The sequence below is a fragment of the Barbus barbus genome, assembly GCF_936440315.1.
Source record: "Barbus barbus genome assembly, chromosome: 43".
Lineage (NCBI taxonomy): Eukaryota > Metazoa > Chordata > Actinopteri > Cypriniformes > Cyprinidae > Barbus > Barbus barbus.
This window is the reverse complement of record NC_136721.1, coordinates 17,789,544-17,850,491: the sequence shown is the minus strand read 5'-3', so window position 1 is coordinate 17,850,491 and position 60,948 is coordinate 17,789,544. Positions and strand designations below refer to the sequence as shown.

The window sequence follows — 60,948 nt, the reverse complement described above, 5'->3', positions numbered from 1 at the left end:
CACTTCACTTCACTCACTTAGCCTGTGCTGCTGAATGGCGGAGTCCGGGATGTTGTTGTTTAGCCATGTTTCGGTGAAAACAAACACACAACAATCCCTTGCCTCATGCTGTGTAGACCGACTGAGTTGAATTAAGTCCAGTTTGTTTTCCAGAGAGCGAACGTTTGAGAGCATGAGTGTTGGTAGACTTGTGTGGGTAGCATCAGTAGGCGAGGCCGCGGTCTCGAGGTCCGGCTCCAGCAGTAAACAAAGGCCTCGTAGCTTCTCAGTAGCCGTCGGCGAGAGTTGTTGTTTGTACGCGTTGCCGATATAAAAAAGGCTTTGGCGATCATATATGTGTTTTGGATTGATTGATTTCCTTGTGAGTAATTTTACACTATTTGGAGACAGTGGCGCCTCCAGAAATTTTGTTTAGCGGTGGCCAGATGGGGCCACTTAAAATCTTGGGGTGGCACACCAAAGCCCCTCTCATAATTATCAATCATATCTGTAATAATGGCCTATAGGCATTTCTATTCAGACTAATAAAATTCAACTACTAATAAACATGAATCAAAAAGCTTTAAGTGATTATGTCATGATTTGTAATTTAATGGAAACACACTAAACAAAACATACATTTCTCCAGATGATGTTACTATCTAGGCTAGCCATCAATTTCATTATTAGGGCCACGTGATCGTAACTTCACCTGTTGGTCCAGGAACACGTCTAACACCTGCCATGTCCTGCCACGCTTCTGTGACCAATGGTGCTGACTGTCCCTGGGCTGCTGCTGTCTGTTTTTCCTCGTCATTGTGTTCTGTCACTAATGCTGGCTGTGTATCATGCTGCCCTGTCTGTTCCTCTCCTCCATCCTCCTCCTTCTCCTCCTCACTATTACTAAGCCTCAGTTGCTCCCCTGCCATCTCTTTCACTCGTCCTTCTGTACTTTTCTTCTTAAAATAAGATGAGATGTCTGTGGACTTTCTCTTCATTGTCTGAAAATTGACATAACATATACATGCACCAGCTAACGACGTTAGCTAGGTAACTCTTGTCAAAACGTGTCAAAGACACATCAAAAAGCTGCTGTAACAGTATACTGTAACCATTTGGCACTTAAAAAGCACGTCACGACACATAATTCCCTGTCTTCTTTTACTAAAGAATATTTTTGACTTATTTACTTACCGGTAGTCTTCTTCGTCTTCTTTCTTAACTTCTTTTGAAATTGTTGACCGACGGGCACGCGCTGAGCTGTTGCTGTCTGAGCGCGCAACAGCGGCATGGACGGAGGGGCGGGGGAGTGGGCTGGCTACTGTGTGCGATCGAAGGTCTAGAGCGGCTTGCCTGCCTGACTGTGCATTAGGGATGAAATGCATAACTGATGCTACTAAAATTTATACTGGCCAGTGGGGTGGCCAGCCCCTGGTGGCACCATTGTTTGGAGATGAACAGATGACATTAAAAGACATAAAAGCAGTTTCAATGGCCTACTGAAGGCATAAAATATCTTGGTATCCTTTTTCCTCACCAAATTGATAAAATAATCGAAAAGAATTTGGACCCACTCTTTAATAATATTTCAATAGATATAGATAGATGGTCACCATTATTCTTATCATTATGGGGAAAGGTCAATGTCCTGAAGATGAACTGTATTCCGAGGTTGAATTATTTGCTGCAATGCCTTCCTATTGCAATACCCCAAAAGTACTTTAAAAGGTTTGATCAAATTTGCAAAAATTTCTTATGGAATGGTAAACGTGCAAGGATAAAATTAGAAAGGCTTCAGGTGCCAACCAATAAGGGTGGTATGGGCCTCCCCAAATTAGCCCTGTATCATTATGCCTTTTGCTTGAGACATATAGCTCAGTGGACATTGCCACCTGAGAGAGCTCCTCCCTGGTTGGAGATTGAATGGAGATTATTCTCACCACTTTCCCCTATAAATGCTCTGTCTAGCAACATACCCTCCAAATTAAAATCTCACCCTATCATATCCAACCTCTGTAATGTGTGGAAGAAGTTTTCTAAATTTTTTAATATTAATGTCTATCTTAACTCTGAATCCTGTATTTGGAATAACCCAAAGTTACATATTAATAAACATTCCCTTCTATGGAAAGATTGGATAGAAAAAGGAATTATTACATTAGCAAATCTATATGAGAGGGATAGTATGAAGTCATTTGAAAGGTTGGTTGGTGAATACAATTTGCCCAGAAATAATTTCTGGAAGTATTTACAAATGCGTCACCTGTTAGTTACTGTCATAGGGAAAGGAATAGAACCTCAGCAGTCAAACCTTATCTCTCGGATTACGAAAATAATGGGTTTGGGACATGAAGCTGCTATTTTTTATGCAATGTTATTCCAACAGACAGTTACTATATCTTATGCAACAATGTTAACTTGGTCGACAGACTTGAATATTGATGTCACATATAAAGAGTGGGATCGCATCTGTGAAAACATTAAGAGGGTTTCAAGAGACATTAAAATTAGATTAATCCAGTTTAAGATTCTTAATCGCTTTTATTGGACTCCGACCCGGCTGTTTAGACTGAAGCTGAGGGATAATGCAGACTGCTGGAAGTGCTGCAGCTCGGTAGGGACCTTTTTTCATCTGCTTTGGGAATGTCCCATGATTCAGAACTATTGAAAATATTACCCGGTCTAGTTTGGAGTTCTGTCCGAGGCTGTATGTTTTAAATGATCCACAAATTATATCGAACTGTGGAGCAGCTGACTTTATCCAGACCAGTATAATGGTTGGAAAACAAATAATAATGAGAAATTGGACGAACCCAGGTGAGCCCTCTTTTCAAGAGTGGAGTATTGAATTGGCAAAAGTGGCATCATATGAAAAAATCTCTTTCAACATTAATGACAGGGTGGAAAAATATGTGGCTAAATGGGGAAAATATATGCAATATATTGCTATTAGATGAGTGTTACGCGCCCTGGGTTGTGGTAAGGACGAGACGATCCAGGAGTGCACGAAGGTCACTTTTATTGAAAGGCATTAACACAAAAGGCATTACAGGAGCGGCATCAACTCAGTAGGCATTAACGGAACGAGATCAGACCCTGACAGAAAGAACTCAGGGCTATTTAAAGGAACCGGAACAAACTAGCAAACAAGATAATTAATCTAACTCAGGTGCATGGAATCAGCGGAAATTAGTTAATCAAGAACCAGGGCAGGGCAAAACAGAACAAAACAGATACTGACACGTAACAATGAGAGCATGATGCTTGTTGTTGAAAAATGTACATTTGATTATTAATTTTTATTGATTTTTTTTCCTCTTTTTTTTTGTTGCTTTTGATTATTGTTGACTATTTTATTTTATTAGACATTACTATGGGATACATGTTAAGATTCAAATTGTAAAGTTGACTATAATGTTGACTATAATGTATCAGTGATGTTCAAAAACTCAATAAAATACTAATTATAAAAAAACAAAAACAAAGACGGCCCCTCCCAGGCACCGTAGATTTAGCCTGGATTGGATTCTATGTTAGTCTGAATAATTGGAAATGGACTCCAGAGAACAGTGTGGGAGAGAAAGACTTCAGGAACTGATATAACCCAGACAATTCTGGAGGGCAAAATCTGTGTGTGTATATGAACAATGGGTTATGTGTCAGACCTCTGTTGTGTGTGTCTTGTGTTTCCACATGCTCCTTGTGTTTCCATGCCCATATTTGGTTTGTTTCCTGTCCTCGTTTGATGTCATTAGTGGTTTATTTTGTTCCAGGTGTGTTTGAGTTGATTATCCAGTGTATTTATAGTCCTGTCTGTTGAGTTTGAGTTTGTCTGGTCTACTCGTTACTTCCCGGTGTTTGATGTCTGCCCTGCCCTGCCCTGCCCTGCCCTGTCCTGTCCTGTCCTGTCCTGTCCTGCCCTGCCCTGCCCTGCCCTGCCCTGTCTTCATTAAAGACATATTATTTGAGTTACATCCTCGTCTGCGTGTCCTTGATCCTCCCTGCTGTGTGCACCGTGACATTATGGTATACAAGTAGAGTAAATACTTTTCAGAAATATGTACAGTTTTATAAGAGTAGTATTGTAGTCATGTTCTTTTAATTTCAGCTATAATTTTGATAGATTTTTAGTCAAGTCAACAGATTTGATGCTCATGACTGATGCTGTGTGATGCTGCATGGTTACAAAATGGTTTATAGGAATGCGGACAGTGGGGAGCTTTAAAAAGAAGAAAAAAAAACATGTTATGCTTTAACATAAAACCATGTTAAAATACTACAATTTTCTCACACAGAACAAATCACATATTTCATCTCCAGGAAGAATTGGTAAGGTAAACATTTAAGCAACATTTAAACGATACACTTCATAAAACTGGTCAACCGAGTTTGTGATCAGCAGCACCTTGTGTATATATATATATATATATTGTGGCGGGCTGAAGAATCACACGACAGGTTGCAGTGAAAGTTAAAGCCCCGGAGGGTGTGTTTATTGATAAACAGAATGAACCGTGAAGGTGCTAGAGGTGTCTGGTGCTCGTCCTCGGTGCTGCGTGAACCTGTTCGCCGGCCGGCTGAGTGCAAGGGGATTTGGTGTCCGGTGCTCGGGTGGCGGGCTGGTCGGTCAGTCGCTTTCTGGAGGGACAAGAGACACAACATTAGCGGCCTGTCGTCTGGAGATCTTTCTCACCCGTGTATTCGCGGGTGCAGCTTTTGTAGTCCTCTCCTCATCCGCTTCAGCTGGGACCGATCAGCCCTTGGTGATTGCGTGCAGGTGGATCTCCTTCGTTGCCAGGGCGACGCTGATAGGTGCCCGGGACACGGCTCACACTCCCCCCCCCCTAAGCGTCGTCCTGGTCCCCTGGGCGAGGGGGGAGGTGGGGGCTGGGGGAGGAACAACACCTGACAGACCTGCGAAAGCTGTCCACAGGCGGGAGAGTCCGTCCGCATTGGTGTTGGCGGTTCCAGCTCGATGTCGCACGTCAAAGTGGAAGTCCTGGAGCGCTAGGAACCACCGTGTCACCCAACCACGTGGATGGCCCGGGCCATCCATTGTAAAGGGGCATGATCGGTGACAGAAGTTCAAAAGGTGTAAATCCTGTGGAGGCCTGGGGGACTTCCCGGATGCCGAAGAGGACGTATGGCAGCATTTGGTCCCAATCCCATCGGTCGTCCGCAGCCACGCGACGGAGCATCTGCTTCAACGTCTGATTGAATCTTTCGACCAACCCATCGGTCTGAGGGTGGTAGACGGTGGTACGAAGCTGCTTTACCTTGAGGAGGTGGCAGAGGTCAGCCATCGTCCGGGACATGAAGGGGGTGCCCTGGTCGGTCAATATCTCTCGGGGTATGCCGACCCGGCTGCACAGCAGGAAGAGCTCCTGGGCGATGGCCTTGGACGTGGCTTTGCGCAATGGAATGGCTTCGGGGGTACCGGGTCGCATAATCCACGATGACTAATATGTGTTCGTGTCCCCGGGCGGATTTTGGCAGCGGCCCTACTAAATCCATTCCTATCTGCTCAAAGGGCACCTCGATGATGGGCAGCGGAATTAGCGGAGCTGGGGGAGGGGTTTGTGGTGACGTCCGTTGGCAGTCCGGGCAAGCCTGACAAAAACGCTTGATCTCCGCCTCCATCCCGGGCCAATGGAACCTGTCTCGGATCCGTTGTGTAGTGTTTTGCGCCCCTAGGTGGCCAGCCATAGGATGGGAATGGGCGAGCTCGATGATCGTCTGTGTTCTCGTACGTGGGACGACCAGCAGTTTTACCTCCTCCCCTCTCCGCTGTGCGACACAGTACAGCAGGCCATTCTGGACAACGAAGTGTGGGGATGGGTGTGGTGGTGGTTAGACCTCTTTTCCCTCAACCACCCTTACTTGCTTCCAGCAGTGCTTCAGCCGATCGTCCCCGAGCTGCTCCTTTACAAAATTTCCCCCACCCCTAACCTGCTGGAACACATCATAAAAAAGGTTAGAACTTTGGGTGGGGGGACTCACCATCTCTGGCGCTGTCCGATGCCAGGAGGGCAGGGCGCCGTCGGGGACCTCGGCTGAGCTTCTTCCTCTTCTGGCGGTTCCCGGCAGGGCTGGCAGGCTGGGTGACTTTGGCGAGCAGTTGTTCAAAGCCTGGCCAGTCTCTCCCCAGCAGTACGGGTACGGGCAAATCTTTGACCACGCCTACTTCCAGAGGCCATGTGCCTGTCCTCGCGGAGATGGTCACCTGTCGGGTAGGTACGCTCTGGGTGTCACCGTGGACACATGTGATGGATAGGCGGGCTTTGGTTCCCAACCGCGGGGGAAACATAGAAGACTGGACCAGGCATACCGCGCTACCAGAGTCCAACAGAGCTGTATACGGACGGCCATTGATGAAAACCTCGGTCTGGGGCGCGTATCGTGGCGGCTCCAGATGGACGGCACAGCCTGCCAGCCAGGCGCAACTGGGCGAGGGTGGTGGTTCGGTTGGCATCGGCTCATCTTGCGTGCCGGGAACCGCTGACCTGCTGGCTGTGCGCTGGGTGCCCTCTGGCGTGCGTCGCTCCTGGTACACCCTCCGGGGAAACGGCGGTGCTCGCTCCCCAGCCTCTCGTCGCAGCGTCGTCTCTGCTAGCTCAACGGCCTCGACGAGATCTCCCACGGTCTGCGGGTTCCGCATTCCGGCCACCTGCCGAAGGGGCCGTGGCAGGGCATGCAAATACCGGTCCACGACGACGCGTTCGGCCACTTGGGCAGCGCTGGGGTTCCCGGCGAGCAACCAGTGATGGGCGAGGCAGTTGAGTTCGGCGGCTTGGGCGCGGGCTGGCAACCGACCGTTGTACTCCCATGATCGAAATAATTGGGCCGCGGCGATGGGAGACAGGCCTACGCGGGCCAGGATTTCCTTACGTAGCTCGTCGTATGATTCTTTTTGGCCCGCTGACATGGAAAAATAGGCCTGCTGGGGTTCCCCGGTCAGCAACGGTGCCAGTATCCGCGCCCAATCTTCGCGGGGCCAGTCCTCTCAAGTGGCTATGGACTCGAACATGCTCAAATAATGTTCCACGTCGTCGTGGACGGTCATTTTCGGCAGGAGCTGGGTGGCTTGAGTGCGGGGGTCCGGTAGCGAAACCCGCTGGGCAGCCGCGAAGCGGAGAGCGGCGACTTCGCGCTCCGTCTCTCCTTGCCGAGTGGCCATATGCTCGACAATTTGCTGCTGCCGAATGCTTATCTCCGTCAGGTGTTTTAGGAGTTCTTCCATGGCTGGGGAAGGAGTCACCGCCTGACGAAAAAACAGAGGGGGAAAAAGCACAAAAAAAAACCAAAAAAAAAACAAGTTGGTGATTCAGTATGGTCGTGGGTGTCGGTGATTCTTCAGCAATCTGCCCGCATTCTCCACCAGTGTGGCGGGAGGAGCAAGCGACAGACACAGTGGGCGTGGCGTCAAGCCTCGGAGAGGTTTTTATTAAACAAAATATTTAAAATAATGTGTCCAAAGGGGGAAAAGTGTCCAAAATAAACAGGGATCTGGTGTCTTCGTCGTGCTGCGGGGCTAGTGAAGGAGGGCAGTGTTCAGAAGGGAATGGTCCAGGGAAGGGGCGGAGTCCGGTGGCCGCACGCGCTCCCCTCTCGGGGCCGGGAGCGAGTGGCGGCGGCGTCTCTTGCGCGGCTTCGTCCATCTCCGGAAATCCCGGCGCTTCTGGGGGATTCGGCGGCCCGGCATCCTGGCCCGTCAGCCGCCTAATGGGTGCGGCATAGGGGTGTGCTCAAAATATCGATTCTTAGGTACATACCGATATAATAAAAAAAGATACAGTATCGATATTCTAGCCCTTAGTATCGATACTCCGCCCAGCCATTAGGGGGCGCAGCGGCGCCCGCGAGTTTCAAAAAACTCATGGAAAATGTTAAAGCAAGATGTAGCATTTAAGTGATTTCATAGTGAAATATGTTATGGCAGTACATGGTGTCACAAAAAAGAATTATAAGAAGATTTAATAAGAAGTTAAGAATAATAAGAAGAAGATTTTGTGCTTGTGTGAGCTCAGACTGTACCCTTGGAAAGTTAAATGTTGACTTGTGGTAATTTCCAGATTAATACAATTTGTGTACAATTAATCAGAGCACTTAAAGTTGCAAATATTTAAGCAAAATGCACTTTGTTATAATGCACTTCAGGGCTCGACAGTGCGAGCATTTCACTCGCATTTGCGACTAAAAATAGATGTGTGCGAACTGGAAAATGTATTTAGGAGCGCAAGTGCGAATACAAAACAAAATACAAAACAGCCTAACTTATACAGTAGCCATAGGCGTAATTTACGGGTGGGACGGGTGGGACATGTCCCCACCACTTTTTACCAGGCTCGATATTGTCCCCACCACTTTTAAAAAGTAACTGAAAATAGATTGCGTAAGGTATGTATTAAAGGAAAAGCACCATCTACAAATCGTCACTCTTCATAATCTAATTCATTCATTTAACAATTTTTTTCCGCCGGTCAGAAGCTTTTCAACATCCTCAAAGATGAATATTAAGTCTCGTTGTGAAACTATCGCGAGATACGCGATATGCGTCATGGGATATGTAGTTTCCTTTCCCTATAATTAATTAGTCTACAGATCCTGTACCTCTTTTAAAATTTATTTGTAGTCTACAATGTTAATACTGTATTTTAGTCTTAAGGTCTCTGCACACTGAGTTTTTTCGCATTCGCAATCTTAAAAATTCGTCACGCACAGAGACCTTGCACACTGAGTCCAATGCGTTTTAATTAATCCGTTGCGAAAGAATTCGCAAAACTATACAAAATGTCTTCAAGCAGTGAGGATGATTTTGTTGGCCTCTCCCTTTTTAAAAAAAGAAAAAGAAAAAGGAAATATTGGGTCCATCCAATCCTTAGATTGCACAGAGAGGAAGGAGAGTTCCACCTCCTTATCAAAGAGCTGCGGGATTATCCCGAGAGATTCAAAGTTTATTTCAGGATGTCAGTGCCTCAGTTTGATACTTTGCTAGCGATACTGAATCCACATATTAAAAAGAAGACCACCAATTTCCGTGAACCAATTTATCCTGAACAGAGACTGTCTGAGGTATGGATACACACACAGACACACACAGACACACACACACCCCGAACTGCGGCATCGGAAAGGTGCGCGCCAGGCATAAAAAAATAGGCAACAGCAGTTCTTTATATTCTGTATCTTTGTATTCCGCAATTTGTTTGTCATAAAGTGCTCTGTGCTGCAAGACGAAGTGTATTAATTTGTCTGACACCATTTTGGATTTTGGCTTTCGCTTGTACGGTGGCTCTGAATGGTCAAAACACCTTCTCAAAGCATCTCAAAATGCTTTATACGGATGCGAAAAACGCAAAAAATCGAACCCGATCCGATTTTTTTTTGACGGACGACAATTTCGGAGGCAGTGTGCAAACGTGATTGACAACGTGAGTTCGTATTTATTTTTCAACGTGCGAAAATTTCGGACGAAAAATTCGGACTCAGTGTGCAATGGCCTTTACTGTGCGTGGCTGCTTCACTAAAAAGCTTCTTATATCACTTCCACACTTTCTTTTGGACATTTTGTTGATGTTTTAACACTTATGCTATAGGTAGCAACATTTACCGTTAACTAGCCTTTACATGTGGGGTGGGGGAGGAAAAAATAGAGCTTTTATAAAAACGTCATAAAAAAAAGATTCGTCAAAACGTTTCATTTATTTAATTATTTAATTAATAAAGGTAGTTTAACTATTTCAAACACAAATGAACTCTCATTCATGTTTTACACAAGGTTTTGCGTAGTTCAGGATTGGTTAAATTATTTGATTGGATGAGGAAACATTTTGTGGGCTTGTCTTGACTCTTGACGTAATGTTGATTCTTCGTTCAGCGCGTGCATTGATCACACCTACTTTTAGCAAGTTGTCCTTTTAGCAAGTTGTTCCACATTGTGAATGTTACGTTTGCTTTTGCTTTGGATGTTTATAGACATATTTGTGAATGTGATGCATGTGTGGAAATTAAGTGCATTCCCAACTCTGAACTCAGTCCCCAAGTAAATTCGGTTATTAAATAAACAAATAGCAAAACGTTTTGTGCGGTGTCCCCACCACTTTTCAAAGCAAAGTTACGCCACTGACAGTAGCCTATAACAAACGTATTAATTTATTCTGTTTATTTATGGTAAAATTGTGATGCAGCCTCATATGATTACTTTAGAACTTTAAAAAGGCAACGGTTTAATTTAAATGAGCACAGATGAGAAGAAAAGCGGAGCGAGTTAAAGTGAAGACGCGCTGAATGACGCACATTCGCCACTAGAGGGCGCTGCCGTTACCCCGGTAACCCAGTAAACAAATCAGCTGCGCTATTTTCCTAAAACTGTGTAAATAATGTTTCACACTCAGTCATTTAGATATTTATATTCGCTTTAATCTTCACAATAGCCTCAAATAATTCTTACTTAAAGACTTAATGAGCTATTTATTTTCCAACATTTTTTCTAAGCTAAAACATGGCCCATCCACTGATCTGTAATAGAGAACAGTGGGCCTATCTATACATCAACGACTGATTCGTTATTATTGTTCAGTAACACAAGTTCCATTAGTTAACATGAAAAAAAAACAATGACTGCATTTATTAATAATGCTATCTTAATTTCAACTTTTAATAATACATTATAAAATCAAAAGTTGTCTTAATATAATTCAATGGAGCTAACATTAACTAGCATAGTTGTATTTTTTATTAAATCAAGATTAACAAAGTATATTAACTACTGCAACAATTAGCTATTGCACATTTTTAGTTAATGTTAACCAGCTTTAACTAATGTTAACAAATGGGACCTTACTTACCTATTGTTCTTTCGTTCATTTGAACAATCTTTTGCACTCTAATCTTGAAACACTTGTTTACTTTATATTTTTATGTATTTTTTATAAAAGTCTTTTAGTAAATTATCTTTAATAAAGTTATTTAACCTGTTAGGAGGACAACACTTTTTTTCACTTAGAAATTATATATTGTGATTTAAAAACAAAAACATATACCGTGACAAAAGCTTCAATGATTATTGTGAAAATTTTATACCGACACAGTTTAATAGGATTATAACTAATTACATAATTAGCCTATTAAATAGTGTCTGAAGTAAAATTATTTAAAAACCTTGTGTACTTTCTGTATTCTGATAAATTAAATAATGGTGCTTGTAAATGTCTCTTTGTATCCCCTTATTAAGCTAAAACACCTAATTAGAAAAATTTGCATTGCGCCCCTAAATGTTTTTAATGCGCTCCTAAATTTTTTGACTTAGGAGCACATGTGCTCCTTGGGGAATAGGTAAGCGTCAAGCCCTGCACTTTTGTCTTCAATAAATTGAAGAAAAATGCAGAGTTCTGTTTGTTGAGTAAATGTGTTCAGCATTAACTAATTGGCTCTGGCCCATGTATTTTTATTGAATCGTATCGAATCGTGTCACATTGTATCAAATCGTATCGAGACAGCTCTGTATCGAGGTACGTATCGAATCGTGACCTGTGTATCGAGGTATGTATCGTATCGCCAGGTTCTCCAAGGTATACAGCCCTAGTGCGGCAGTCCTCCTCGACGCTCCCTTCCTGGACCCACGAGGACACCAGCGTGCATGCACGGGGAAGAGACCGGTCTCCCGAGGAGAGGCGCGCTCGGCGTTTAAACGGCGGCGGTGATGAGGCTCTATTCACGTCAGGTGCGCCTCATCACACGCCGCCAGCCCTGCGTGTTCAGCGCCCCTCCTCTCTCACACACCCACCTGGTGAAGGGCGGCGAATACGGGACGGGGTGGTGATGATGGACAGGGGGGAGGCAGCCGACTCGTCACCCCCCCCCCCCCCCCCCCAAGCGACATCCCCGTCCGAGGGTCGCCGCCCACGCGGGAGTGCTACCTTCCTCAACCAGGCTCCAGCGGTCGGAGTGGGTGGGGCAGGGATTCCTCTCCGGGCAACTCTCCCTCTCGCACCGCGCCGGAACCGGGACAGAGGAACCGGGTATTAGTTATCAGCCTCAACCAGCCACAGGGTAAATGACAAATAGAAAGAACGTCACTTACCCCTTTGGTGGCTGGGAGGCTGTCCCCGTACTTCCTCCGTCCCCGTACGGGCTCGACGGCTTCTTGCGAGCGAGAGGGGATGACGTCATCTGATGTTGCCCAACTGCGCTCTCTAGGCTCCGCCTGCCCGCATTCTCCACCAGTGTGGCGGGCTGAAGAATCACACGACAGGTTGCAGTGAAAGTTAAAGCCCCGGAGGGTGTGTTTATTGATAAACAGAATGAACCGTGAAGGTGCTAGAGGTGTCTGGTGCTCGTCCTCGGTGCTGCGTGAACCTGTTCGCCGGCCGGCTGAGTGCAAGGGGATTTGGTGTCTGGTGCTCGGGTGGCGGGCTGGTCGGTCAGTCGCTTTCTGGAGGGACAAGAGACACAACATTAGCGGCCTGTCGTCTGGAGATCTTTCTCACCCGTGTATTCGCGGGTGCAGCTTTTGTAGTCCTCTCCTCATCCGCTTCAGCTGGGACCGATCAGCCCTTGGTGATTGCGTGCAGGTGGATCTCCTTCGTTGCCAGGGCGACGCTGATAGGTGCCCGGGACACGGCTCACAATATATATATATATATATATATATATATATATATACTGTATATATTTCGATCTAAGATGGCGCCGCAGATGGCAGCTATTGTGCATTGCTCTTCAGTGTTTGTACTGTTTTTATTTGTTTTTCCTGTTTTTTGTTACTCAAATACGATCAGTTTTTACTAGGGATGACCTGCTGAACATTCGGCAGAACACACCACAAAATCTTTTACCAGATTTTGACTATTTTGACGTTTTGCTGGACATTGTAGTTGGTGGAGCCGTAGCTCTGGTCAAACGCATCAGGAGGATGCACAGACGGGGGAAGTGAGCCGGCACGCTCGTGAAGCTTCATCAGTGTGGATTTCGAATGCCGTTGCCTAGCATCCATCTGGCGAATCTCCGCTCTCTACCCAACAAAACGGATTAACTCCTTTTGCTCTCCCGGACAAACAAGGATTTTTCTAACTCTGCTGCTCTGTGTTTCACGGAAACCTGGCTAAATGGCAACATACCGGACAGCTTACTACATCTGCCTAATTTCCAGCTGATCAGAGCAGATCGCGATGCGGAATCAACGGGGAAATCGCGCGGCGGCGGGATTTGTGCTTTTACATCAATGAGAAGTGGTGATATGATCCAAGATGGCGCCGAGCATGGCAGCCGTGTTGCGAGCTCCAAGAAAACTCTGCAGTTTTTCTTATATTTCTTATGTTTTATTTGTTATTTTGTTGTTTCACGTGTTAGATGTTGTCAGTATAACTGTCTACGATAGACACACGCTTTTAAACATTGGTTCCTTCGTCGCGCAACGCAAACCGGACTTTGAGTTCCTGAACGCCGGCGCCTTGTTTACAGACACCGCATCAGAGCCCTTTGTCTGGGCTGCACGATCGCGACCGAGGAAACGCCGCCGGAAAAGGGGGAAGAGAGCCGGCGTCCTTGTCAGACTCAGACGCCGTCCCCTCCGACCTCCTCTCCCAACTATTTTGCTGGCTAACGTTCAGTCACTGGACAACAAACTCTGTGAACTGCGGGCACGCATCTCATACCAACGGGAAACAAGGGACTGCTGCATTATTTGCCTCACAGAAACCTGGATGTCTGCAGTGGTTCCAGACTCAGCCATCGAGCTTACGGGGTTCTCCGTGCACCGCTCGGACAGAACGAAAGAGCTCACAGGGAAAAGCAGAGGTAGGGGCGTCTGTTTCTTTATCAACAACTCGTGGTTTGATGAAAGGAACCTACACTCTATTAAATCCTCCTGCTCCCCTGATCTGGAATTTCATATGCTTCTGTGTCGACCATTCTGGCTACCGAGGGAATTTACAGCGATCATAATCACAGCTGTTTACATTCCCCCTCAAGCCAACACAGACCAGGCACTCAAGGAACTGCATGGGAATATAAGCGAGCAGGAAACCGCGTACCCAGACGCGGCGTTTATTGTTACGGGGGACTTCAACAAAGCCAACTTCAGAACAATAGCTCCAAAATACTTTCAACACATCACCATCAACACGCGTGGTGATCGTGTGCTTGACCACTGCTACTCTCCATTCCGGGACGCCTACAAATCGCTCCCCCGCCCACCTTTCGGCAAATCGGATCACACTTCCGTTCTGCTCCTGCCTGCTTATAGGCAGAAACTGAAACGAGAAGCACCCGCCCTCAGGACAATTCAATGCTGGTTGGACCAATCAGACGCTATACTACAGGACTGTTTTGATCACGTGGACTGGGACATGTTCCGGGCAGCGTCTGATGACGACATAGAGGCGTACTCAGATACTGTAACGTGTTTCATCAGGAAGTGTGTAGAGGATGTAGTACCAACAAAAACAATCCGCATCTACCCCAACCAAAAACCGTGGATTAACAGCGATGTTCGAGCAGCCTTGTCAGCGCGGACATCTGCCTTTAAATCCGGAAACTCTGACGATCACAAACAAGCCAGTTACGATCTCAGGAAATCAATCAAAGCTGCCAAACGACAATATAAAAACAAAGTTGAAGAACAATTCAAAACCAACAACGCAAGAAGCATGTGGCAGGGTATCAATAACATCACAGATTTCAGAGGGAATAAACCAGCTACTGTGAACATTGTCGCCTCTGTACCGGACGAACTTAATCACTTTTATGCTCGATTCGAGGCTCACAACACCGCCCACACAGAGCGCGCTCCCGCGGCTGTAGCAGAAGAGGCGAGCGCACTTTCCTTTTCTGTCGCAGATGTAACCCGATCCTTCCGACGGGTGAACATCCGCAAGGCTGTGGGTCCCGATGGCATCCCAGGCCGTGTGCTCTGAGCATGCGCATTCCAACTGGCCGGGGTTTTCACAGACATTTTTAACCTTTCCCTCTCTCTGTCTGTGGTTCCCGCATGCTTCAAAAAATCCACCATTGTGCCCATACCAAAGAAAAATAAAATCACATGCTTGAATGACTGGAGGCCCATTGCTCTGACACCCATCTTCAGCAAACCGTTCCACAGACGATGCTATTGCCTTCACCCTGCACACTGCTCTCTCCCACCTGGAAAATAAGAACACCTATGTGAGAATGCTGTTTGTGGACTACAGCTCAGCATTCAATACCATAGTGCCTGCCACACTGGTTGAGAAGCTCCAGACTCTGGGACTAAATGGATCTCTGTGCAGCTAGATCCTGGACTTCCTGACAGGCAGATGTCAGGTGGTCAGAATGGGCAACAACACTTCATCCCCGCTGACCCTCAACACTGGTGCTCCTCAGGGCTGCGTCCTCAGCCCACTCCTGTACTCCCTGTACACACATGACTGTACAGCAACACACAGCTCCAACGTCATCGTCAAATTTGCTGACGACACAACGGTGATAGGCCTGATCACTGACAACGATGAGACGGCCTACAGAGAGGAGGTGAGAACCCTGACTAAATGGTGTCAAGAGAGCCACCTCTCACTCAACATCGATAAGACCAAGGAGCTGGTGGTGGATTTCAGGAGACAGAGCAGAGAACACACACCCATCACCATCGACATGACACCTGTGGAGCGAGTAAACAGCTTCAAATTCCTCGGTGTTCACATCATTGAGGATCTCACATGGTCCGCTCACACAGATGCAGTGCTGAAGAAGACACACCAACGCCTCTTCTTCCTGAGACGGCTGAGGAAGTTTGGAATGAGCCCCAGCATCCTCAGATCATTCTACACCTGCACTGTGGAGAGCATCCTGACAGGCTGCATCACCGCCTGGGTTGGAAACAGCACTGCTGGAAACCGCAAAGCTCTGCAAAGGGTCGTGCGAACTGCCCGTCACATTGTTGGAGGTGAGCTTCCCTCCCTCCAGGACATCTACACCAGGCGGTGTATAAAGAAAGCCCGGAGGATCATCAGTGACTCCAGCCACCCGTCCCACAGACTGCTCTCTCTGCTGCCCTCAGGAAGACGTCTCCGCAGCATCCGATCCCGCACTAGCCGACTGAGGGATAGCTTTTTTCCTCAGGCTATCAGGCTAATGAACAGTCAAAACTAATACACCCTACAGCATACTCCCACTTTACAATATACCACGCACCACGCACTGCACTTTAATTCCATACAGTTCAAACTGGACTACCAGTACACTACTGCACAAATACAACAATCTTTTTGCCAGCACTGGATACCATCCAATGCACATCCATGACATTTGCACATCCGGTTTATATATAATCTGCTGCATCTTCGCATATTACTGTGTGTATATAACGTAGAATGTGTACTACATACTGTGTATAATGTGTATCGGTAACTGTATGTCTGTCTAATAGTACACTGTGTGTACTGAGTATATGTATGTGTATATTACACATTGTCATCTGTATAAGTCTGTACGTATGTATGGTAATGTCTATATGTAAATTGTTTCTGCACTGTCTGGAGCACGCTCTCAAGAATATCACTCACGAAGGCACATGTGCTGTGGTGATGTGACAATAAAAGTGATTTGATTTGATTTTAAGTGGTGTAGAGATGTAACTGTGTTAAAGAAGATGTGCTGTTTAGATCTAGAAACGCTCTTCATTAACTGCAAGCCGTTCTATTCGCCGCGGGAGTTCTGCTCGTTCATTCTCGTGAGTGTCTGCATTCCACCACAAGGGCATGTGAGCACAATTTTACAGAAACTCACTGATCTGATCACAGAGAGTGAGCAACAACACCCGGACACTGTTTTAATCATTCTCAGGGACTTTAATAAAACAAATCTCTCCCATGAACTGCCAAAATACAGACAGCACATTACATGTTCCACCAGAGACAGTAATAAACTGGATCACTGTTACACAGCTGTGAAGGATGCATGTCACTCGGTTCCACGAGCAGCTTTAGGACTCTCTGAGCACTGTTTGGTTCATCTTATTCCGTCCTACTGGCAGAAACTTAAATATGCAAAACCTGTATTAAGAACTATTAAAAGATGGACTAATGAAACAGAGCGGTATTTACAAGCCTATTTCTCTCTCACTGATTGGACTGTTTTTGAAAATGCTGCCAACGATCTGGACGAGCTCACAGAGACTGTGACTTCATATATCAATTTCTGTGAGGACATGTGCATTTCTACCAGGACTCATCTAACTTACAACAATGACAAACCATGGTTCACTGCAAAACTCAGACAGCTCCGTCAGGCCAAACAAGATGCTTACAGAAAGGGGGATAAAGTCTTGTATAAACAGGAAAACAATGGAAAAGGAGATCAGAGTGGCAAAGAGGAATTATTCTGACAAGCTAAGGAAAAAATTCTCTTCCAGTGATCCTGCTTCAGTGTGGAAAGGTATGAAAGATATCACCAGTTACAAGTCACCATCCGCCAGCGCTCTGGAGAATCAACAACTGGCAGACGATTTGAATGTCTTTTACTGTAGGTTTGAAAAAACAACCCACACCCACCCTGAACACCTCTCCACACAACCATTAACACCTCCAGCAACCCCCCTCTCCCCCACACCTACAATTCAAATCAGTGAAGATGACGTGTGCCAGGTCTTCAGAAAGAACAAAAGAAGGAAAGCCCCCATCTTCACACAGATCTTCAACAGATCACTGGAGCTGTGCGAAGTCCCCTCATGCTTCAAACGCTCCACCATCATCCCGTCTCAAAGAAACCCAAAATTACTGGACTTAATGACTACAGACCTGTGGCTCTAACGTCTGTGGCCATGAAATCATTTGAAAGACTGGTTTTGGCTTATATGAAGGACATCACTGGACCCGTACTGGACCCCCTGCAGTTTGCCTACAGAGCAAACAGGTCTGTGGATGATGCTATCAATATGGGACTTCACTTCATCCTGCAGCATCTGGACAGACCAGGGACTTATGCGAGGATCCTGTTTGTGGACTTCAGCTCCACTTTTAACACCATCATCACGGACACCCTTCAGAATAAACTGACACAGCTCTCCATCCCCACCTCCGTCTGTCAGTGGATCAACAGCTTCCTGACAGACAGACAGCAGTTAGTAAAGCTTGGTAAATTCATATCCAGCACCAGCACCATCAGCACTGGAGCTCCTCAGGGCTGCGTTCTCTCCCCACTGCTCTTCTCCCTGTACACCAACGACTGCACATCTAAAGACCCCTCTGTCAAGCTCCTGAAGTTTGCAGATGACACCACACTGATCGGCCTCATTCAGGATGGTGACGAGTCTGCTTACAGACAGGAGGTTAAGGAGCTGGCTGTCTGGTGCAGTCTTAACAGAGCTGAACACGCTCAAAACTGTGGAGATGACTGTGGACTTCAGGAGAAACCCCCCTGCACTCCCCCCACTCACCATCATGAACAGCACTGTAACAACAGTGGAGTCATTCAGATTCCTGGGCACCACCATCTCTCAGGACCTGAAGTGGGACAATCACATTGACTCTATTGTGAAAAAGGCCCAGCAGAGGCTATACTTCCTTCGCCAGCTGAGGAAGTTCAACCTGCCACAGGAGCTGTTGAAACAGTTCTACTCTGCCATCATTGAATCCATTCTCTGCACTTCAATAACTGTCTGGTTCAGCTCAGCTACAAAATCTGACCTCAGAAGACTACGGAGAGTAGTCCGGACTGCTGAGTGAATCATTGGTACAACCCTGTGTGTGTGTGTGTGTGTGTGTGTTATTGTGATTCACTGAAGAAGGCTTGTTGCCAAAACGTACAGTGAGTGCAGATCTTTTATCTGAAAGTGATACAACCGGTTTATAAATATATATTGGCAGCATTTCCGCAACAAGGGTTTTGGTACACATTGTTCTAGTTTTTATTGTTCATGTTCAAAGTGTTTTGCATGCAGTCCGTGCTGCTGTAAACAAAAAAATTCAGACTCTGACTATTAGAAGCACAACTAGAAAAACAAGAGACTGTAACTGTGAATGTGATTTTATTTATTATTTTATTATTATATATTTTTTTGTGACAGCACAATGAGTGAGTGTGACTTTTGCACAACAGTTAAATAAACGGTACTAACATACATTTTAGACACAAGCCTAACTGGTTGTCGTGTCTAACAACACCATTTAGCTGTGACTTATTCACAATACAGCACGCCTTGAGTACTTTTTTGTTTTTATAAAACAGTTACCACACAACAGACATATTGAAAACAAAAATGTATTGTATATATTGGTATGTTTTGTAAAGTAAATTCATTAAACGTTATCCTTCCACTAAAAAAATAGCTCCTGACAGTGACAGTAAATGGCATGAGAATATATGTAACATGCCTCATCTTATGGAGTTCAATTAAAAACAGAGAATAGGAACTGTTCTCATCCACTGTGCCATTTATTTTTTTAATGCCATGTATGACATTTCCTCACACACATACATCTGCTTCTCTCTCAGCATGAGAAAACGTCTGTTTTCCATCTTTTAGTTTAGAACAGACTGATTCTCAGCACAGCACGAGTTTGCAATTGTCATTACAATGTAAACTGATGGACGTACAATACCATACCTGAAACACAAATCCAAAAATAATATTCTCTCTACAGTCAATAAAACACAGCTGTTGACCAATCAGAATCAACGACTGGAACAAACTGTTTCATAAATGTATAAAACATCGAGATGCAGCCGCAGAAATTCACAACAGAACGCTCTAAGGTAGGCTAATGGAGCGCTAATAGTACCATAATTAAGTCCTATGCTGCCTTTACTAATCATTTCAAGGAAGTATTTGGCTCCGATACAGGAGAACTATCAGTCTCTGACCAACTGCAGCGCCTGCGTCAGGGTTCATCCTCGACTAGTGATTACACCTTCCAATTTTGTACACTAGTGGCGACTAATGGCTGGAACGAGGCCGCCCTTCTCAGTGCCTATCGTCATAATTACATAATTTGAATCTAGAAAGTTTTACTGTTACTTCTTCCTCAGTGGTCGAAAAGCTTGCTGTTATATGTGAAAGTAAAAGTGACATAATGTGTGGCCAAGTATGGTATGCCATACTAAGGAATCTGTGCTCTGCATTTACCCATTTAGACCCATTTTGCCTTGCTTAAAAGTCTCACCTCAGTCATGGTATTGAGGGTGGAAGAGAGTGTTGGTGATTCACTGAAATTTACTTAATACAGTAGGTACTTCTATTGTACTTAATATTTGTTAAAACATTTGTTAGTATGGTCACCCAATATGTGCTCTTTTCTGTTATTTTCAAACCTAAATGTTTTTTTTTTGTTTGTTTTTTTTATTTTCTTAACATATCCTTGATTTACCGTGTGTTCAGTACTGGTTCAGTTTGTTTGTTTTTGCTGATCATTGATAGGACCGAGAGTGAAGCTTATAAGCAAGAAAAGCAAGAAAAGTCTCACATTAAAGAGTTTGTGATTACAAACTTACGTAACATGACAATGTAAAACACTCCACTGTTATAATGGTTTTCCTTTTTTATTGTTTAATATGTAGTACCCCTCTCAACCCAATATAAACAATTAAGAGCAACAACTCTGAGAACAACGGTAGCAGCATTATTTACTGTGGTAAGGGGGCGTGGTTAGAGGAGTCTGCAGCAGGAGAGAGAGGTTGGAGACGAGCGGTGAGTAACTGGGTCAAGTGCAAGATGACATTCACCTATTTCTCGTTTCTAGTGATTGGCGTGGAGAGAACGTAAAAGCCACAGAGAGGCAGAAAGTGGCAGAGAGAGACTGAGACTGAGAACTCTGGGAAGACAACTGTGGCTGTGCTGCAGAGAACCACCAAAGTGCTGTGAACTTATGTTTATTGGAAGTGCCGGAGAGCACAAGTGTTTTCTTTTTGAAAGTATTGAATAAATTACCCGAGCCTCAGTCACGCCGACTCCGAATTCTTCCTTCCTTCCCTCGAACTTTGTTACACTGATTTTACTGCTGTAATATATTTAGCTCAGAAATGTCTCATAGAGAACAAATCATGGTTCAGCTCCAGGAAAATGTTCAAATAAGGATCCTAGAAACAATGCATTTGAGGAAATATTGTAAAACTGGTCTGTGAGGTTAGGGCAGCATTCCTGCATTTACCCATTTAGACACACACACACACAAACACACACACACACACACACACACACACACACCCGGAAGAGTGGGCAGTCATTTTTTGCTGCGACGCCCAGGGAGCAGTTGCGGTTTGGTGCCTTGCTTAAAGGTCTCACCTCAGTCGTGGTATTGAGGGTGGAAGAGAGCGCTGGCCATTCAATGAAATTTACTTAACACAGTGGGTACTTCTTTTGTTCTTAATGTATGTTAAAATGTTTGTTAGTATGGTCACCCAATATGTGCTCTTTCTGTTGTTTTCAATCCTAAATGTTTTTAGTTTTTTTAACATATCCTTGATTTACTGTGTGTTCAGTACTGGTTCAGTTTGTTTGTTTGTTTGTTTATGTTTGTTTTTGCTGATCATTGATAGGACTGAGAGTGAAACTTGTAAGCAAGAAAAGTCTCACATTAAAGAGTTTGTGATTATAGTTTCGTAACATTACAATGTAATACACGCCACTGTTATAATGGTTTTCCTTTTTTAATGTTTTATATACAGTACCCCTCTCAACCCAATATAACTTTGAGAGCAACAGTAGCAGCATTATTTACTGATTTTACTGCTGTAATATATTTAGCTCAGAAATGTCTCAAAGAGAACAAATCACGTTTCAGCTCCAGGAAAAAATGATCAGACAAGGACTTCCTAGAAACAATGCATTTGAGGAACTATCGTAAAACTGGTCTGTGATGTTAGGACAGCATTCCTGCACAAGCAAATGCTTTAAGGTTTCATGTTACATCAAACTGACCTACAGTATAAATGTTCTCTTTTGTTTAACAAATAAGACAATTTAATGCTGTCTAAATGGTCATAGCACTCACAATTTCAGAAATTTCAAATGATTCTTATTCTGAAAGAAGAATGAGTTAGAACAAGGGTTATGTAGTGCATTTGTTTCATGTAACAGCATAATGTGGAAGATTTTATGTTTAAGTTTTGTTTTTGTTTTTTTGGTACATTTAATACAGCAGTTATGTGACCCAACAGGTGTATTAATGTCAGGTGTGTTTATAAAAATGATCCCTCCCACATTTAGTACAGTATACATTTTAAGACAGTCAGATAACCTAAAACCAAAGCAGTAACAGGAAAGACAAGCCTTCAAATCAAAAGGCTGTTTGTCCATTTTCAAAATAGCTTTTCATCCTAGTAGTGAAAATAAGTTATTGGATTGATTTTACATGTGCACACTATTTTCCACAGATATGTTTCCACTGCTGCTGTTATCGGGTAAGACAAATATTTTCATAAAACATTTTATCATTAATTATACTGACATTTTGTATAAGAGTATGATGGAATTTTTCTAGCTGCTAATATTACAGTAATTTATTTTTTATCATACAAATATTTAAATCATTTTTGGCATTTGTTTTCTTATGAAAAAACTCTTTAATAGGCTTTCTCACCTTCACCTTGAGTGTCCCTCATGAGTATGTCTTTGTGAATGAATCCAAGACTTGGACAGAAGCTCAGAGATACTGTAGAGAGAAATACACTGATCTGGCCACCATTGAGAATGAACAACAGACGATCGATTTAACAGACACAGTGAATGATGATTTTATTAATTTGGCCTGGATTGGACTCTATGATGATCTGAACATTTGGAAATGGACTCTAGAGGACAGTGATTTTTTTAAGGTGGGAGAGAAAGACTTCAGGAATTGGTATAACCCGGGACCAAACAATTATGGAGGACAAAATCTGTGTGTGTATATGAACAATGGGTTATGGTATACATCACCCTGTTTCTATTATCATCCTTTTATCTGCTATGATGGTAAGCAGTTTTATTAATATTATGTATTGGACAATGAAAAGCAATTCATTTTATTTTATTACAGGTATGCTGAAATAACTCTCATTAAAGCTCAATAGTGTATTTAAATGTTTCAGGAAGACAGAATTCCAGTGCTAGTTATGTGTTTGTTAACTATCACACAACCTGGACTGAAGCTCAGAGATACTGCAGAGAACATCACACAGACCTTGTCAGTATCAGGAATGAGAGTGAAAACCAGAAGATCCAGTACCTATTAAAGAATTATTATTATTATGAATTTTGGATTGGACTATACAGAACCAGATCTTGGTCAGATCAGAGCAACTCTTCATACAGCAACTGGACGACAGGACAGCCAGATATTGCAGGATCCTGCACTGTAGTCTCATTCAGTGACTCTGGGAAATGGACTGATGAATACTGCAGTTATACATTTCCTTTCATTTGCTACAATGGTGAGTGAATGTCTATGTAGTGGACAAGACTATCAAAACTTTTTTAAATGCTAACATTTTACACATTCTTCACAGGGTCATCTTTGACATCATCCCGTCAGTATCACTTTGTGTCTGGGAATAAGACCTGGACTGAAGCTCAGAGATACTGCAGACAGAATTACACTGATCTGGCCACCATTGATAGCATGGAGGAAATGAACAAGCTGATTAACACAGTTAATGGGAGTTACAATGGCTCAGCCTGGATTGGACAGTATGATGATGTGAACAGCTGGAGATGGTCACTGGAAGACAATAATTTCTATCAGGAAGGAAACAGAGATTTTAGGAACTGGTATCATGAACCAGACAACAGTGGTGGGAAGCAGCTGTGTGTTTACATGAATTATGATGGGAAATGGCATGATATCTCATGTGACAACATGCTGTCATTCGTTTGCTATGGTGGTAAGGACATTTTGGGTGCACTTTTATTTTACTGTACATGCACTTACATGTACTTACAGTGTATCTAACAAAGAAAGTACAGTAATATAAGGTAATTAAATGAGGTAGGGTTAGGTTCAGGGTTAGCACCTAGTTATTACCTAGTTATTGTAATTACTATAATAAGTACATAGTATGTGCATGAGTAACAGGACTATAAAATAAAGTGCTACTGACATTTCATTATTTATTTATTTGTTATGGAGTCTTTCTGTGCATAGATAATTTGTTGTATATTTAATCTCTCAGGAAGAGAGAATGCAACACAGAATTACACAAGAATCAATGATGGGAAATCCTGGTTAGAGGCTCGTAGATACTGCAGAGATCATTACACAGATCTTGTCAATGTGAGAAATCAGACGGAGAACCAGATGATTCTTGAGACAGTAGGTGGAGGAGTCTGGATTGGACTGTACAGAAACAGGATTTGGTCAAATGGTCAGATTACCAAATATGAAGATTGGAGACCAGCCATTCCCTACTCAGCACCACAACCAGATAATGGTGTATATGACTACGGTCAGTGGGGTTTTCAGCACTGTACTGCTGTATCATTCAGCCATTCAGGTCAATGGACTGATGAGATCTGCTTCTCCAGCATGCCTTTCATCTGCTACAAGAGTGAGTTAATTTTCTCTCATTTTATCTCTCAAATTTTTTGCACAGACAAAAAATAATAAATAATAGACATTAAAGAAAGTGGTATTTACGGAGCCCCACACATGGAATGCAGGAAAAAAATAGTAGGCTAAATCGTGTGCACGATTTACTATTTCGTTCCCTCAATTGATAAATTGTGAACACGATTTACTAATTCATTCCCTTGATTTGCTAAATCGTGCGCACGATTTATCAAATCGAGGGAACTAAATAGTAACTGTGCACATTTTAGTACATCGAGGAATGAATTACTAAGTCGTGAGCACAATTTTTTTTTTTGCATGTGATGTGTGGGGCTCTGTAGGTATTACAAGCCAATGTATGATATTTGCTCAGAATATTTAATTTTTTAATAAATATAAAAAACATATACAATAAACACACACGCAGACGCACACACACACACAGCTGATCTGCAGAGAAGAATCAAATGCATTTCTCCTTTGTGAAACTTACAGAAACCTGCACACAATCTTCATGCACCCGTCAGTACCATTTTGTGTCTGAGAATAAGACCTGGATAGAAGCTCAGAGATACTGCAGACAGAATTACACTGATCTGGCCACCACTGAGAACATGGAGGAAATGAACAGACTCTTTAAAACTGTGCGCAGGACTTACGGTAAAGCTTGGATTGGTCTGTATGATGATCTGAACAGCTGGAGATGGTCACTGGATAATACAGCATTAGAGGGAGATTTCAAAAGCTGGTATGTTCAGCAACCAGTGAATTCAGGTGGACAGCAACTGTGTGTGTACATGTCAAATAATCAAGGAATATGGAGTGAAACCTATTGCTCCAATAAAATTCCATTTGTTTGCTATGATGGTGAGAATCTTTTCAGATTTTTAAGTTTTTAGAACAATTTATTTACAATACTAAGACATATCCCATAAACATGTATATTCCTCACAGGAAGAGTGAATGCAACTACAAGTTATGTGTATGTTTATCAATACAATAACTGGACTGAAGCTCAGAGTTACTGCAGAGAACATCACACAGACCTCGTCAGTATCAGGAATGAGACTGAAAACTTCAAACTTCAGACATTATTTCAATATTATTCCTACTTTTGGATTGGACTGTACAGAACAAGATCTTGGTCAGATCAGAGCAACTCTTCATTCAGTAACTGGGGGACAGGGCAGCCAGATAATGCTGGAAACAGTGAATACTGCACTGCAGTGTCATTTAGTGACTCCGGGAGCTGGACAGATGAAAACTGCAACACTGCATTGCCTTTCATTTGCTACAGTGGTGAGTACTTCTTTCAGACTCCAATAGAGTCTCACCACAGACATACAGTATACTCTCAGCTGACTGTGATATTATGTGTGCATCTGTTAAGAAAAACTTGAGATTGACTTTGTTTTAGAAATCATTGGTTTACCACTCTGTATGTTAAAAAATCCAGTAGCTTAAATGTTTAAGTGTCAATACTATTTGGCAGTTAAAAACCTTATGTGCCAGAGAAACAAGCATGTAGCCATCTTTAGAATTTTGTCTTTTAATTTCCATTTTTGCGGTAGCCCTATAGCATCGCTGTTGAAGAGTGATTAGCTGGTGAAGTGGATTTACTAGACGTTGAGTTAACAAACGTTATCATGTGCATTGTAATATTCAAATCGGATGTCGTAATAAATGTCAGTAGACTGGAAAGTTTTTAAAATGAGCAGTTCATTCAGAAATTCATATGACCTTGCATTCACGCTGTGAAAATACAATCCAGAAGACAACGAGCGCAGTGCTCTATACAGACTCGAATGACTCAAATGCTGTGTCTTTAATTCAAGCAAGACATTTTGCTAATGAAAACCACAAAGATGGGAAAGAAAAATATATGGCCAATGTTATTTAGAAATTAAGTTATTGAAAATTGATACATTCTTGTGCTTGTTTTTACACAGCGCTGCTAAATATGATTTGTCTCACTTAATATAACTGGTTAATGAATAAAAACACAAGTATGCCACAGACGCTGTTGATAGACTTGAACATGTACTGAACTTTTATCGTCACACCTTTTTTTTTCTCACGTTGACAGGATCAGCATCATCCCTTCAGCATCATTTTGTGAATGAGTCTTTGACCTGGACTGAAGCTCAGAGATACTGCAGACAGAATTACACTGATCTGACCACCATTGATAGCATGGAGGAAATGAACAGGCTGATTAACACAGTTAATGGGAGTTACTATGGCTCAGCCTGGATTGGACAGTATGATGATGTGAACAGCTGGAGATGGTCACTGGAAGACAATGATTTCTATCTGGAAGGAGAGAGGGATTTCAGGAACTGGTATCATGAACCAGGAAACAGAGCAAATGAACTGTGTGTTTACATGGACTCTAATGGAAACTGGTTTGATTATTCATGTGACAACCATATCTCATTTGTTTGCTACAATGGTAAGACATCACGAGTAATTTATTTTTCTTATGAGGTCAACGATCCTAAGTTGTTCAGTTATTGTCTCCCACATTTAAACCCCAAATTCTTGGGAGAAAATGGAAACGTTTCATTCTTTGATTTATTAGTAAAGTTTTCTTTTATCATACAGCTATAAATTTGATAGGAAAATAAATTAATTGATTTATATCATTGATTCAAAAAATTTTGTTTTTATCTTAGGTAAAGTAAATTCCTCTCAGAAGTATGTTCTGGTAACTGATGGAAGGACTTGGTCTGGAGCTCAGAGCTACTGTAGAGAGAAATACACAGATTTGGCCAGTGTGAGGAATGAGACAGACCGTCAACAGATACTGAATGTTACACGTTATTATTATAGTTATGGGTATAATTATGGGTATGCTTTATGGATTGGTCTGTACAGAAACAGACTGTGGTCAGATCAGAGCAACTCTTCATTCACATATTGGCTGCCATACGCTGAATGGGCTGATGCAGAACCAGATAATGGTGCGTCTGTCCGAGAACTGTATGGAGCTCAACACTGCACAGCTGTGTCTTTAAAGAACTTTGGCCAGTGGACAGATGAGAGCTGCTTTGCCAGTTTGCCTTTCTTCTGTTACAGTGGTGAGCAAATATACTGTACCTACAGTACTGTAATGGAAAAAAGTATAAACACCAGGGGAAAACACACAAGGAAATTCATTGCAATAAATTGTTGATCTGCTAATATGAATGCCATTGTTATTTATGTAACTAAGTAACATTTGTATTAATGCTAGCTCTGTCTTCTGTTTGCTTTCTGGTGGACTTGATGACCATCATATTGACCCATCAATTCAGATAAGTATGGTATGTTCATATTGATATTTGATGTTTACTGCTGTCAAGTAATTTTATATCAACATCACTAGATGTTTGTATGTGTTTATGCACTACTGACCAGTTTTGTTTTTGTTTGTTTGTTATCAGTGACTGCACTGAGAGTGAAAATTACAAGTCTGGAGAATCTATCAAAGTCTCAGATTGAAGAGCTGGTGATTATACAGGTAAGACACACGTCAACGTAAAACACTCAGGTTGATGGTCTTTTTGTTTGTTCTACTACAAATACACAACTGAAAAATAAATGTAGCACTTTAAGAACAACAGCAGCAATATCAGTAACAGATCAATATCAACAGATAAATAGACCGAATATATCTCACAGCTAACAAATCACATTTCAGCTCCAGGAAGAATTTATCAGACAAGGACTTCCCAGCAACTTCACAATGCATTTGAGAAACTATCGTAAAACAAGTCCATGAGAGGCAAAGGAGCATTCCAGGACATTAAAAATGGTTTGGGATTCATGTTTTATCAAACTTATTGAACATCTGCATTTTGCATGTTCTTGCTACTGATAACTGAAATTCTCCACTGTACATGATATTACCTGAATAATAATCACAATAATCACATAAGACATTGTCATTGCAGACATTTCACCTAATTTCTTTCTAAATATTGAATTACACTTCGTGTCATCACATCTTTTATTTGTATTATTTCTGAAATGATTTGTTACATCAGCATTACTTACAGATCATACGACACATATTCACAATAAATGGGTCTGGAGGAAGTGTTACTGTAAATGTGGGTGGCAGGAATAATATGCACTGTAAAAAATAAGTGGTTGAGAAAACGTATTAAGGCAACCTGAAGCATGTTTGACTTTTGAGTTCTCTCAACAATAGTTTTTTAGTTCTCCTCAGTAAAGATACTTTGTTTAGCCAACATAAATTTGTTTGTTCATGCAATGCTGATTATCTTATTTTACTAATAGAACAACTCTTGTCACAGCAACTGAAACAACAATTACTGTCATTAAGGTAATTTATATATTTTTTTGTTTTCTGGAAAAACCTTAACATTTCAACAATATGAAATTCTTTGTTCAGATAACTTTGACTTGTTGGAACAATATTTGGGTTAGGGTTAGGTCTGACAAGGGTTTTTATGTGTTTCAACTTTCAAGAAAGTAGCATTTTTTTAGTATTTGAGACTCAAAATGTTTTGTAAACGGGAAAATATGCAGTTGCATTTTTTACGGTGTACCTCAGTCATAAATTTAATAGATTATGTTGTTATGTAAATGTATTAAATGGATTTTAATCAATAACCAATTCTTTCTTTATTTCTGAACCTATAAAGAGCACTGGTGTTGACCAACGAACAGTTTAGTTAAAAAATAAAACAATTACAAAGATCTAAACACCCTGTCATGCATTCAGTCAGAATAATTTTATAATCGACACAGTGATTTACAATGGAGAGCAAGATAATATCTGTGTGTGTGTTGTGTGTGTGTGTGTGTGTGTAAAGGGATATAGTATGCAGCAAGCTTTTCCTTTTATTTTACATTTTAAGTCAATGTAATTTGTATCAACTGTGAACACATTTGGTATTTATGTATTTTCAATATTGTAGCAAATTAGCTCAAAAAGGTTAATTAGTACTGTGTTAATGCATTAAACACAGACTCAAACTTGAGTGAATATACAACATTTATTTAACTAAACTAGGAACCATAGCTGTGGGAACATATTTTATCTGGGTGCTGGGGGTGGCTTGATGTTGCAGGGGCGTGCTGTGGTTGGGGATTTTAGACAATATTCTAATATTAAACAGCCTAAACTCTTAGACATGAACATATAAATGAATGAAGACAGAGTTATATGAGCAAGAATATACACCGTGCATAATTATTAAGCACATTGAATTTCTTGTGATATTTTTTTCTGAGCACATTTTACCAGTTCCAAACCACATAAATCTTAATAACTACTATTAATTTTGTATTTAATCATATACGAGTGATATATAATTATCCACGAAGGCTGGAAGTGAAAAACTCCCTATATTCAGGTGTGCAGAATTATTAGGCATGTTTTCTTTTACTGATAAAATGAGCCAAAAAGAGGTTTAACTCGGAATGAAATGTCAAAAATTATTTAATCCCCATGAGAAATATTCAAAACTAAAGAGAAATTGCAAAGTTAAGATATCATTACCATACCATTGGACAGCAAAATGCTAACAGGGTCAGCGGGGTCAGAAAAGATGTGGAGAAGAAAAGAATTAAGAATTAATGCGAAGAATTTGGTGTAAAACCATCAGGAAACATTTAGTCTCCAGCGCCACCATTTTCCAGAACTGCAACCTTCCTGGAGTCTCCAGAATAACAAGGTGTCAGGTTCTCAGAGACTTTGCTTTGGTAAAAAGCTAAATCCTAAAGAATTACCCTCATTTAAGAATAACATGCTGAAGTATTGTGAAATATATTAAGTCAAATTTTTATAGGCTTTATCGACAGATACGTTTTGAGTGACTCTTGAAGGACCAGCACCACATCTTCTTGTATCACTGTTTGAAGAATTTATCTTCCAGAATCTGGCAGTAAGTTTTAAGAGCTCATTTTTATTCCACCCCATATCCTGAAGAGTCTGTCTTTCAGAATCGACTAAAAATGAGCTCCTAAAGCTTACTGCCAGATTATTTAAGATAAGATTCTTTTCTACCATTTTCAGTCCTAAATTGTTGTTTCTTTAACATATCGCTGATTTATTATGTTCAGTACTGACAAGTGTTTTGTTTGTTTTTTTAACTGATCATTGACAGGACTGAGATTGACATTTACAAGCATGAAAATGTCAATGTAAAACACACAACTGTTCTTTTTTATTCTTGTTATAATAATAATAATATCATTTTATAATTTGTATTGTTTTATACATAGTATCCCTCCCAACCCAATATAAATAAGTCACTTTGAGAACAACAACAACAACAATATTATTTACAGAGCTTTATTTTTTAGCTCAGAAATAACTCAAATAGAACAAATCACATGTTTCAGCTCCAGGAAGACGTTATCAGATGAAGACTTTCCAGCAGCTTTGCAATGCATTTCATAAACTATCGTAAAACTGGTCTGTGAGAGGTTAGGACAGCATTCCTGCACATAAGCAAGTGATTTTAGGTTTCATGTTTCATCAGTGATAGTTTGATAAAAGATGAAACTTAAAATGACTTGCTTATATATATTATATATTTCATGGTCTAAATATGGTCAGTGATTTTATACTGTATGAAGTGTCATCACACTGCACAGTCTTTCTTCATGGCTCTGAGTTGCAGTACATTATACATTATATCCACAAACCAACCAAGACATCTGAACTCAGACATTCAGAAAATTCATACGATTCTTATTCTGAAAGTGACAGCAGACTGTTGACGATTTTCACAGAGTACATTTAACACAGCAGCTATGTGACCCTACCAGTTTCATGATGTCAGGTGTGTTTAGAAAAAAACGGTCCCTCCCATATTTCGAAAACATTATAAATTTTAAGACAGTCAGGTAATCTAAAACAAAAGCAGCAAGAGAAAATACAAGGCGGCTCTAAATCAAAAAGTAAACATTTAAATGGAGTTTTATCCTGTCATTTAAAATGTTAAAGGAATAAGTAGTGAATAAAATTATTGGATTGATTTTGCATGTGCATACTATTTTCCACAGCTATGTTTCCATTGCTTCTGTTATCAGGTAAGACAAATATTTCCATAAAATATTTTATCAGCAATTAAACTTTTGTATTGACATTTTGTATAAAACTATGATGTGGAATTTGACTGGCTACTGATATTACAGTAATTTATGATTTTTTTATCATTTGGAGAATACAGTTATTAAAATAGACCCGTTTGGTGCTTGCTTTCTGATTGAAAAATGAAACTTGTCTTTAATAGGGTTTTTCATCTTCACCTTGAGTGTCCCTCATGAGTATGTCTTTGTGAATGAGCCCAAAACTTGGACAGAAGCTCAGAGATACTGTAGAGAGAAATACACTGATCTGGCCACCATTGAGAATGAACAACAAACAGTTCAGTTGACAGACACAGTGAAAGATGATTCCATTGATTTGGCCTGGATTGGACTCTATGATGATCTGAACAGTTGGAAATGGACTCTAAAGGACAGTGATTTTTTTAAGGTGGGAGAGAAAGACTTCAGGAATTGGTATAACCCAGAACCAGACAATTCTGGAGGGCAAAGTCTGTGTGTGTATATGAACAATGGGTTATGGTATACATCACACTGTTCCTATATACAATGTTTTATCTGCTATGATGGTAGGCAAATTCATTAATAATAATAATAATAAATAGTAATTCTATTTTATTATATCTCTCATGAATGCTCAATACTATATTTAAATGTTTCAGGAAGACAGAATGCCAGTGCTAGTTATGTTTGGGTTGACCAGTACAAAACCTGGAATGAAGCTCAGAGTTACTGCAGAGAACATCACACAGACCTCGTCAGTATCAGGAATGAGACTGAAAACCAGAAAATCCAGGATCTATTTCAGAATTATTATGCTAGGAATGCTTGGATCGGACTGTACAGAACCAAGTCTTGGTCAGATCAGAGCAACTCTTCATTCAGTAACTGGAGGACAGAACAGCCAGATAATGCAGGAAGTAGTGAATACTGCACTGCAGTGTCATTTAGTGACTCTGGGAACTGGACAGATGAAAACTGCAACACTGCATTACCTTTCATTTGCTACAGTGGTGAGTATTTATATGTAATAACCAGAACTGTCAACAATTTTGGAAGATAAAATTTGACACATTCTCCACAGTGTCATCTTTGACATCATCCCGTCAGTATCACTTTGCGTCTGAGAATAAGACCTGGACTGAGGCTCAGAGATACTGCAGACAGAATTACACTGATCTGGCCACCATTGATAGCATGGAGGAAATGAACAGGCTGATTAACACAGTTAATGGGAGTTACAATGGCTCAGCCTGGATTGGACAGTATGATGATGTGAACAGCTGGAGATGGTCACTGGAAGACAATGATTTCTATCAGGAAGGAGAGAGAGATTTCAGAAACTGGTATCATGAACCAGACAACAGTGGAGGGAAAGAACTGTGTGTTTACATGAATTATGATGGAAACTGGTTTGATTTGCCATGTGACAACATACTGCAATTCATTTGCTATGATGGTAAAGACATTTTGTTTACGAGATGTGTTACTCATTTTTAGTGAGTATTTTTGTGCATATATATTGTAATATTTTACATTTCAGGTAGGGTGAATGTCACACAGAGTTACACAAGAATCAATGATGGGAAATCCTGGTTAGAGGCTCATAGATACTGCAGAGATCATTACACAGATCTTGTCAATGTGAGAAATCAGACGGAGAACCAGATGATTCTTGAGACAGTAGGTGGAGGAGTCTGGATTGGACTGTACAGAAACAGGATTTGGTCAAATGGTCAGATTACCAAATATGAAGATTGGAGACCAGCCATTCCCTACTCAGTACGGCAACCAGATAATGGTGAACATGTTTTTAGCCAGTGGGGTATTGAGCTCTGTACTGCTGTATCATTCAGTCATTCAGGCCGATGGACTGATGAGAACTGTTTATCCAGCATGCCTTTCATCTGCCTTAACAGTGAGTTTAATTTTGCTCACTTTTTATCAATTAACATTTGTGCACAGGGAAACATTTTATAGACATTACAAAAGGGGTATTAGAAGTCAATATGTATATTTGCTCAGAATATTGTATTTTAATGTACATTAAAATTGATTCTGCAAAGAAGAATCAAATGTATTTCTCTGTTTGAAAACTTACAGGAACCTGCACACAATCGTCATGTAACTATCAGTATCACTTTGTGTCTGAATCTAAGACCTGGACAGAAGCTCAAAGATACTGCAGACAGAATTACACTGATCTGGCCACAATTGAGAATATGGAGGAAATGAACAGACTCTTTAAAACTGTGCGCAGGACTTATGGCAAAGCTTGGATTGGTCTGTATGATGATATGAACAGCTGGAGATGGTCACTGGATAATACAGCATTAGAGGGAGGTTTTAAAACCTGGAATGTCCTTCAACCAGTTAACTTGTATGGACAGAGTCTGTGTGTGTACATGTCATATAATCGAGGAAGATGGAGTGAAGACTTTTGTTCACAAACACATCCCTTTGTTTGCTATGATGGTGAGATCTGCTGTTAAGTTTTTAAAACAGTATATTTACGATACCAAGATATATTACTTCTACATGTATGTTCCCCACAGGAAGAGTGAATGCTAGTACAAGTTATGTGTATGTTTACCAGTCTAAAACCTGGAGTGAAGCTCAGAGTTACTGCAGAGAACATCACACAGACCTCGTCAGTATCAGGAATGAGACTGAAAACTACAGGGTTCAATCATTAATTCTTGATTATTACACTGTTTGGATCGGACTGTACAGAACCAGATCTTGGTCAGATCAGAGCAACTCTTCATTCAGTAACTGGGGGACAGGGCAGCCAGATAATGCAGGAAGTAGTGAATACTGCACTACAGTGTCATTTAGTGACTCCGGGAGCTGGACAGATGAAAACTGCAACACTGCATTACCTTTCATTTGCTACAGTGGTGAGTATACTTCTTCAGACCCCAGTAGAGTCTCACCACAGACATACAGTAGATTCGCTGCTGACTGTGATATTATGTGCCTCTGCTATACTTCCAGATGATTTTGTTTTAGAAGACATAGGTTTGTTATTTTCACTACTGTATGTTAAAAAAAGAGAAATGAATATGTAATGTCAATGTGTAAACCACTGTTTGATTGTTATAAAAGACACAACTGTTTCGTTAATTCAAGACATTTTGTTGATGGAAATCACAAAGATGAGAAAGAAATATATATGATTAGTGATTTAGAATGTCAATATTCAACATTGCCACATTATGGTGTACACAGTGCTGCTAAAGATGATTTGTCTCATACTTAATGTAACTGGTATGCCACAAGTATGCCACATATGCTGTTTATAGAGTTTAACTTGTGTTGAAATTCTTGACAGCTTTAGGGTCATCCCGTCAGTATCAGTTTGTGAATGAGTCTTTGACCTGGACTGAAGCTCAGAGATACTGCAGACAGAATTACACTGATCTGGCCACCATTGATAGCATGGAGGAAATGAACCGGCTGATTAACACAGTTAATGGGAGTTACTATGGTTTAGCCTGGATTGGACAGTATGATGATGTGAACAGCTGGAGATGGTCACTGGAAGACAATGATCAGGAAGGAGAGAGAGGTTTCAGGAACTGGTATCATGAACCAAACAACATTGATGGGAATGAACTGTGTGTTTACATGGATTCTAATGGAAACTGGATTGATTCATCATGTGAATATCATTGCATATTTGTTTGCTACGATGGTAAGACATTGCAAGTTTTTTTTTTTTTCTTCTCATGAAGTCAAAGTTCCTAAATAGCTCAGTATTTGTCTTCCACAACCACAAATTCTTGGAAGAAAATTAAAACATTATTTTTCATTCTGTCATTTTTAGTAAAGATTTTTCTGTTTTCATAAAATGTTTTTTTTTATTATTATTATACAATTATACATTTGATAGACAAATGAACTGAATTATGTTTTTTTTTTCTTAGGTAGGGCAAATTCCCCTCAGAAGTATGTTTTGGTATATTATTATATGACCTGGACTGGAGCTCAGAGCTACTGCAGAGAGCAATACACAGACCTAGCCAGTGTGAGGAATGAGACAGAGCGTCAACAGATACTAGCTGTTACACGTTATTATAGTTATGATGTATGGATTGGTCTGTACAGAAACAGACTGTGGTCAGATCAAAGCAACTCTTCATTCACATATTGGCTTCCATTAACCCAAGGTGTTGCTGCAGAACCAGATAATGGTGCAAATGTTCCAGGAGAGCAGGGATCTCAACACTGCACAGCTGTGTCTTTAAAATATTTTGGCCAGTGGACTGATGAGAACTGCTTTGCCAGTTTGCCTTTCTTCTGTTACAGCGGTGAGAAAATATACCTTCTATAATTAAATAAAAAAATAAACACCAGGGGGGTGGGGGCAAGGAAATGCATTGTGTAACTCGGTACTAATGTCTTTTATTTGCTTTCTGGTGGACATGATGAACATCATATTGACCCATCCATTCAGATAAATATGGTATGTTTGTGCAGATAGTCGCTGTCTTTCAGCTGCTTTCAGGCCAAAATGTGTTTTTACATGTACGGTACATCAACATCACCAAATTGATTAATTGATGGGTTGTATTTTGCACTAACTACTAATTTTTATATCTGTTTTCCAATCAGTGATGGGACTGAGAGTGAAAATAACAAGTCTGGAGAATCTGTCAGAGACTCAGATTGAAGAGCTGGTGATTCTACAGGTGAGAAACATGTCAATGTAAAACACAACAGAAGCAATGTTATTTACAGATCTTGTCATAAAATATTTAGCTCAGAAATATCTCACAGAGAACAAATCATATTATTTCAGCTCCAGGAAGAATTGAGCAAACAAGGACTTACCAGCAACTTCACAATGCATTTGAGAAACTATCATAAAACTTGACCATAAGAGAAGAGGACAACATTTCTGCATACAAGCACATTTTCTGAAACTATCATTAAACTTCTGTTTTGTCAAGTATAAACAATGTGAATATAGCCATTTCTGTATCAAGTTACTTTAGTATTATATTCATATATTTGCCTGTGTGTATAGAGGACTGCAAGAGAATGGAATGTGTGGCCATTACAAAAACATATGGTGAAGCTGCACCTCCTATTTAGACAAAATATATAATGAGGCCTCCTGTGTACTTCCTAAAACAAGATTAGAGGCACATCCCAAAAAAAAAAAGGTAAAAAAGTTGATATACAATACAACATATATGAAATGTAGAGCATATGGTTATTTAATTTTGGTGAAAATCAGACAAACCGTCTAGGCCGAGTTCGAAAAAGTAGGTTTTAAGAAAAACTGAAAATAGCGAAAAAACTAAACCTTACAATTTTTTAATTTTGGTTTCCATTCAACTCGGCATGACCCAAGGAATCAGAGTCAAAAATGTTCCTTCTGTGCCTCACGGTTCAAAATGGAGAGCTAGATAAAATGTGTATATGTATGTGAGTGGGATATGGTATATGTGTATATGTATGTGAGAGGGGTATGGTATATGTGTATATGTATGTGTATATGTATGTGAGTGGGATATGGTATGACAAGCTGTGCCTTTTATTTGGCATTTTAAAGTAAATGTAATTTGTATCTAATGTAAACACATTTGGTATTGATGGAGTTTCAAAATTGTAGCAATTGAAAAGATTAATTAGTACTGTATAATGCATTAAAGCAAGTAGCATGTATCAGTTTATCTGCGAACAGTAAACACAGAATCAAACTCCAGTGAAATGTACAACATTTATTTAACTAAACTAAGAATGCACAATAACTACTCTAAACATAAACAAACACATGCACATCATGTTTCCATGTTTTATGGGGATATTCCATAGATGTAATGATTTTTCTATTCCCTAAACCTACCCCTCACACAAAACTACACTAGATTTTCAAAAAAACTTCATTCTATATGATTTATAAGCTTTTACCTCACAAAATGTCCCCACAAGTATACAAGGATTTGGGATATTGATATCTTTTGTAGGGACATTGTGTCCCCATAATATAGGGAATACCTGAACCACACACACACAGGTTAAAAAGTGAAAGGGAATGAATGAAACTGGAAAAAGAAGCAATGGCACACACCAGCAAACATCATCTGTTCATCCGGTGCATGCTACAGTTACATCTTTTCTGCTTCTTTAAATGCTCAAGCTCTTTAAAGTAGATTCGATTTTGATTAGCTGTCGGTGACTTTATAATTTATCAACTGAAAAAAAAAATGACATTGTTCCTCTGTGTCTTTGTTATAATTGGTAATAGCCTATAGTTAGTAAAATATGACGTAGCAGTCAACTTCTTTATTAGGCTGCTGATTTGTATGAATTAGTTCAGGCATGCTCCCCAACCACAACTTTCATGCGTGTAAGCTGCTGATGTCAGTGAGAACGGCTCCATCTAGCATAGGGTGAGCAAACTGAGAACTGGGAACGAGAGTGGCTGTTGAGTGGAGGTCAAAGTTTCAGACTGAAGAGCTGTTGGTGATTATACAGGTAAGTAGGCCTACCTAGATCAACAATCAATATAGAAATTTACATTATTAAAAAACAGTGCTGTCAATCGATACAAAAATGTATCACTTTTTTATCATTTTATTAATAGCATCCAATGTGTCCAAATACTTCACATACTTATTATTTTGAAACAGAAAAAAGCATCGATAAGAAGACAAGTCTAATTATTTGCAAACCGCTAAAAATAAGTTTGCTCTGATGGTAAGTAAAAAAAAAAAAATTTGGTCTTTACGTTGACAACTTGAATGTGTGCGTCGTTTGTGTGCATTTGTAAACAACAGTTCGGCATGCTTATGTGTTTTGAACTGCACACAGGCACCTTATTACTTAGATATCACTAACATATAAATATGTATGCATGTTTGTTTGTGTGTGTGTGTGTGTGTGTGTGTGTGTGTGTGTGTGTGTATCCAGCAAGAAAGTGAAATGATGTGGTTCCTCAACCAAGAGACTGTGCAAGGGTTCTGTGATCAGTGTCATTAAAAATATAATGTGTGTGGGGAGAGGTAAATAAATATGTGAGAGGGAGAGAGGGTGAATATGAGTAGGTAAGAGTGTTATGTATTATAAAAAAAGGGTTATTAAAAAGTCATTAAAACTTCAGTTAGAGTTCATTTTATGTAATAAAAAACAGTGTACTATATATTTATTAGTGCACTGATTCTTACAGCATAAAATGAATGTTGACTTAATGTACAATTTTTTTTATAACACTCATCTCACCGACTCATACACACACACTTCATCCTTCTCACACATATGTACCCCCCCCCCCCCCCCCCCCCCCACACACACACACACAAAAAACACTCACTCACATACATATGATATTTTTAATGACATACACTGATCACAGTATCCTTGCACAGTAACTTGGTTGAGCAACCACATCATTTCACTATGAATTGCTGGATAACTCTGTGTTTGTGACAAATTATCTTTGTATTATTCTATATCAATGGAAATATCACATAATGATTGACAAACTTTGTTTGCCATGTTTTACAGCATTCTACGCATTTTTGGTCCTAGCCTGATGCAGAGCAGTTCTGCTGGGACTCCCCCCTCCCCACTCTCCAAGAACTGTACTCATCCAGAGTGAGCAAAAAGGCTGGTAAAATCCCTCTGGACCCATCACATCCAGCACACTCCCTCTTTGAACTGTTACGGTCTGGTCGACGCTACAGAGCTCCGAGAACCAGAACGACCAGACACAGAAACAGTTTCTTCCCTCAGACCATATCTACCTCACAAACAGTTAAATGTTCTCCCCACTGTGCAATAAAACATTTACATTTATTCATTTAGCTGACGCTTTTATCCAAAGCGACTTACAATTGCTATATATGTCAGAGGTCGCACGCCTCTGGAGCAACTAGGGGTTAAGTGTCTTGCTCAGGGACACATTGGTGTCTCACAGTGGATTCGAACCCGGGTCTCTCACACCAAAGGCATGTGTCTTATCCACTGCGCCATCACCACCCAAAGCGACTTACATTGCATTCAAGTTACAGTTTTACATTTTATCAGCTCTTGCTTTCCCTGGGACTCGAACCCATGATCTTGGCGTTGCTAGCGCCATGCTCTACCATTTGAGCTATAGGAAAGCCTAAAACATGTGCAATACCAAACTATCCATACTTATATTTATTATACATATGTTTTTGATTTAATATATCATACATCTATCCACATTCCCTTACATAATTTGTATATAGAACATCTGTACAATACAATATTCTGATTGTTTGAGTATCCAGAGGAGCTGGACACATTCATATCAAATTGTCTTGCTGAACAAGGCTTGAAAGTCCATGCCACGTTTCTGTGAATAATCTAATAAGGCAAGGAATCTCTCCATGTAGCTTATGTATGTATGTGTACTGCATTTCAACAACTGTTTATCTGATCATTCAGCAGTTTATTTATGATAGTTGGAACCTATCTCTTATAGAACATATATTTTTTGTAAAATGTTTAATTTTATTATTTTAGTAAAATAATAAATATATAAATACCTAATGAAGCAAGGGATGTCTGTTTATTAATCTTTAAATATGGGGTGGTGATGGCGCAGTGGATAAAACACATGCCTTTGGTGTGAGAGACCCGGGTTCGAATCCACTGAGAGACACCAATGTGTCCCTGAGCAAGACACTTAACCCCTAGTTGCTCCAGAGGCGTGCGACCTCTGACATATATAGCAATTGTAAGTCGCTTTGGATAAAAGCGTCAGCTAAATGAATAAATGTAAATATGTGGAGGACTTGGACACACTTCATATGAAGTTTTGTTGATGAACAAGGCCTGAATATCAATGCAATGTTACTTGTTATAATCTATCGAAGCAAGCAATCTCTATTCAGCATATGTATGTGCAGCCTACTGCATATGGAGAACTGCCAATCGTTTCATTCAAATATTAACAACTGATGATAAGTGGAACAACACATCTTTAGAAAATTAAATTACAATTATAAATGATAAAAATGTGCTGTGACTTTTACAATAACATCTTTAGGAAATTAAATGACAATGATAAATTATAACAATGTTATTTATTTATTTATTTATTACAATTTATTTTAAATTGTAATACAATTTTAAAATATTGACTTTTTTTCTGTATTTTAATTTAAATAAAAAAACATTGAAAATCTTACTGATCCAAAACATTTGAACGGCAGTGTACGTGCTTGCTATACATCTTATCCTTTTTGTTATTGCAGATGTATCATGTCCTCTTTTGTAAGATATTAATGAAACATCTTTTGATTTTAATTGTTTTTCAGTCCTGTTGAATTTTTGGAGATGTGCTCAAATCAGAACAAACACATCCATGTGTCTTGGCAGTCAGGACTTCAAAGAATAGCATCCATGACAATTACATTATTGTAGATTGGCAGCTCATTCCTTCCATGGTTAAGTCCTCTCTATCAGCCTTTGATGAAGTTTTCAAAGCACATTATGTGTTTGGCACTTCATTCGATGCTGCTTTGCACAGTGTTAAGTTGGTATGTGATATGTTGTCTGGGGTGGCCATATTACATCAGTGGCTGAAAATATGGAATAACTTGAAAATCAGGCTTGTGATTTTGAAACTGTATGCTTTGTTAAACATTCCTTCATCTCATCGCTTTAGTGTTCTTTTGGACACTAAATCTTGTGTACCTAGGTGTATACTGAAGGTATATACTTATAATTCTGACCTGTGCTATGCATTTTGGGGGGAAATAAATCCAGTTGTTTTCAGTTGTGATCCATGTATTAATACACTGAATGTGCAACCATTTTAAGTAAGGATATAGCAGTAGAACAGTTTAAGCACTGACATTTTTCAGTGTTTCAATGTTTTAAATGAATGTTACAGTAATATACAATTTTTATGAATTTAATGTGGGGTAGACAGTTGAAATTTTTAAAATAAACCTTGAATCAAGTGTTCAATATACATTTGCAGACAGTAATAACTTAATCTAGAGTGCATTTTTACAGTCTTGTGTAAAATAATTTACTGAGGTGAAAGTGTTATTTCAGGCCAATTCTCACCACACCAACAGACGCTGATAAACAGTACCAGACACATTTGTCGGGTTTTGTCTGGTCAGTGTGTTACCCTTGTCAGCATCTTTCCAGCAAGGTAATACAATAAATGAGTAAATGACATTTTTTAGTTTGGTTAATAATATTCTTCAAAAAATCTTTTTTGCTTAACAGAACAAATAAATTCGTACAGGTTTACAACAATATTTTTGAGTGAACTATCCCTTTAACATTACACCACATTAAAAAGCTGTTCTCAGAAAACAAATCACATTTTTTGTTTCCAAGAAGAATTTATAAAAAGGACTTCCCAGCAGCATTCCCACAAGGTATTTATACTACAAAACATCATAGAATAGAGCATAAGTAGCCTACGCGATTTGAGACGCACCCACTATCATGTTGCTCAGGGACACAAAACAGCGCTGCGGCTGTTTGGAATTATTTTTGTTGGCGAAAGAGATCAAAAACAGGCAACATAGTCTCTAAAACGTAGGTTTCTTAATATTAACTTCTTGTTTATTGAACCGTTGCATATAATCAGTATCACATTTGTAATCATTCTGAACACATTTAAAAACTTTACACATTTGTAAAACACTCTTTAGAGGTGAAAACTTTGTGTGATATTGACTAACTGTCTGTGGTATTTTTATGCATAACTGTATGGGGAGTGTGTGTGTGTGTGTGTGTGTGTGTGTCAAAGAGAGAGAATGAGACAACCAATATGAATGACGCTTAGTCTTTCACAAAACATAGCTAATTTAGGGACATAATAACAGAGATTATTTTACTATAGGGAGATGAGAGGGTCTGTATTACTTACTATTGGAGAAAGCATAATGGCTAATCACTATGGATCAGGGGTCCCTTAAAGCAAAAACTATGGACTAGCATTTCATAGACTTACTCTCTGCTTCTGCATTGTTCCTGACAACTTGTTGTATAAAAACCTGTTTTTCTCTTCTGTGAGAAGAGAGGCTGCTGTTAAACTTCCTCTTCCATTCATTTACTAAAGCCTTTTGTGGGTCACTTTTTGTATGCACACTAACAGCTGACAAATATGCATACCACACACAATCAATTGTTTTAGCGACAGTCTGATGATTGAACAGTGCAAATGCAGATATTAACAAGAAAAAACGGTACAACAATATAAATCAAATGCACTTTATTATGGCTGCCTGCTTGTTTTCCAGGCGTCATCTTGAGCAATGAAGGCAAAACGCTGCCTGTAGTTTATTTCAGCTGATTAATTCGACCCGGGCCACTTTTATTTGTCACATACCTGTGACTGACTGACTTATTGTGGATGGGTGAGACTTTCAAAAAACTGTTTGCTTCAGGCTATATTGACACATACAGTATATGCATACTCTGATTTTGCAGATTAAAAACTGAGCTTCTTAGAAGGAAACAAAAACTGTTGCAAATACACTGTGTCAGACAGACACACATACAGATAGCCTAGATAGATAGATTTGGAGATACACCCACACACTCTCATACAAATTATATTTCATATCTGTTGCCATCAGTAGGGTATTATAAAGTACATGATGAGATGAAATACAGAAGAGAAACGCATGACAAGCCAGTTGGTGACATTATTTAGACTGACAAGGGTATTTGCACAACAGACTGGGTGAGCCAAAGCAATGTCAAAACCTGACTGTGTCAGATGAGAAATTAAAAATGACAGACTCCAATATGTTGCACAGAAGGACGGCAACAAATACAAGGCTTTGAAAGAATATGACAGAGGCTCTGTAAAGGAACCATGGTGCCTCTGTGACAGCGTCTTAAAACTCAATACCACCACACAAAGACCAGGAGACGCGTCACATTATTAAACCTCTGATTACATGGTAAAGGAGCCCCTTTGTGCTGGTGAGATTCATAAAGTGCTGTCGGATTCAATTTTGGGGCAATATTTTTTCTCAAATCTCAGAGGGCAAATCATATAAAAACAAACTATTTATAGAAACTGAAATTATTTACATTAGTTTGAACCTCATATGCACACTGTATACACAGAAACAAAAAGTCTGCCAATGTAGAAAGTTGGCAGTCTGAGAACTTTAATAATGTGCTGTCTATAATGTTGGCCAAATATAACAACATTGACAGTACTGACCTTTTCTCTGATATACATTGTCGCTGATATACATGGTTACTTGTGTAAAAAGACACATCGACGGAGCCTCAAACAAAACCAAATGTGTAATGCAATGCCCTTCTGAAACAAAATAAAAATGCATTTAATTAATTAAAAATGTCAATTATGTACTGATAATACTATAAAACAAATAAAATGAACAAATATTAAATAAAGGATATAAAAATATTTTAGGGTGTTTAAGGCAGGACTGTTCAATTAAAACGCTGCCAAGTGAACTCTGATGCGGTTCGACTGAAATATGAAAGCACAACAAACTGAAGACATTCTAAACTAACCAAAAACAGGACGTAACAGATTTCAGTTTCAGAACATAAAATGTGCTACATAAAGTGTCTACCCAAACATTAAATATGCACACTTTACATATGGCTACACTAAAATGTGTACTATTTAAAGATTCTCTTTACTATTTCTTTGGAATCCCTGACTCATCTCAAATCAGAAGTCATATGGAGCCCGCTGTCTGACTGTATTACTTCTGCTTTGCGGTCTCTGAGGTCCTCATTCCCCTCCCCACTGATTGAATTTGACTTTGAAATATGTTAAGAACTAATGGAAACAAATGGGAGGGCAGGCGGCTCTGTGAATAATGATATTCATTTCCATAGGTTTTTGCTATGGCTGAATGCCAACGAGAGCCAGCAGTATGACTTTTATGTTTTTAAACTAACTAGGTGGATGAGGAAGGGCCAAATGGCCCTCATTACTGCACATATATCAGGCTTCATCTACTTTACTTATGAAGTGGTCGATCAACTTAACAACACATCATGACTAGCGCCACAAGAAAGTGCATTGGGGGAGGGGGGGCTGTCTGCAACGCAACTACTCTGCTACACTATATTGGATCAAATACTAACAATTACTTTTTCTTTCTCTTTTTTCTTTTTGTACTGTGGGAGCCATAATGGAGTCTCTGCACACACACATATTGAGAAGAGTACTTCCACATGAAATTTTAAACATTCAAAACATCTATAAAGATGTTTTGAATGTTTAAAATAGGAGTCCTTAATTCATAATATTGTTAAGCAAATCAGCTCAAAAGTGAAATGTATATAAATAATTACAAATAATTATGATTAATTACAATTATTTATATCAGCTGCCAGTAGTAGCTGTAGCAGAATTAAATTGTCATCAACTAATCTGTTCATCCTTTGTTGAAAAAGAAAATTAAGGCGATGCAAAAACTTGTTATAGAACCCTCCAGTAGTGAATGGAACAACCCTATTGTATTAGTTCCTAAGAAGGATGGAACAATAAGATTTTGTTTGGACTTTAGGAAATTGAATGCTGTGAGCAAGTTCGATCCGTATCCCATGCCCAGAGTGGATGAACTTATACAGAGACTGAGTAAGGCACAGTTTCTCACCACTCTGGATTTGTGTAAAGGATACTGTACTGGCAGGCACCCTTAAGTCCAGATAGCAAAGAACTGTTTTTAAAACACCATTAGGACACTATCAGTTCCAGGTCTTACTGTTTGGGCTTCATGGGGCACCAACGACATTCCAGCGGTTGATGATCCAAGAATCTTGGGAAGATTGAGGCTGTTAAACATGCTGAACGGCCAACAACAAAGAAACGGATATGATCTTTCCTGGGATTAGTGGGGTGGTATAGATGCTTCATCCCACACTTTTCTTTGAGGGCAAAGGCTCTCACTGACCTCACAAAAAAGGACAAACCCAATAAGTTTGTGTCGACTAAAGACTGTGACAATGCTTTTATAGACTTAAAAAAACTCTGTGCGATGAACCTATTTTTTGCAGAGCCCAAAATTTGACCAACCCTTCTAAGATTGTCCCCAATGGGGCAATTCATTCTGCAACAGATACAGAGATTGCCTACCTTACAGACATGGCTAAAAACAATAAAAAACAATAAACAATCAATAATAGTAAGTCAATAAGTTATCTATGGTTCTTTATAGAATTGAGAAGCAGAATGGCAGCAGGTACAAAAGAGTGTTTATATCTGTTAGTTCTGAATTTTGGGAGTTTAAAGCGTGATCCCAATGGCAACATCTGAAATTCAGCCTGTAAGGGATGAGAACTATCTGACAGGATAGATTCAACCCTTCTTAACATCTGCTTCTGATAAAGTTCCTCCAGACCTTAGAACCTGTGATGCAGTTGCTCACCTTAATTAATCTTGAAAGGGAGTTTTTTTGTTTTACAGTAATTGACCCATACCAGCAGGTTAAGGAGAAGGTAGCAAGCGACTCAACAAAGGACCTATAGAAAAGGGTCAACAGGGTCTTGTCCACATTAAACTTTGCCAGCTTCCTCAGGCAATAAAGGCGCTGCTGGCCTCTCTTGCAAAGCAAACTGGTATTTGACTCGAAACACATCTTATCAATAATAGATCCTAAATACTTATACTCTGTAACAATCTCTATTTCCTGACAATTTATACTAGATTTTTCAGTGTTAGTGACATTGTGCCTAAAATCAATACACATGCCCTTGGTCTTAGAGGCATTCAGCTCAAGAAAGGCATGCTGAAACCATGTTACGAAATGATCAATGACTGGACCGTGTGAAGTTTCCTCATTGTTCAATAAGCGGACAATAACCGTATCATCAGCAAACTTCACAAAGTGTCGGTTTTCAGTCACAGAGCAACAGTCATTAGTGTACAGAATATAGAGGAGGGGGAAAGAACACACCCCTGCGGTTAGCCAGTTGATGTGAGGGCCAAGTCAGAAAGATGGCCATTTACTCTCACTCGCTGGGATCTATTTGTGAGGAAGTCTAATATCCAGCCCACAAGGTTAGCCTCCAGTTTGAACTGATGCAAGAGCTTCTCAACCAACAGGTGGGGCTGAATGGTGTTAAAGGCTGACGAGAAACAGTAGTCTGGCATGGCTTCTGTTACCCTCAAGGTGATTAAGAATGAGGTTGAGTTCTGTTACAGTTGCATCCTGGACCCCTCTTTTGAGTCTATATTCAAACTGTAACCGGTCGAGGAGGCAGTTCGTCCTAGATGTCAATTCTACGAGCTACGAGTATGGACTGGGTGCAGTACTCTTCCAAGCACAACATGGTCAGTTATGCCCTATTGCCTACATCAGTAGGAAGCTTCTGCCAAGGGAAACAAGATACTCTGTTGTGGAGAAAAGAGTGTCTGGCTGTAAAATGGGCACTGGACTCTTTTAAATACTACCTATTAGGTAGAAAATTCACTTTAGAAACAGACCATGGGGCCTTAACTTGGTTGGGCCGAATGAAGGACACCAACTCTCGCATTACGGGATGGTTTCTTGCAGTGCAGCCATTTAATTTTGAAGTGCTGTATCATAAGGGTCCACAAAACCGTACAGCGGATTTCCTTTCCAGGACACCGCAAGAGGTGTCCAAAGGAAGGGGGAGGCGATGTCACAGAGTTGCACATTCCCTCTTTTCACACACGTGCACACACAACATACATGTATATGAACTTTTATGATGCTGGGAAGCTATAGAAGGGTTGTGTGTAATATGTGTTGGGTTGTCGTGTGTATTATGTCTAGTGTAAAAGTCTGTACGTTTTGTTATATATTCTAGCTGTTAACATTTCACCAATTTGTCATTTATGAATTCATAGATTACCCCAGGACACAGTAATATAGTTTAAGTCATTTATTGATACAAGTACAATAGATATTCTTATCAGTTAGGAGCATCATGTGCTCAAACCGGTGCTGTTCAAATCTTGGTTTATTATATCATTCACTTGAACAAACACTGGTATGTGTTTTGCGGACATCACTGGGTGAATCCATGTTAGATCTGTGAACAAATGTATATCTGGTTGTTTCTTGTGTTATTGTTTTGCTTATAAGAAAACTGTTTATGTTGAGGTTAGGTATGACCTGCGTAGAACTGTTTGACTAAATGTATGCGAAAGGTTATGTTAGATTTACCAATAGCATGGTATGGTCTGTAGGCGGGGCCAAGACATTAAGAGGGTGGCCGTACAATCAGCAGACAGGTGAAGGTCTTATGAAAGTAGCATGAGCGTGGTCGGAGCACCACAGCCAAAGACAGTGTGTGCTAGTATCAGCAATACTAGTTCGTTTGGTGTAACAATAGACTATATGACACGGACGCGTATGCTATTGAACAGTTTTTTTTTGTTTTGTTTGTGGTGCTATTTCTTCTTCGCTATGGAATTTGACACTTTCTGCAAAATAAAACTCACCTCAAATGGGTCCTTGCTGGTTTGGTGGCCTTTTTTCATCCAACCGTAAGGTTTATCCACGACACCATTGAACCAGAGGCCTGTTCTGCCCTTTTGAGGTGTTAGTTACATTTTGGGGGAAGGGTCCACAGACCCTCATAGTTGGCCCTTTGGTTAGGTGAGGGGGCATTAGAGATCATTTGTTAAATATAACAAATAGTTGCTTGTCTGATTGGTCCAAATGCTGCAATTGCTTTCTGATGGTACCCATTCACTGCAGAGGATCCATTTGTGAGTAAGTGATGTAATACTAAATTTCTCCAAATCTGTTTTGATGAAGAAACAAACTCTACATATTGGATGGCTTGAGGGTGTGCATTTTCAGAAAAACATAAATTTTTGGCTGAACTATTCCTTTAAAGGCTTTTATACCATTTTTGTGCTGAAATAATATTTGCTAAATTTTATTTTACCCTTTCTGCTCTATCCATTTCCTGTTTGCTCCTTTCAGTTCCATTGGGGTTACCTCACCTCTGTTTTCTAATCGTTTGTACCTCTTTTCCTCCCCAATTTTGGGACAAATGTATGGTCAGACTGCATGGTTCTCCTGTCTCACACTCTGCACAGCTGTTACCGTGCTGCCCTCCAGGCAGGCTTTGTGTCATTGTGTGCTGCTGCCAGTCTCCATCAGACTGTTAGAGATGTGGAGTAATGAATGAATCCATCTCCACACACTGATCGCAGTGCTACCATTGGACCAAATTAGGCCATATATCACATTGTGATAGCAGAATGTCTGTATTTCTCAAAAGGAAACATCTATTCACATACAGTGGGGTCCAAATGTATGCGGCTAGTTAAAATGCTTTTATTGTACTTTTTTAATTTAAACAAACAAACAAACAAAAAAGCTTAATAAACTTCTACAGCTTTTTTGGAGAACTGGTGGATTCCTGAAAAGTATGTCCATGAAGCACATTAGCTGGTGAAAAAGAAATAGAAAGGTATTTAACATGATTAATGTTTATTTAATTTCAGTGTCATGACCCTCATGCTGCACATTTCAAACCATCAGACCAGACGGCAACTGAATAAAATGAAACAAACCTCCATAAGGTTTGAAATACCACGAATGGTCCCTCAGTTTGACTTCTGCTTTGGGTGAATGGAGTTGCGTGTTTTATGAGACCTGTCCAGCTGGGTGAGTCTGTTTACCTGTAATCTCTATTAAAGCTCTGCTAAAGGTCAGAGAGAAAAGTCCAATCACTCCTAAAAAAAAAAGCTTGCATTGATTACTTATAATTCATTTAGAGATTGTGTAAAAATATAAATCCAAATAGGATTTCCAATGAATAGGTCTTGGTCATTATATACAGAATAGCATTGGAAACTCTTTTTATGTTTAACACACATTTGATTAATAATATTGATTATCATAAAATAAAATAGGTGAGTTGCACACAGCTCGAAAACATTATCAATATCTTTAAATGGACAGCTACTAAACATTCAAATATTTCCCAAGATTTGATTTAAATAAAACCCAGGAAGCTTAGGCTATACAATTACTTTATCATATGTAATATTTCATCATGAATCATATTACAGTATATATAAGCCAGCTCTTGCATGTTCATGTCAACATCAGACTTTGCACAGCCAGTGGTTCCAGATGCAAAGTTTGAGCCATCTGACAAGTTTCTTTGAGCTACCTTTATAATATATTGTATATAATAAATATTTGTTATATATGCCACCTTCTGAAACAAAATTGTCTGAAAACTTAAAACAAATCCAAACAGTCCAAATGCATTTTTTTCATTCATGTTTTAGCAAAGCCACTGAATACAGAGTAGGGATTCAAAGATTTTGTATTATTCACAGCAAAGCATATCCATTCAATAATTTCAAAAAATATTCAACATGAGGATGGGAAGAGCCGACACAAGACTTTAAACTTTAAAGTGTTTCCTAAATGGTCTGGTGCTTTAATTTAAATTACAAATGCAAAAATAACAATAAAATTATTGTTTTCCTTAAGAAAAAAAACAACAACAACACTGGTCACTGGACCATTGGGTATTTTTATGATATTGTTCTATTATTGATGATGGAATTTGACAAAGACTTTTCGATCACCTCAGAGTCCATATTAGGTTTTCTGGCCTGTTTTACCATTATTTATTTAAGCAAAATTTAATCATTTTGAGGTGCTTTAAAAAGAAAATAAATTGTCAGAGCCCTCGAGAAGTGAGAAGGCATCTAATGTGCTCATTTAAAAGCCTTTTGATTTTTGTTCTCATGGCAGTTTGAAAGCAAAACTCTCACTGATTCTCTTGAGGCTGATTGTAAAAGTCGGCATGCTCTCTGGGCCGCTACTGATCTCAAGTCTTTGATTGTACAGGGTGAGCATGTAAGCTCAGAAGATAAAGTTTTTGAAGTTTAAAAAATAATATTTTAGAATGAATTTAGTCCTCAAACAGTATTCTCAATGAGACCTTGAGCATCTCTTTATTGAAAGGAACAGTTGTGTTGTGTTCACACTGCTGACAACGAGATCTTTGTTTCTTCTTTTTTTTTTTTTTTTGCAATGCAATGCAACTTGTTTAAATTTTCAAACAGGACATTTTTAATCAATGAGAAACTTAAGGAACACTTTAGGAAATTCCGATCGTGCCACTGCTGTGTAATGGTATTTCTTCAACTAATGGCACTTTCATATCCCAGGGGTTGATTTAAAAAATAATAGACTGAAACTTTTTCCTTTTTGCTATGTAAAGGTCACATTAAAACTTCTTGAAATTTTTTTAATGCTGTCATTAATTCTGCTTATTTTTAAGTTACTTACAAGTTTTTTTTATTTATTTTTTTACTCTGGTCCTAGACTTTAAATATCAAAATATGACAATAAATTTTAAAAAATATGAATTATTAAATGGAAAAAAATGGAAATGTATACAGGGTAAAATTATATATATTAAATAAACATGTAGTATTTAATGTCTAAAATGATTTACATCAATTTATATATACCCAGCACAAAGGTTTTTGTTCTGTTTTTTAATCAAGGAGATATAAACTTTGAAATATGCTGAGTGAAGTAAAAGACATGCCATAATTTTGTCAAAGAATAATTTTACTTTATGAAATGTATACGTGACCCTGGACCACAAAACCAGTCTTAAGTCGCTGGGGTATATTTGGGGTATAATTGCCAAAAATACATTGTAGATCAAAATTATCTATTTTTCTTTTATGCCAAAAATCATTTGGATATTAAGAAAAGTTCATGTTCCATGAAGATATTTAGTGAATTTCCTACCCTAAATACATAACAGAGAAGTCGTGGCCTAATGGTTAGAGAGTCGGACTCATAATCCAAAGGTTGTGGGTTTGAGTCTTGGGCCGGCAGGGATTGTAGGTGGGGGAGTGAATAATCAGCACTCTCTCCACCCTCAATACCACGACTGAGGTGCCCTTGAGCAAGGCACCGAACCCCCAACTGCTCCCCGGGCGCCGCAGCATAAATGGCTGCCCACTGCTCCGGGTGTGTGTGTGTGTTCACTGCTGTGTGTGTGCGCACGTTGGATGGGTTAAATGCAGAGCACGAATTCCGAGTATGGGTCACCATACTTGGCAGTATGTCACTTCACTTGGACAACTTTAAAGGCGATTTTCTCAGGATTTAGATTTTTTTTTGCACCCTCAGATTCCAGATATTAAAATAGTTGTATCTCGGCCAAATATTGTCCTATCCTAACAAACCATACATCAATGGAAAGCTTATTTATTCAGCTGTGGGGCGCTCTGGAGGAGTGGGCACTAGAGGGTGCTCTGACGGCGCAGACTCTTGGGGATGTTCTGGAAGCGCGGACTCTTGGGTGCGCTCTGGAAGCGCGGAGCTGGACGGGACCAGCAGAGACAAAGGAGGGTGCTCTGGAGGTGCGGACTCTTGGGGGCGCTCGGGCAGCACGGAGCTGGACGGGACCAGCAGAGACATAGGAGGACACTCTGGAAGCGCGGACACTTGGGGGAGCTTGGGCAGCGCAGACCAGCAGAGACATAGAAGGACGCTCTGGAAGCGTGGACACTTGGGGGCGCTTGGGCAGCGCGGAGCTGGACGGGACCAGTGGAGACATAGGAGGGCGCTCTGGAGGTGCGGACTCATGGGGGCGCTCGGGCAGCGTGGAGCTGGACGAGACCAGCGGAGACATAGGAGGGCGCTCTGGAAGCGCTGACACTTGAGGGCGCTCTCGGGGTGCGAAGCTGGATGGGACCAGCGGAGACATAGGAGGGCACTCTGGAGGTGCGGACACTTGAGGGCGCTCTGGGGGCGCGGACACTTGAGGGCGCTCTCGGGGAACGAAGCTGGACGGGACCAGCGGAGACATAGGAGGGCACTCTGGAGGCGCGGACACTTGAGGGCGCTCTCGGGGCGCGAAGCTGGATGGGACCAGCGGAGACATAGGAGGGCACTCTGGAGGCGCGGACACTTGAGGGCGCTCTGGAAGCGCGGACACTTGAGGGCGCTCTCGGGGTGCGATGCTGGACGGGACCAGCGGAGACATAGGAGGGCACTCTGGAGGCGCGGACACTTGAGGGCGCTCTGGCAGCACGAAGCAGGACGGGACCAGCGGAGACATAGGAGGGCGCTCTGGAGGCGCAGAGCTGGACAGAACCAGCGGAGACGTAGGAGACGCAGGAAGGCTGGACGGGACCAGCAGAGACGAAGGAGGGCACTTGCGAGGCGCTTCTGCCGGCGGGCTTGCCATATTTTCTGATGGCGGGTTTGCCATATTTTCTGCCAGCGGGCTTGGGTTGGCCGCAAACGGCGGCGGGCTTGGGTTGGCCATGGACGGCAACTTGCAGGGCCGCGGACAGCGGCGTTAATTTTAATTTTAATTTCGCTTTGTCGCGGGAGGGATTCCGGCTCGGGATTGGAGACTCTCCAAACACCAGATGACTGTCTCCTGCCAGTTGAGGTTGGAAGTGTCTGGGAGCTCAAGTGGTTGATGGAACGAGATCCCGAGCCGGAATAACATCTTGAGTTCGCCTCCCTTGAGGGAGCTGGCGAGGGCTAGCGGTACAAAAGCCAGTGCATTTTTAAGAGGCTCTTGAATGGCATGAGCCATTTCGATGAACTGGGCTCGTTCATCCATGTTCTTTGTTGGTCGTGTCTTCTGTTACGGTAGCGCTCCTCCAAGGAATTCAGGAACCAGCAGGTAAAGGGAAAACAGGCTTTTAATGAATCGAGGGTATCAGAATACAAGAAATCAACATCCATATCAAGTTAACATAACTTTAAGACACGACGAAGACTACTACTGAACTTTAAGGCTTATAAAGAACACAAACTAATGAGGAAACAAGATGATTAATACAAGACAGGTGAAAGGAATAAACGATGATTAACTAATGACAGGAAACCGACCAAATAAGGACAAACAGGAACTAAACTGAAACCAAACCGTAACACATATCTCCACCATCACACCTTCTGAAAATGAAACTAATTACTATATGGAATGGAGGATGCCAGATGGAGGAGTAGTAGCTACGAGATGCCGTAACCACAGCTGTTAAATTAACACAAATTATTCACAATTTTTTTTTGTCATCTTTATTTCCTACAAATACAAAAGCAAAAGTTATTCTTTTTACTTTTGGATTCTAGAATTCTTCAAATTTTTGACCATCTCCTCTTCATCTGTCAGTGGTGCAGGTGCAGGTTCTCCCTCTGCCTTCTTGCTGTCGACAAGTCAGTGGTTAATTATATTGCTCTAATTAAGAAATGTAACAGGTTGGATTAGAGAATATTTAATTATGTGAAAAGAGTGTTAGACTATGTGGAAAAAGTTGCAGCGCATTGAAATAGACACTGAATGATATTTAATGTCAAATGTTTGTAAAGTCATTTAGCCTACACCCATGAATCTTTCATGCTTAAAGCATCATTTACCTTGATTGATTTGTGTTTTTATACTTCATTTATAGCTGCTGCCATGTTCTTTTTTCTGTCTTTTTCTTTTTTTTGGCCATGGGATACTATTAAAATGAATATTAGTTAAATAATTTACAGTTTTCACCTCTGATATTATAACAGTTATTAAGTTATTGGCAGTTATTAAGAATAAAAGTTACACATTGACTCGGAAGTACGCGAACGTCTTTTTGGCGGGAGCTGTTGCCATGGTGAATCGTAATTTTGGAGCTCCACTGATCATGACTTTTCATAGTCGTGGTGCACGCGCTAAGTTCAGAGTCAACCTACTCAGAGTTGACTAAACTAAAACAATTCAATAATAGGAAGTCGTAACACTGATCCTATTCATTTGTTTCACAGCAATCACTGGTGCACCTCCAAGACATGATTCAACACAAATTTTGTCTTCCATTCAGTATTTGAAGCAGATGTACACAGCTGATGAACTCAATACAATAAAACAATCCCCTCTAAGCTATTATATAATCATTCAAAAACCACCCTATGGGCTTCGTGTGAAGAAAAAGCCAAGAAAAGCCGATTATATTCAAATGAGTTTACTGTTCTTTCTGTCCCCCTCCCCTTTCCTTAATCATAATTATCTCTTGGTATAACCCTTCAGTGTAAACAAAGCCTAAGCACAATTATTTACAGTGTGTGAATAATGCAGCAGAGAGCTGAATATTTAAAACAAGCAACAAATCTGCAGGTTCCAAGTCTACACTGGTCTTCAGCAGGTCTAGTTTTATCCACAACACAGGGCTCTGAAAAACTATACACTGTTTAAATAAATAAACAAATAAATAGAGAAGATACTGGTAATTTTCTACCATGAACATTATCCGTTATGTTTACAGATATTTCCCAAAAGACAACAAAATGCAGGGCATTCAAAACACAGCTAAAACACCTGCGAAAAATCTATATGGGAAATCATATTAATACAGTACACTGGCCCTATTTTTACAGACTTAGAGTGTAGATATGATATGTAGAGTTTCACTTGTAACCATCACTGATTATGTGTAAAAGAAACAGATAAGAAAGGAAGAGAAAAGAACACCCCACTGAAGCAAATGCAATTTTACCCCTTTCATACCATAGATTTTGCTGCTCCTGGACAGAGCCTTATCAAACCAGCCAAGAAATAATTTTGAGTCGATTGAGTTGATTGTCCAAATCATATTACTCTCTGGAGGCTGAGCTTGATGAGCTTTTTTTTAATCTTTCAATTGAGCAAGGAACAAAATGTCATTAATACAGAAGGGGTGAAGAGCAGATGCCTCAGGGTTTTGCATTAAAGCTATCTGATTTACACCATGCATAAGTATGGTAATTTCAGCTTGGTGATTGGTGCCTCACACTATGTAAGGTGATTGGTCTCTCCATATCTCTCCATCTTTCTTGCATACTGCCCTCATTGTAATGCCTCGCAGTGTAATATTTAAGCAATAGTCTTACATTTTTTTCTGGTGTTGTTTGAAAGAAATTTGAGTTTGCCACTGCTACATGATGTAAGACTCTTAAGGGAAACAACACTCTAACAATATTGCACTATAAAATATGTATTTATGACATTTTAATTTAATTTGTATTCTGACTAGGCATGGACAATATAAAAGCAGACACGATTAACTGGTAGAAATTTGTCAACCGGCAGAGATTTTGGACTATCGTCTTTACATTGCGGTTCCACACTCAAGTGATGTTGCTGTGCTATGTGGTCACGAAAACTTATCGTTGACATGTTTTTAAGCATTGTGGTTTAAAAACACGTGATTTTAAGCTGCTGACATGCTATTAGAAGTGAAAGAGAACTCATTTCACTATGAGATACTGTTTCTGAGCGCTGTCAGAGAGGCACGCAAATGTGAAGATGGTGCTCATAGAGCACGGGAGATTGAATGGAGTTATTTTTGCTGCTATATAGGCCTTGAACAGTTAAATAAACACACTTGTATGTGTAAACACAGTAATTTAGGTCTTAGGTGAAATCAAACATCTGAGAAAGAAAACAAATAAAGAAAACAGTATATGGGATAGTAGCTCTTAAAGTGACAGCAGTTTAATATTCCTGCCGTCTGTCATTCATGTTAATCAAACAACAAAAGAGGGAAAAACCCTCACTGCTCATGACTAAATCAGTTTTGTAACTTTAATAAGAAGAAATGTGTTTAATTTACACAGTGAAGAACATGCAGTGTTTTCTACATTTGATTACTTTGCACAATGTATTTTTTTTTATCTTCGGTGAGCTTCTTTTTTTAATTTAGGCTAGTATTCGTTTTTTTGGGATATTGACACTGGTGACAAGAATTGTGAAACTTCTACGGTATAAAAATTTTGATATCACAAAATACCTTATTTAAAGCAAAAATATCTATTGTGAAATATATTGTGAATATATTGTTACTGTGAAATAAAATTACTATCATTACTATAAAATTAATATTATGATATAAGATTTTGGTCATATTTCCCACCCCTAAATCCAAAAATAAATAAACTCAATTTAAATGTTTGATGAATAAATTAAGAATTATATATATATATATATATATATATATATATATATATATATATATATATATATATATATATATATATATATACAAATATATATATATATATATATATATATATATATATATAGAGAGAGAGAGAGAGAGAGAGAGAGAGAGAGAATATATATATATATATATAATAAAAAATTACAAACACTAACTGAAATAGGTTACTACATTACTAAAACATAAATAAATATATAGCTAAATATAACTTTAAAAACAAAACTAACCAAAAAAAGCACAAAACTTAACACAATTTAAAATGAAGCTGAAAATATAAACCAATACAAAATGTTAGCAAATACTAACAGTTTACTGTATAAATAATACATAAACATAGCCTTTAAATTAATCTAAGCAGCTCTAAATTTTGTACTTTCTGAGTCTGAAATGTTCTTTTCATGCATAAACAAAAGTCAGTTGTTGTTTGTACATTCATGAGATGCATTATTATAGATAATGACTCTATGGACCCCACAACATTCACAGTAGCCTGTTGCTGACTACCCAGAATGATTACCCTTTTTCTCTCAGAATGGTTCTGGTCAATAAGAGTCATTTCAGCATACAGAACCACTTAAAAGCAAAACTTAACTCATAAAAGCGGGTGTTTCACTCCACATACATACACATACACAAAGCATGCTACCCACTGCAAGTGACCTTTTGAAAGGAAGCCGCCTGTGCATGAAGGGAACTGGGACTATCATTATAAAGACTCTTCATTGACTTCTATTGTTTTTATACTCCGATAATCCTAAAACTAACCATAACGGTAGCCTTTCCCACTTTTAAATTTTCATTATAACATCATTTAGTATCTATTTAAAGTCATTTTTCATTGGCTGATCCTCAGCAAGGTCCAAAATACCGGCAAAATCTGACCTGCTTACACATGTAATTCTTAGTTGTTTAAATTTGTCTATTTTTGTAATTCTAATTTAACCTGTATAACGTTCAATCACTACTAAAACCACACTTTTAGATATGAAGACTGAAACATTGTTGCTGCATGCTGAGGTCAGTTTAAAATAGTTTTCCCTGATAATATAGTAATTAGATTAGATTAGATTAGATTCAACTTTATTGTCATTTATGCAGAGTACAAGTACAGAGCTAATGAAATGCAGTTAGCATCTAACCAGAAGTGCAAGAATATAGTGTTTTATATACATATAAGTGCAGAGTAAGTGAAGATATGATTTACAGAATATACAGTGGAATTGCTATATACGGTATTGAGCAGAGTATATACAGAATATAAAATAGGAATGCAATGTAGGGATTGTATGTACATTATGAACAGAGCAATGTAGATTAACAACTACATTTTTAGTTTTAATAAGCAGAAATGTCTCTCCTGTGGTATTAAGTCAAGCATTGGAAATTTAAATGTATCCTGCAGTCAACAATTACTTGTAGATGTAAAGTCACATTCATGCGTTTAGCAAACTGATGGTTTAAGATGATTTCCTTCATAGCGTGATTAATTCAGTTAATAAGATCAGCTGTATGAGCTGGCACGATGATTACAGGCCAAACAGCTATTGTGTTGAGATTCATCCTGAATTCACTCACTCTCAGTTCAACTAAAATGTTTCTTAAATATTTGTTTGTACATCAGATTATATTTGGAGAAATTTAGCTAACTTGCTCACCATTGGATCATCTGCAGTGAATGGGTGCCGTCAGAATGAGAGTTTAAACAGCTGATAAAAACATCACAATAATCCAAAACACAACTACAGTCCATCAATTAACTTATAACATTAAAACTACTTATACTACTTATTGCAAATAGTGACAATCATCTGCACCTCAATATTGTAGTACATTATAAAACAGTATGCAATAACATATTGAGTGTAAATTATAGTTTTAATTCAAATTATTAAATGGATGCCATGCCACCTTTATTGGGACAATAAAGCCCTCCACCTACCTTTTATTTTCAACTTTTTGTTTATTTCCTTAATTTTTATTGAAAATAAATGCCTTTCCGATGCGATATAAGATTTGAAAAGGGAGAAATTCGGGTCGATTGCGTCAAAGAGCACACGCCTTACCATCTATGCCACTGAAACTGATACTGAATTAGGGTTTTTTTTTTTTTTAAGAGTTGACTAACTCAATCACACGTAGTTTAAATAGTTTTACTGACATTCTTTGTCACAACTTCCCATTGTGACAACTGTTATTACCTGACCATGCATGTCTTCACCGAACTACTAATTTGTCAGCATCTTGTGACACATTTATTGTGAACCACCAATGCAGCGGGTCATGATCGAGCATATAATTGATTGTCGTAATGGTTTAACTGTTGTTATTCAGTGTTCACAATGTCTGGAACATTTATGTCCTTGAGTGACTAACCGCTTGCCTGTAATGACGTTAAATGCCAATTCATCCACAATTTGTGACATTTCAACTGCTGTAGGCTCCTGGCTATATACATCAACAAGTCAATTTGAACTCATCAGGGTCAAAACAATCTCATGGCCTCAGTTAAAAAAAAAAATGTTGAGTGAGGAAAGATAACTTTAATAAGTTCCTCCCCTTTGCAATTACTTTGTTGCTAAATGCTGCCATTGTGCGCATGAAGAACAGCAGGCAATTATTTATCCTAATTTAATGGAATTCTACTACAGCAGGGTTTCAATTTGGGCCTGAGCGGCCATATATAAAATTTTAATTTTGCCTTGAAACTGTCTGAGGTAAACAGTAACGTGCAGGCACAGAGCTGTTATGACAGTTCAGCTCATAATAATGATGGAAATGATGTTTTAGCTGACAAAAACATACAAGTAAAAACTACAAATAAACTGTGAGGACTAACATGAGCTAAGATACACATGCAGACATAAAGAACCAAACAGAAACCAAGATGTTTTCAAAGGCTGAGGTCTTTTGTGGTTGTTTTGTTGATGCATGTTTATTCTCAGTTGAGATGATTATGAATATATAGTGGTATAAAAACAATAATGAGCCAACATGTACAAAGATGCTACATGCCGCCTACAAACCCATGCACTTACACCTATATATCATTACATTCAGCTATTTTTATTATAAGCATGACAAAATGAAACTAAAAGAGAAGGCAGGAAGTTTCATCCACATCTAAGTTACATCCTGTAACCAGCAGGATACTCATTAAAACTTTTGTCCTAAGTGAAAAAAGGGCCCAGCTGTGAGCGCCCTGCTTTCATTTCACACATGGTAACCAAAAGGGCAAGTATTCGTCAAGGAACAGTAAGATTAGATAAAAGTATAGTTTTACAGAATTTCTCCAAACAATAAGTTATTTTCTGATTATACCATAAAACAATATTTTATATACCACTCTTTGGCAATAAATGATAATATCACTAATGATACAGGAGAGACTAGTTGTCACACTTTATACTCCAGTAAAACTAACATTCATTCATAAATAAATCTTTTGAAATGTTTACACCTTTGCTGTCTAAGAAATAATTAGTTTAATTAACCCACTTTTTTATGTGACAACATGCCCCAGTGATGGTACTGTCATAAAACTGTCTCCAACACGTCATTAAAAAGCCAATTTTAGGTTTCGCAGGCAAATTTAAATATTGACAATTATGAAATAAAATTCATGAAATAAATTAACTGACAAATTAATGAAATGACAAATTTATACACACAAATTATGAGAGAGAAAAACTGAAGGGGTATAAATATTTTGTACATATATATATATATATATATATATATATATATATATATATACACTGAATTGTATTTAAAATACAGTTCTTTACATGCTACATTTAAACAGAAAGGGCAAGGGTATTTGTTTCTGTGAAATATAATAAAGGGTGCACAAACAGAATGAAAAAAACAAGTGAATGAGTGGGCTGGTGGATAATAAATGAAGCTTTTAAAGTTGCTTAGAGAACAGTTGAATAATTGATGAGTAAACATTAAATGTGAGGATGCTTTCCCAGCTGTATCCAATATTCTTTATTGGATCAGTACGAACAAATTGCTTTGCATTATAATTGCTTGAAATTCACAAAGAATAAAGTATATATATTATAACAATCATCTTACCCAATGCTAATGAGTTCTATTAAAACAAAATTTGCCCTGATTTCATTAAGCCTTACGGGGATGCCTCTAAAACCACTTTGGACTAATGCACATTACTGAGTCTTCTTTAGTAGAGCAGTGTCTCTACCAGTTCACATTTTGTTATTGAGTGAGTTTATTTATCAGATGCACAATGACTTGGCGCTCAGAACAGGCAATTTTCTGTCTATTATAAAGCATTATTGATAAAATGACTGAGAACATGTGGGGCTGGGAGAGGCAGTGTCAGCAAAAGAACATTAGTCTTCATCTCTGCTACATCTCTTCCCTTCTGTCACTAGGCTGAATACAAATCAAGACAGAAAGAAGTGTCTTGTCAAAGCTTGTGGTTAA

The 60,948-nt window shown here is 39.6% G+C and overlaps 1 protein-coding gene across 1 annotated transcript; it reads left to right on the top strand.

The window, feature by feature from the left end:
• Positions 1-21,230: 21,230 nt before the first annotated feature.
• Positions 21,231-29,186, top strand: LOC306862063 (macrophage mannose receptor 1-like). Its single transcript, XM_079404663.1, has 12 exons — positions 21,231-21,294; positions 22,324-22,350; positions 22,520-22,903; positions 23,020-23,361; positions 23,437-23,811; positions 24,100-24,474; positions 24,972-25,343; positions 25,431-25,775; positions 26,563-26,928; positions 27,152-27,571; positions 27,902-27,978; positions 28,159-29,186. Exons 2-12 carry the CDS (start codon positions 22,326-22,328, stop codon positions 28,237-28,239), a joined length of 3,162 nt encoding a protein of 1,053 aa, XP_079260789.1. The 5' UTR covers positions 21,231-21,294; positions 22,324-22,325; the 3' UTR covers positions 28,240-29,186.
• The last annotated feature ends 31,762 nt before the right edge of the window (positions 29,187-60,948 follow it).

What these genes read in the sequence shown, in the direction of transcription:
- LOC306862063 (XM_079404663.1), top strand. Translation starts at nt 22,326, where the DNA reads ATGTTTCCACTGCTGCTGTTATCGG. An exon ending in GCCTTTCATCTGCTACAAGA is followed by an intron (nt 24,475 to 24,971) that starts GTGAGTTAATTT and finishes TGAAACTTACAG; the next exon opens with AAACCTGCACACAATCTTCA. An exon ending in AAGAGCTGGTGATTATACAG is followed by an intron (nt 27,979 to 28,158) that starts GTAAGACACACG and finishes ATCACATTTCAG; the next exon opens with CTCCAGGAAGAATTTATCAG.